Source organism: Gekko japonicus, unplaced genomic scaffold (genome assembly GCF_001447785.1).
Source record: "Gekko japonicus isolate JY-2015 unplaced genomic scaffold, Gekko_japonicus_V1.1 scaffold1831, whole genome shotgun sequence".
In the NCBI taxonomy this organism is placed as follows: Eukaryota; Metazoa; Chordata; class Lepidosauria; order Squamata; family Gekkonidae; genus Gekko; species Gekko japonicus.
Window position 1 is genome coordinate 6697 of NW_015177067.1, and position 71360 is coordinate 78056.

The window sequence follows — 71360 nt, forward strand, 5'->3', positions numbered from 1 at the left end:
GGAATTTCGTATAGGTGGGTGATTCCAGAGGGTGTCATCTTTAAGATCAACGATAAAAGAGAGAAGATAGACTCCACTTTCAAAGCTAAAGAATTTTTGCGGCGCCAGTTGGGAACGGAGGAAGAATCCAAGGAGGAGGAAACGGATCCAAGGAGGAGGACTCGGCTGCAGAAACGGGAGCAGGTGCTGCCAGAGTTGTATATGACTTTAGAGACAGAAAGCCGAAGTAAAGGCAGAAGGACTCGGATAATAGCCTTTTGAAGCGAAGAACAAGAAGATAATCAGAAAGTTCTCTCATAACAACTATCATATTAACATATAAACACTGAAGCTGAGATAAACAAGAACTCTAAAAGTATATTGTGATACTAACACTTATAGTATTAACACTTACACTAACAGGGATAAGATCTCCTCCTCTTGGGGTTTTAGTATAATGTGGTTATCTATTCTTTATCCCTAGATGTGGTTCCCTCCCTAATATTTTCTTTGTAGTTTTGTAGTTTATTGCAAAAATAAAAATATCCCTTTGGGGATTTATAAAAATAATAGATCATTTCGAATCCTGACTCTGTCTTCTTCAGAATTAGCAATCCCACCCAGCTTCGTGTCATCTGCAAACTTGATAAGCATTCCCCCCCCCCATGTCTTCCTCCAGGTCATGAGGCTACATTCTCACAGGGGAGGAAGAGGAGGAAGAGGTTGGATTTATACCCCGCCCTTGATGCCCCAGCCATGGTAGCCAGCAGTGTGAGAATCCCAGACGCCTGTTCCTCTGTGACTCACTGCTGACCCCGCCCCCAGCTGTCCTCCTCCCACTTTCCACCATTAAAAAAGGTAAAGGTAAAGGTTCCCTTGCTCGAAAGCCAGTCGAGTCCGACTCTAGGGTTGCGGTGCTCATCTCCGTTTCAAAGCCGAAGAGCCAGTGCTGTCCGAAGACGTTTCCGTGGTCATGTGGCCGGCATGACTAAACACCAAGGAGCACGGAACGCTGTTACCTTCCCACCGAAGCGGTACCTACTGATCTACTTGCAATTTCTTGCTTTCCAACTGCTAGGTTGGCAGGAGCTGGAACTAGAGACGGGAGCTCACTCTGTCACGCGGCACACTCGGGTCTTGAACTGCTGAACTACCGACCTTCCACAACCTGCAGTTCAGCGTCTTAACCACTTGAGCCACCGCAGCTCCTTTTTCCCACCATTATGTTTGCACTAAAGTACAGGTGTAACAGAAGATCATGAACCCCCCCCTTTCCCTTATTTTCTTTTTCTATCATGTGAAGCACTGCTCAGCAGAAAAAGGGGGGAGACCCCTTAAGGGGCTGGCGGGGGACACGGTCCCACAGGGCTGTGAGCTGTCCCGACTCCCAAGCCATGCTGCAAACAGAGTTTGGCTTCACTACACCTTACAACCTCCTTTCCCTTCCCCTCCCCACAACAGACATCCTGTGAGGTAGGTGGGGCTGAGAGAGCTCTCTCAAGAACTGCTCATGATAGAACAGCTCTGAGAGAACTTGTAACTGACCCAAGGTCACACCAGCAGCTGCATGCGGAGGAATGGGGAACCAGACCCGGTTCTCTCAGATCAGAGTCCGCACTCCTAGCCACTACACCAAACTGGCTCTCTGGCAGAAGGAATGTGGACAGAGTTGACATTTAAAAAAAAAAAAAAAACTGACCAAAGAACATACCCTGGAGACAGGCATGGCGTCATTTATTTATTTATTTAAAAAAACCTGAAAACACATTATAAAGGGTGCAGGATCTACATGAGCAATGGAACACAGATATGACAAGTTTTTTACAAAATACAGACACACAAGGATCTTTGTTGCCGAGGCAGAAAAAAACCCCACTCCCGTCTCAGCTACACATAATAATAATGCATCTCCGTGGATGCGCTTCCCACAGGATTTGAACTTATGGCTTGACATGAGGTTGGGAAGGGCTGGAAGGGCTGACTTCGGTCCCAGTCAACCACAACAGAAGTGCCAAGCTGACTGGCATGCGGTGCCCTGTGGTCAGGTGGCAAGGGGGGGCACCAGAAATAGACGGGCTCCCTGGAAGCCTGGAGATTTGGAGGAGGTGATGGGAAGTGTTGCAACCGACTTATGATGACCCCCGTTGGATTTTCAAGGCAAGAGGCGAACAGAGGCGGTCTGCCATTCCCGGCCTCTGTTAGCAACCCTGCACTTCCTCGGTCGTCTCCCATCTAAATACAAACCAGAGCCCACCCTGCTTAGTTTCTAGGGTCTGACAAGAACAGGCTAGCCCAGGTGAGGGCAATTTGGAGGTAAAAGATAAAGGTAAAGGTTTCCCTTGCTCGAAAGCCAGTCGAATCCGACTCTAGGGGTGCGGTGCTCATCTCTGTTTCCAAGCCGCTGTCCGAAGACGTTTCGGTGGTCGTGTGGCCGGCGTGACTAGACGCCAAGGTGCACGGAACGCTGTTCCCTTCCCACCGAAGCGGTACCTGTTTATCCACTTGCAGTTTCTCGCTTTCGAACTGCTAGGTTGGCAGGAGCTGGGGCCAGAGACGGGAGCTTCGCTCCGTCACACGGCACTCGGGTCTTGGAGGTATCTCCACTTAGAAACATCTCCTGGAGCAGCGGCAAAGTTCTTTTCCTTCCAGAGACTCTGGAAAGCCACGGCCAGCTGGGTGAGACAAAATTCAGCTAGATGCCCAGCTAGAGTTGTTAGCTTTGGGATGGGAAATACCTGGAGATTTGGGGGGGTGGGGCCTGGGGAGGGCGGGTTTGGTGAGGGGAGGAGCCTCAGCAGGATATAGTGCCATAGAGTCCACCCTCCAAAGCAGCCATCTTCTCCAGGGGAATAGATCCCTGTCGTCTGGAGATCAATGGTCATAGCAAGAGGTCTCTGGGATCGTGGGCTGGCTGGCATGAATGCAACTTAGAAGTGACAAAGAAGAAGAAGAGATTGGATCTATACCCCGCCCTTCACTACCCAAAGGTGTCTCAGAGCGGCTTACAAATTCCTTTCCCTTCCCCTCCCCACAACAGACACCCTGTGAGGTCGGTGGGGCTGAGAGAGCTCTTTCAAGAACTGCCCTTTCAAGGACAGCTCTTGTCAGAACTATGGCTTGCCCAAGGTCATCCAGCAGCTGCAAGTGGCGGAGTGGGGAATCAAACCCGCTTCTCCCAGATCAGAGTCCACACACTTAACCGCTACACCAGACTGATGGAATACAAGATGTGTACTGACCTAACTTGGATAGACTAGGATAGACAAGTCTTGTCCGATCTCGGGAGAGAAGCAGGGTCTGCCCTGGCTAGTAGGTATGTGGACGGAAGACCTCCAAGGAAGCCCAGGGTCGTGATGCGGAGACAGGCCCAAACCAAAGCAAGGCTAAAATGCACATACTCTCTCCCTCTCACTCACACCAAGTTACCAAAAGCGGAGTGCTATAACAGCATGTAACAACAGGTTGTGTATACGTAAATATTTATATAAGGCTCTTTTTGTAGAAAAAGCCCAGCAGGGACTCATTAGCATAATAGGCCACACCCAACAGCAGAAACTCATTAGCATATTAGGCCACACCCCTGACAGCACAGCTCATTAGCACATTAGGCCGCACCCCCATGTTACCAGGAGTCTGGTAATCCAGCCACACCCACCTTTTGCTGCTTATTCTGTTTACCTTGTTTGTGGTCAAAACCCAGGGCTTTTTCTGGAGCAGGAACTCCTTTGCATGTTAGGCCACACACCCCTGATGTAGCCAATCCTAATGAGTTTCTGCTGTTGGGTGTGGCCTATTATGCTAATGAGTTCCTGCTGGGCGGGGCAACTCGGGAGCCAGCCGGAACTCCATTCCTGCACATTCCTGCCCAAAAATAGCCCTGTATTTATATATATATATTCTCCTTTATATTTACAAAGCTTGACACTGTGAAAGGCCTTGAATGCACCAAAGACTCCGCTAGATCTTGAACGAAGTTCCTCAACTTCATCTTCAACCAGCCACTCCTAGCAGATCCTGAAATCCCCCCCCCCACTGAATCTTCTGTCATGAATATCTTTCCCTCATAGTAGCTTCATCTGCGGAAACAACTGACCAAGCTGGGCCGCAGCAATCCGTCACATCCATTTGACCATTCCAGAAGGAGAAGAAGAGACTGGATTTATACCCCGCCCTTGACTCGGAGTCTCAGAGTGGCTTACAAACTCCTTCCCCTTCCCCTCCCCACAGCAGACACCCTGTGAGGTAGGTAGGGCAGAGAGAGCTCTGACAGAAACTGCTCTTTTTCAAGAACACCTCTGATAGGACTATGGCTTGCCCAAGGTAATCCAGCAGCTGCAAGTGGAGGAGTGGGGAATCAAACCCGGTTCTCCCAGATTAGAGTCCGCGCACTTAACCACTACACCAAATTTCCCAGGAACAAGCCCAGCCTTTGGGGAGACTCAGGTAACTCTAGGAGTGGGTTTGGCCCACAGACTAACAGGTGGGGTTGCCAAGTCTGGGTTAGGAAATTCCTGGAGATTTTGGGGTGGAGCCAGGGGACCACAGGGTTTGGGGAAGGGGCATCATGCCACCGCGTCCACCCTCTAACGCAGCCGTTTCCTCCAGGGGGGCTAATCTCTCTTGTCTGGAGAGGAGCTGTAAATCCGGGAAATCTCCAGGCCCCACCTAGAGGCTGGCAACCCCTAGTAACAGGCAGCAACTGCACAGTGAACTAAATCCTCTCCTTTCTTATTCCTAACTTGCCCGGTGGCCCCAGATCTATTTACAAAGGTGGATCTGAAATCGTTCCAGCCCACATCCCGCCAAAGAGGCGAAATGGCCCATAAGGAGGTTAAAGCAAAGCGTAAGACTTGGATCCAGGTTGCCAAGGCGACGGCCCTGCGCACACACCCTTCTACAACGCTGCTGTCCAATGCAGGCTGCGTGGCCCCACAGCGTAGGACGGCGCGGCTCGTAAGAGGCTTGCTAAAGCACATGCATCGAGGGTATTTGAAGAAATTTGGGAGGCGGGAGGGGAAACGTCAGAGGGGAGATTCCTTTTGTGGGTCGTCGTTTTCCTCTCTCTTTTCTTTGGTTACTGCAGTCCTATTATTATTTTTCTATTTTTTTAAAAAAAAACACAGTCCATCTGCACGCCCGCAGGACGGCCGCTTTCCCTGCCAGCTTCAAACGTTGTCCCTCTGCTTCACATTGGACAGCTTGACGGTCTCCTCATCATTCGCCTCGGGGGGCGGCTCGTCGTGGCAGCCGACCATCAGCTGGTAGACCCCCACGCCGGCAATGGCCCCGAGGAACGGGGCAATGACTGGGACCCACCACCACTGCCGGCCCGTCCTGCAAAACACAGAAGAGAGGGGATTAAGTACAGCAGCTTGGTCTAGTGGGCAGAGTGTTCGCTAAGATCCGAAAGACCTGCGTTCAAGTCCTCCCTCTGAAGTCTACTGAGTGGCCTACAACGTCTCACCTACAACCTAGCATTGTTGGAAGTATAAAATAAGGAAAGGGAAACCATGGCGCTCCTTGGAAAGGGTGGGGTTAAAATGCATTATATCAGGGGTCCTCAACGCGGCGCCCACCAGCATTGACCGTCAGGAGTCTGGCCGTGAGTCTGGATGCCATAGTGGAGGCCCAGGTCGCGAAGGCTGCCAGGCTGGCGTCTCTCCAACTGCACCAAGTCAGGCAACTGGATCCCTAACTGTCTCACTCTGACCTAGCCACAGTAATCCATGCAAAGGTCACTTCCAGGATAGATTACTGTAACTCGCTGTACGCAGGCCTACCCCTGAGACTGACCCAGAAGCTTCAAGTGGTCCAGAATGCAGCTGCACGGGTCCTTACGGGGACTCTCTGGATGGCACATATTCAGTCTGTGCTGTGCGTTCTGCACTGGCTTCTGCTGGATCACCGGATCAGGTTCAAGGTGCTGGTTTTGACCTTTAAGGCCTTGAGTGGTCAGGGACCCACATATCTTTGGGACTGCCTCTCTTTGTATGCCCTGAGAAGAGCATTACGCTCAGGAAGTAAGAACCTCCTGGTGGTCTCTGGCTCAAGAGAAATCAGGCTGCCCTCAAATAGCAGAAGGCTTTGAAACAGCTCTAATAGCAGAGGTTGTCTTTCCCTGTGTTCTGATGGAATGAACAGAGCTAGGCTGTCAAATGTCCCAAATGATGACAAAGTCCGAATGGAGGGTTACCATAGTTTGAAAAGCAAAAAGAGGAGTACTTCAAACAAGAGAGCACGCTGACAAATCTCATTTTAATTATCACTACTATTTAAGCTGTGATAATTGCAGGGGTCATTTCCTGCAGGAGCGCACAGGAGCGGAGCTCCGGCAGTAAAGAGCCCAGGGGGCGGGCACATGCAACAAGCCACGCCCCCTGCTCCCAGCAGCCCTCAGTTGGACCACGAGGAGCAAGAAGCAGCCAGGTAAGTTGCAGAGCCCCCCCCGGCCCACCTTCAGGTACAAGCTCTCCCTCCTCTGTGAGGGCAGATCTGCACGTCCCCCCCCCCCAAATAGCTAGCAATCCAAAACAGTCCAATGGAGCCTGAGTGGTGGGTATTGCCTTCTGACACACTTCTGGTGATGTCAGGGGGTGTGGCATATGCAAACGAGTTATGCTAATGAGCTCCAGCACCTCTTTTTTTACGAAATGACCCCTGCAAACAAACATAAATCCAAACGTATAATCCTGTCTGAGGCAATGACTCCGAACAGCTGCGTAGAGAATGAAACCACCTACGAGAAAACTTCCGAGCCCCACCCAGCGATGGCCGTGAAGAGGCGGGGCCCGAAATCTCTGGCCGGGTTGACGGCGTAGCCGGAGTTGAAGCCCATGGACGTTCCAATCACCAAGATGACAAAGCCGACGGTGAAGGCCTCCAGACCCCGGGGGACCGGGTTGTTGTGGGGGTCGACGATCGCCAAGACGCAGACAAGCAGGGCTGCTGTGCCAATAAACTGCGAGGCAAGAAGAGAAGAACGTTCTGGTTTCATTCCTCGAAAAAGCAATTCCCTGTGTGAAACTTTTTTGCTTTAATTAAACACCAAATACTCCTACGTGAAAGTGCCTAGTTTGTGACCAGCACAGGGTTGCCGACACTGGGTTTGGAAATTCCTGGAGATTTGTGGGTGGCGCTTGGAAAGGGTGGGCTATGGGGAGGGGCTTTGTCAAGGTCATAATGCCATCAAGTCCGCCCTCCAAAGCGGCCATTTTCTCCAGGGGGGGCTCTGCCTTCAGGAGATCCGATGTAATCCTGGAAGATCTCCAGGCCCCACCTGGAGATTGGCAACCCTTAGAGTTGCCAGGTCCAGCTTGGGGAAGTAGCTGGAGATTTTGGGGGTGGAGCCTGAGGAGGGCGGGGTTTGGGAGGGGAGGGACTTTGGTGGGGTACAATGCCATCAAGGACATCCTCGAATGTTGGCGTTTTCTCCAGGTGAATCAATCATTCGGTCACCTGGAGATCAGTTGTAATGGTGGGAGATCTCCAGCCACCACCTGGAAGTTGGCAACACTATCAGACCATGTTAAGGTAAATGGCTGTTTTTGAGGGCCTGGCCTTGTCCCGCCACCACTTACCTGGTCAAAAAATCCATTCACGGAGTTCAAGTGCTCTGAGGGGTACGTGGCGAAGATCCCGGCCGTGGCATTCTCGCCGACGACAAACAGCTGGTTCCCACCGAAGGCCCAAATGGCATCTGGGCGAGAGAAGAAACCAGGAGTTTGACTGGAGTGCTGATACCTGGTTTTTGCCCTGATCATCCAACAGGAAAGCTTAGTATGACTCTAAACCTGGGGTCCCCCAATCTTTTTTGAACCTATGGGCACCTTTTGAATTCTGACATGGCGTGGTGGGTGCAGCCACAAAATGGCTGCTGTATGAGGCAGAGCTGGCCACAAAACGGCTGCTGCGGCTTGCCTACATTCACACAGTGGAGATTATAGCTGGGGATTCGCCACAACTTGGGCCTCTCTGGACCTCTGAGAAGGCCTGACCGGGTCAGAAATCATAAGAACCTCAGAAGAGCCCTGCTGGATCAGAGCATTGGTCCATCTAGTCCAGCCTCCTGTCTCACACAAGGGCCAGCCAGTTCCTCTGGAGAGCCAACAACAGGGCGGAGAGGCCGAGGCCTTCCCCTGAGGAGAACCTCAGAAGAGCCCTGCTGGATCAGACCAGTGAGGGTCCATCTAGTCCAGCATCCCGTCTCACACAGCGGCCAACCAGTTCCTCTGGAGGGCCAACAACAGGGAGTAGAGGCCGAGGCCTTCCCCTGATAAGAATATCAGAAGAGACCTGCTGGATCGGGCCAGTGGTCCATCTGGTCCAGCATCCTGTCTCACACCGTAGCCTCAACCAGTTCCTCTGAAGGGCCAACAACATGGCGGAGAGGCCGAGGCCTTCCCCTGATAAGAACATCAGAAGAGCCCTGCTGGATCAGACCAGTGAGGGTCCCTCTAGTCCAGCCTCCCGTCTCACACAGTGGCCAACCAGTTCCCCTGGAGGGCCAACAACAGGGCACAGAGGCCGAGGCCTTCCCCTGAGAAGAACATCAGAAGAGCCCCGCTGGGTCAGACCAATAGTCCATCTAGTCCAGCATCCTGCCTCACACAGTAGCCTCAACCAGTTCCTCTGGAGGGCCAACAACATGGCAGAGAGGCCGAGGCCTTCCCCTGAGAAGAACATCAGAAGAGCCCTGCTCGATCAGACCAGTGAGGGTCCATCTAGTCCAGCATCCCGTCTCACATAGGGGCCAGCCAGTTCCTCTGGAGGGCCAACAACATGGCAGAGAGGCCGAGGCCTTCCCCTGAGAAGAACATCAGAAGAGCCCTGCTGGATCAGACCAGTGAGGGTCCATCTGGTCCAGCATCCTGTCTCACACAGTAGCCTCAACCAGTTCCTCTGGAGGGCCAACCGCAGGGCACAGAGGCCGAGGCCTTCCCATGATAAGAAGAGCCCTGCTGGGTCAGACCAGTGAGGGTCCCTCTAGTCCAGCATCCTGTCTCACACAGTGGCCAACCAGTTCCTCTGGAGGACCAACAACAGGGCAGAGAGGCCGAGGCCTTCCCCTGATGTTGCACTGGGATTCAGAGGTTGACTGCCTTTGAAAGCGGAGGTCCCCTTCAGTCACCATGGCTAGTAGCCACTAATATCCTCCATGAATCTCTCTAATCCCCTTTGAAAGCTGTCTGTCCCTGTGGCCATCACTACATCCTCTGGCAGCGAATTCCACATTTTAATCACTCTCTGTGTAAAGAAGTATTCCAGTTTAGGACAGATGTCTCCAGGAAATCAGTTTAGGGCACATGTCCTCCAGGGATCTTATGAAGGGCAAAGAAAAACACTGAATTTAGGTGTTTGGACCACAACCCTTCAGCCTCAAGACTATGGGAAGGCATCTCAGCTTTTTATGTTATGTCCAGAAACCTGCTACGGGTGAAACTGGTCCATTACATACATGGGAACCAACGCTCCCTCTAAGCTGTGGAGTCTTGTGAGCAAAAATGCTACTTGGTGAGCGACTGGCATGAAAGCTGAGAGCGAGCGATTTGGCCGCTGCACAGATTCGTTTGCTCTGGAGCCATCCCTCCCTCAGCCAAGACAAAAATGTGTGAGCCGGAAGTTAAAAAAACTGTGAGCTAGCTCACCCCAGCTCATCTTAGAGGGAATACTGATGGGAACATCACAATATTTCCCTTCAGAAAACGGGGAACGCTGGAGGGACCTCAGGCATGTACAAGGCCATAGAGTCCACCCTCCAAAGCAGCCATTTTCTCCGGGGGAAACTGATCTCGTTGGTCTGGAGTCCGGACTGTAAACAGCAGGTCTCCAGGTGCTGCCTGGAGGTTGGCACCAGTGTTCCCTCTAAGCTGAGTTAGTGTGAGCTACCTCACAATTTTTTAGCCTCCGGCTCACACATTTTTCTCTTCGCTCAGGAAGGAGGGCTCCAGAGCAAACTGATTTATGCAGGAGCCAAATCGCTCGCTCGCAACGTTAATGCCAGTAACTCACAAAGTCGAATTTTTGCTCGCAAGACTCCACAGCTTAGAGGGAACATTGGTTGGCACCCCTACTGTCCCTCGATTCCCAATCCCAGTTCGTCCCAGGGATTTGCCAGCTGCATTTTGGGAACCCCACCCAGGAGAAAACTGTCCTAAACTGATTTTGGAGCAAGAGAAGGAATCACGTTTTTGTGTGTCGGCTGCAAGGCTCTGCTTGTTAAGCCAAAAAACCCCAGGGCGTCTTCGTCAGCCCCGTCAGCTCCAAGAGGCCGCAACAACCCAACACGTTTGAGATATGATATCTATGCGATCATTATTATCTCCAGAGACCTGAGCCTTCCAGTAACGGCCTCATTGGTTACAAAGAGGTGAGCCATGACTCTTGAAAGCTCCTCCCCCGCCGTGGCTCCCCCCCCCCCCGCCCCTGTTACTGCCCGGGGGGACCCGCCCGGTAGGGGATCTATCTGATCCCGCCACCGCGTGTCTCTTTTGGTGCGGCTTTAAAAAGCCCCACTTTGGCCGCATCAATCCCCCCCCCCCCACCCCCGTGTGGCAGGGGCCAACGTTTAATTCTGGGTCGAAGTTTTCATATGCATGCGCACTTCCTCGGCCAATGTAACCATCTGCAGGTTAAGAATTTAAGTGCGTCAGGATACACTCAGAGAGTCTGTTAAGCGGAGATAACACTGCCGTGTTTAGGTAATCTGCTGCCTGACTGCGATAAGTCCCCGTCCGTGATGTTCTAAAAACCAACAGACAAGCTGGATCCACTCTGTCCAGAGGGATCCACTGTTTCAAACTGCCTTCCTATAATGGCTTCTTGTTTAAGGCAATTCAGTACAATCCCAAAAGAAATAATGTTGACAAACCCCACTGAAACGGAGCGGCACAAAAGCCTCGTTCCTTTCCATGGGGCCTGCACAAGGAAAATTTCCTACTGGGTGATAAGAACATAAGAAGAGTCCTGTTGGATCACACCAGTGGTCCATCTAGTCCAGCATCCCGTCTCACGCAGGGGCCAACCGGTTCTCCTGGAGGGCCAACAACGGGGCATAGAGGCCTTCACTGAATGTTGCCTCCTGGTGCTGAGATTCAGAGCTTCACTGCCCCTGAACATGGAGGTTCCCTTTTGTCACCATGGCTAGTAGCCCTCATAAATCCATCTAATCCCCTTTTAAAGCTGTCGATGCCTGTGGCCATCACTACACCCTCTGGCAGCCAATTCCACATTTTAATCGCTCGCTGTGTAAAGAAGTATTTCCTTTTGTCTGTCCTGAATCTACTGATGCCCTCTGAATTCAGGGTCCCAAGCCTAACAATGCACGTGAGCACATCTGTGTGTAATTGAGATTTGCCGCGTGATATTCTGTTCCCTCCCAGCGACAAAACCTGAGCTTCCCAAGCCCATTTTGAGAAACACAGAGATTCATTCCAGTTCTATGAATACGCAAATGACAATCTGAGAAACAGTGCCCTGGCAGCTAGAGGTCTGCAAAAACACCGTCGGCACATGCGCTTACCATAGTACAAGCCGAAGACGATGCCAGCTCCCAAGAACGCGCCGAGGGTCTGTGCTAAAGCATATACAGGCAACTTTATCCAAGGTTCCCGAGCCATAAAGCACATGGCGAAGGTGACGGCTGGATTCAAGTGGCCACCTGTGAAACATTTCAGGTTTAAGGCATTGGCTTGCACATCAGAAGGGAAAGAAAACACAGCTTTGCTCGCGCAAACAGGAGCGACCGCATTGTGCAGGCAACACAATCTGCAGCAATTTGATTGCCCTGGGAGATCAGGTGGCACAATTAAACTGGGCAAAGTCTAAGGACAAAAGCGAACGGGAGCCATTTGTGCCAAGGTAAGGCAAGAGATGGATTCCGGAGCTCGAATCAATCTGCAGGCGGAACCGCGTTTTGTGGCTTTTTGAGACTTGGCCAAATTGCACCCGGCCCTCTTTGCAAGGGCCAAAATCACACAGGCATAGGGAGGGACTCCACATCAACACTCCTGTGTGGCCAGCCACCGATTCACACAACCAATTCAAATGCACTGAAAATGGCCTTTCTGTTGTTTAGGGTTGCCAGGCTCCAGGTGGGGCCTGGGGATCTCCCGCTTTTACAACTGACCTCCAGCTGACAGAAATCAGCTTCACTGGAGAAAATGGCTTATACCTTGAATAAAACTTTATTGGTCTTGAAGGTGCCACTGGACCCAAACTTCATTATAGAATGTATTATTCTTTTCTTTTAGTTTATCTCAGTCATCAGCTGTTTTGTAACTGTATCTGTGATTTTATATTTTATTAGCATAAGCACCTTGGAGACCCAATCGGACATATTATCTGCAGTGCTAAGTATGATAGAGTTGCCAACCTCCAGGCGGGTGTGGAAACTCGAGCTGCAGTGTTAGAAGAGTCATACAACACATATATACACTGCAAAAACTTTATTTATAAGTCAAAGTGTTCTATATGTTCCATCTTATAAAGTGCATTGTGTATTATTCATAATATGCTAAAACAGCTATATATTCATTACATGCAATATCAACAATAATAATCAGGTTGTACAATCTAATAATAAGCTGCGGTGGCTCAAGTGGCTAAGACGCTGAACTGCAGGCTGTGGAAGGTCAGTAGTTCAGCAGTTCGAGACCCGGGTGCCGCATGATGGAGTGAGCTCCCGTCTCTAGTTCCAGCTCCTGCCAACCTAGCAGTTCGAAAGCAAGAAATTGCAAGTAGATAAATAGGTACCACTTCAGTGGGAAGGTAACAGCGTTCCGTGCGCCTTGGTGTTTAGTCATGCTGGCCACATGACCATGGAAACGTCTTCGGACAGCGCTGGCTCTTCGGCTTTGAAACGGAGATGAGCACCGCAACCCTAGAGTCGGATTCGACTGGCTTTCGAGCAAGGGAACCTTTACCTTTTACAATCTAATAGCTACCGGTCAATTTACATCCTTTTTACACAATCAACCCCAACGGGAGTTTCTAGAATTGTACACCCACTTCTCCTTGCTTGAAAGTCTTCTAAAGGGGAAAGTTTCCTTTTGTGGTTACATTGAAGTTTAAATTGATGTTTGTTGCCGGTCCTACAAAAAGGCCCATTAAGCAGCTGACAATCATAGACAATCATAGCTCCTGTCTTTCTCAAGGCTGCCTTGAAGACTTTCAAGCAAGGAGAAGCGGGTGTACAATTCTAGAAACTCCCGTTTGGGGTTGATTGTGTAAAAAGGATGTAAATTGACCGGTGGCTATTAGATTGTACAAACTGATTATTATTGTTGATATTGCCTGTAATGAATATATACCTGTTTTAGAATATTATGAATAATACACAATGCACTTTATAAGATGGAACATATAGAACACTTTAACTTATAAATAAGGTTTTTGCAGTGTATATATTTGTTGTTTGAACCTCCAGGTGGGGGCTGCAGATTGGGAATCACAACAGCTCTCCAGAATACAGAGGTCCGTCCCCCTGGAGAAAACGGCTACTTTGGAGGGTGGGCATTCTACCCCACTTAGGTCCCTCCTCAGGCTCCACCCCAAAATCCCCAGGAATTTCCCAGCTCACAGCTGGCAACCCTACAATATGATCCTACTCCATAAATGCCGCATTATTTAACATGTCAAGTTAATGCCGGTGCTTTGCTTCAGCTCTGTGTTCAGATTTCTCCAATCCAAATCCATTTCTTACTGAATATCTAGGGTTGCCAGGTCTGGGTTGGGAAATACCTGGAGACTTTGGGGGTGGAGCCGGGAGAGGGCGGGGTTTGGGGAAGGGAGGGGCCTCAGCATGGTACAGTGCCATAGAGTCCACCCTTCAAAGCAGCCATTTTCTCCAGGGGAGCTGATCTCTGTCAGCTGGAGATCAGTTGTAAAAGCGGGAGATCCCCGGGCCCCACCTGGAGTCTGGCAACCCCATGAATATCCCACCCTGTTCATTGACTTACACTGTGTAATCTGCCTTGCGTCTCAGTAAGAAAGTTGGACTATAAATAATCCAAGTAAACGTAATAAATTGTGGGCTGCCTGAGTGGTTTGTCATCACACATTTTGCAATAAAATAAATGCATTTTATTTGCTCCCAGGAAAACGCGCGGAGGGCTGAAACCTGAAAAGGCCATTCGCCATTCTTTGGTACGTTTCATTTTTATTTTGTTTCATCTGCTTTGTTTACATTCAGTCCCAAAGTGGCTGACATTGGCCTCCTCCCCCTCCGTCGTATCCTCACGACTTTACTGTAATGGTACTGTTCTTACGGCCGAGTCAGCTCTGAACAGTGTCAAACTAAGACTTTAAGTATCCTCACAACAACCCTGTGAGGTAGGTGAGGGTGAGAGTGCGTAACTGGCCCAAGGTCTGCGGCAGAGCAGGGGTTCGAACCTGGATCTCCCTGCTCCCAGTCCAGCCCTCTAACCAGTACACCACACTGCCTCTCTACGCCTGCACAAGTGTTCCCTCTAAGCTGAGTTAGTGTGAGCTAGCTGACAGTTTTTTAGCCTCTGGCTCACACATTTTCGTCTTAGCTCAGGAAGGACGGCTCCAGAGCAGACTAATTTATGCAGGAGCCAAATCGCTCGCTCACAACTCTAATGCCAGTAGCTCACAAAGTAGAATTTTTGCTCACAAGACTCCACAGCTTAGAGGGAGCATTGGCCTGCACTACTTGAAATTTACTTGTGGGATATTGACTCCACAGTGAGATCACGCCCAAAGATTCCCGTCCGTACCTGAGATCTGTCCAGCGATGAGAATTCCCAGCGTCACCGCAAAACCGAACGCCAGATTGACTGTCAGGAAAGCTCCGTGGCTTCCTCTGCTGAGGACGATTTGAGCCACTGAACCACAGCCGAACAACTGAAAAGAGAAAAAAGACTGTCATCAGATACCAGTTTGATGGACCTAAGAACATCAGAAGAGCCCTGCTGGGTCAGACCAGGGAGGGTCCATCTAGCCCAGCCTCCTGTCTCACACAGGGGCCAACCAGTTCCTCTGGAGGGCCAACAACAGGGCAGAGAGGCTGAGGCCTTCCCCTGAGAAGAACCTCAGAGGAGCCCTGCTGGGTCAGACCAGGGAGGGTCCATCTAGCCCAGCCTCCTGTCTCACACAGGGGCCAACCAGTTCCTCTGGAGGGCCAACAACAGGGCAGAGAGGCTGAGGCCTTCCCCTGAGAAGAACCTCAGAGGAGCCCTGCTGGGTCAGACCAGGGAGGGTCCATCTAGCCCAGCCTCCTGTCTCACACAGGGGCCAACCAGTTCCTCTGGAGGGCCAACAACAGGGCAGAGAGGCTGAGGCCTTCCCCTGAGAAGAACCTCAGAGGAGCCCTGCTGGGTCAGACCAGGGAGGGTCCATCTAGTCCAGCCTCCCGTCTCACACAGTGGCCAGCCAGCTCCTCTGGAGGGCCAACCACAGGGCATGGAGGCCGAGGCCTTCCCCTGATGTTGCCTCCTGGCTCTGGGATTCAGAGGATTGGCGCCCCCGAATGTGGAGGATCTCCTCAGCTACCACGGCAGTATCCCCTTTTTAAAGCTGTCTATTCCTGTGGCCATCACAATATCCTCTGGCAGTGAATTCCACAGTTTAATCCCTCTCTGTGTAAAGCAGTATTTCTTTCTGTCCTTCCTGAACCTACTGCCCATCAGCTTCCTTGGATGCCCGCAAGTTCTAGTATTTCGGGAGAGGGAGAAAAAGTTCGCTTTGTCCACTGTCTCTATCCCATGGATAGTTTGATGAACCTCTCTCACGCCCCCCTCGACTCTTCAAAACTGAAAACTGAACCCTCTGGCAGGAGCAAAGGTCAACGTCCATTTTATTACAGCTGCCAAATCATTCCCCTCATGTCCCTCTAGAGGCCTTGGGTGGTTTAAGGGTATCAACAAAAAGATATAATCTGAGCAATAAACTTGCTCTGCAAGAACACGCACTGGCATTTTCTTGAAACGTGCAAAGCCGGCCTCGGGAGAAAGCTAATCTCATAGAGCCGTCATAAACCGGAGGCCAGCCATAGAGCCTCCAGGGCTTGCCACTTGCTAGGGTTGCCAGTTTTAGGTTGGAGAATACCTGGAGACTTTGGGGGTGGATCCAGGAGGGGGCGGGGTTTGGGAAGGGGAGGGCCCTCGGCATGGTCCAATGAAGGAGGAGGAGGAGGAAAAGGAGAAGAGATTGGATTTATACCCCGCCCTTCACTCCGAGTCTCAGAGCGGCTTACAAACTCCTTTCCCCTCCCCTCCCCACAACAGACACCCTGTGAGGTAGGAGGGGCTGAGAGAGCTTTTTCCAGAACTGTCCTTGAGAGAACAGCTCTGACAGAACTATGGCTTGCCCGAGGTCATCTAGCAGCTGCAAGTGGAGGAGTGGGGAATCAAACCCGGTTCTCCCAGACTACAGTCCGCGCACTTAACCCACGACACCAAACTGGCTCTCATGCCCTTCGAAGCAGCCATTTCCTCCAGGGGAGCTGATCTCTGTCAGCTGGAGATCAGTTGTAACAGCAGGGTATCTCCAGGCCCCGCCAGGAGGCTGGCAACCCTACCACTTGCCCAGTTGGAGCGGGCCGTCCCCCACTCCCGGCCCCCATCGCCCACCACCTCTCCAGGCAATGGTGGGAGAAAAAATGTTTAGATGGTGGCACTGCATGCATCGTTATGTCACTTCCGGGAGAAACCCAGAAGCGGCAGGGGGAGGGTCTTGTAATCACCGGAAACTCTGTGATTTGGGGAGGGGGCGTGGCTCAGTGGTAGAGCATCTGCCTGGCATGCAGAAGGTCCCAGGTTCAATCCCCGGCATCTCCAGTTAAAAAGGACCAGGCAGGAGGTGATGGGAAAGACCTCCGCCTGAGACCCTGGAGAGCTGTAAAGAGGGGCCGTGGCTCAGTGGAAGAGCCTCTGCTTGGCATGCAGAAGGTCCCAGGTTCAATCCCCGGCATCTCCAGTTAAAAAGGACCAGGCAGGAGGTGATGGGAAAGACCTCCGCCTGAGACCCTGGAGAGCTGTAAAGAGGGGCTGTGGCTCAGTGGAAGAGCCTCTGCTTGGCATGCAGAAGGTCCCAGGTTCAATCCCCGGCATCTCCAGTTAAAAAGGACCAGGCAGGAGGTGATGGGAAAGACCTCCGCCTGAGACCCTGGAGAGCTGTAAAGAGGGGCTGTGGCTCAGTAGAAGAAACTCTGCTTGGCATGCGGAAGGCCCCAGGTTCAATCCCCGGCATCTCCAGTTAAAAAGCACCAGGCAGCAGGTGATGGGAAAGACCTCCGCCTGAGACCCTGGAGAGCTGTAAAGAGGGGCTGTGGCTCAGTGGAAGAGCACCTTCTTGGCATGCAGAAGGTCCCAGGCTCAATCCCCGGCATCTCCAGTTAAAAGGACCAGGCAGGAGGTGATGGGAAAGACCTCAGCCTGAGACCCCGGACAGCCACAGCACTGCCAGACAACACTGACTTTGATGGACCAGTGGTCTGGTTGAGCATAAGGTACCTTCGTGTGTGTCGCTTCCAGACATGTGCCATCGCAGGCTCCCCCACACACATCCCTGCCCCCAAACCTCAGCACATGGAAGAACTATTTGTCTCTCTTCCTCAGGATGCAAATACAGTACAAGAGAGAGATTGGATTTATACCCCACCCTTCACTACCCAAAGGTGTCTCAGAGTGGCCTACAAACTCCTTTCCCCTGTGAGGTAGGTGGGGCTGAGAGAGCTCTGACAGAAACAGCTCTTTCAAGAACAGCTCTGACAGAACTACGGCTTGCCCAAGGTCATCCAGCAGCTGCAAGTGGAGGAGTGGGGAATCAAACCGGGTTCTCCCAGATTAGAGTCCACGCACTTAACCACCACGCCAAACTGGCTCTCAGAAGGAGTTTGTAAGCCACTCTGGGACTCCGAGTGAAGGGCGGGGTATAAATCCAATCTCCTACTACTAGTAGTACTCTTTAGAAGTCAGCCTGTAGAAAAGATCACCTGTTTTCCCGCGCCAAGCACTGTGCCAGCACGGATCTGTTTGCTCTACAATCAGTCTTCCCTCCTCCCCGCCATTCAGCCCACAAAGCCCTTTCACACCTTGGCACGGGGGACAAAAACCTCCCCGGCTGGCTCTGTTTGCCCTTGAACTTTAAGCAAATACGAATCGACGGGGAGAAAGAGAAAGGAGCCCGTGGGCGGCTCAAGGTCGTGCTACGCTGGGAAGAATACTATCGCCCAGAGTTCACAACTCCCCTGCGAGGGAGTTCGAGAGGGCTGGGCCCCTTCTGTAAACTGAGTCTGACCACAGCCGCCGGGATTGATTCAGACCTGCCAAGCCGGTTGGCGGGATTACTGCTGAAAAACTGAAAGCGTCTCAATTAAGCTGTTCGAAGGTTTACTATATATGGCGCTTTAGCTATTGTATAACCACCTTTAACACCCTAGTCCCTTTTTTGGTATAAGAACCCCCCTGTGGGGCCTGGAGATCTCCCAGAATTACAACTGATCTCCACTCGACAGAGATCTGTTCCCCTGGAGAAAACGGCTGCTTAGGAAGGGTGGATTCTATGGCGTAGTGGTTAGGAGCGCGGACTCTGACCTGGGAGAACCGGGTTTTATTCCCCACTCCTCCACATGCAGCTGCTGGTGTGACCTTGGGTCAGTCACAAGTCCTCTCAGAGCTGTTCTCTCAAGGGCAGTCCTCGGAAGAGCTCGCTCAGCCCCGCCTACCTCACAGGGTGTCTGTGGTGGGGAGCGGAAGGGAAAGGAGTTTGTAAACCGCTCTGAGAAACCTTTGGGTAGTGAAGGGCGGGGTATAAATCCAATCTCTTCTTCTTCTTCTTCTTCTTCTTCTTCTTCTTCTTCTTCTTCTTCTTCTTCTTCTTCTTCTTCTTCTTCTTCTTCGTTTTAAGTGCACAGACTCTGATCTGGGAGAACCGGGTTTGATTCCCCCACTCCTCCACTTGCAGCTGCTGGATGACCTTGGGCAAACCATAGTTCCGACAAGAGCTGTCCTTGAAAGAGCAGTTTCTGCCAGAGCTCTCTCAGCCCCACTCACCTCACAGGGTGTCTGTGGTGGGGAGGGGGAGAGAAAGGAGTTTGTCAGCCGATCTAAGACTCCTTTGGGTAGTGAAGGGCAGGGTATAAATCCAATCTCTTCTTCTTCTTCTTCTTCTTCTTCTTCTTCTTCAGACCCTCCCTCTTCAAGCCCTGTGATACCCAGGCTCCACCCCCCAAATCTCCAGGAATTTCCAACCCAGAGTTGGCAACCCTAGAGGGACTTCAGCAGGCTCTTATGCCATAGCTTGTAGCAGCCATTTTCTCCAGAGGAACAGACCTCCACTGTAAGACCAGGAGATCACCAGCCTCCACCTGGATGTTTACAATCCCATTCGCAACCTAGTTGAGAAATTCCTGTAGACTGAGCCCTGGGGAGGTTTAGCATTCTGGGGAAGGGGGGGGGACTTCAGTAGAGTCAAATGCAACAGAGCCCACCCTCCAAAGCAGCTATTTTCTCCAAGGAAGAAGAAGAAGAGGAGGAGGAGGAGGAGGAGGAGGAGGAGGAGGAGGAGATTGGATTTATACCCCGCCCACTCGGAGTCTCAGAGTGGCTTACAATCTCCTTTCCCCACAACAGGCACCTTGTGAGGTAGGTGGGGCTGAGAGAGCTCTTCTGAGGACTGCTCTTAAGAGAACAGCTCCGAGAGAACTTGTGCTTGACCCAAGGCCACCCAGCTGGCTGGATGTGGAGGAGGAGTAGGGAATCAGTCCCAGTTCCCCCAGAGTAGAGTCCGTGCTCTTAACCACTACAACAAACTGGCTCTGATTGCAGTAGTCTGGGGATCGGTTGTGATTCCAGGAGATCTCCAGGCCCCACCTGGAGCCTGGCAACCCTAAAAGCTACCATGTGGTGTCTGTCTGTCTGTCTCTCTCTGTTTATGTATATATTACAGCCTTTCAGTAGAGGGGCCTTGTTTGATGAGTGATTAAGGGAACTCTGTTCACAACCCTTCTTTGTTCTAACCTCTAAACATCAGCAAACACCAGTTAATCCGGCGTGCCGAGAACCGTCAGCCAGCCGGGGCCGTTGATCAGAAAAAGCTCGGCACAACAGCAAAGGACGCATGAAAGTGGGCATCTGAAAGAAGTCGGGTTGAAAGCTCTCGGCTGCAAAACACGCTTGTGTCCAAGCGAGCGGCCTTCCGTCTCAAACGGGGTGTGAAAAATGCGAAGATCCTGCAACCAACAGATCCTTCTCCCCCCCCCAGACTGCAGGCAGAGTCTCCAAACTTCCAGCCAATCCCACGGGAGACCCTGCCTGCAGTCAGCTGACCCAAACTCCAGCTACTTCATTGTGTATGTGACTGGTTGCAAGTGGGCCAGAAAGTGTAGCCATGAGGTCTGGCATTTGGCATGAAAGTGTGAAAGAATGTGGGTTTATGGCATGGCTATTGAGGCCATGTGGCCTCACCATTTGGCTTGCAACAGGAAACAAGACACAGCATGTTATCAAAAGACATCACAGGAGAAGGCATGTGAATATAGAAAACAGAAAGCAATTTTTCTATACACTTTCTTTCTCTCTCTCTCTTCCTTCCTTCCCTGTCATTTCTTTCTTTCTTTCTTTCTTTCTTTCTTTCTTTCTTTCTTTCTTTCTTTCTTTCTTTCTTTCTTTCTTTCTTTCTTTCTTTCTTTCTCTGTCTCTCTCCTCCTTCCTTCCCTGTCATTTCTTTCTTTCTTTCTTTCTTTCTTTCTTTCTTTCTTTCTTTCTCCCTTCCTTCCTTCCTTCCTTCTTTCCTTCCTCTCTCCCTTCCTTCCCTGTCATTTATTTTTCTTTCTTTCTCTTTCTTTCTTTCTTTCTTTCTTTCTTTCTTTCTTTCTTTCTCTCTCTCCCTTCCTTCCTTCCTTTCCTTTCCTTTCCTTTCCTGTCCTTCCTTCCTTCCTTCCTTCCTTCCTTCCTTCCTTCCTTCCTTCCTTCCTTTCTCTCTCTCCCTTCCTTTCCTGTCCTTTCTCTTTCTTTCTTTCTTTCTTTCTTTCTTCTTCCTCCCTCCCTCCCTCCCTCCCTTCCTTCCTCTCTCTCTCGCTCCCTCTCCCCCTTCCTTCCCTGTCCTTTCTTTTTCTTTCTTTCTTTCTTTCTTTCTTTCTTTCTTTCTTTCTTTCTTTCTTTCTTTCTTTCTTTCTTTCTCTCTTCTTCCTCCCTCCCTCCCTCCCTTCCTCCCTCCCTTCCTTCCACTCTCTCTCGCTCCCTCTCCCCCTTCCTTCCCTGTCATTTCTTTCTTTCCAATGCAATGGTATATCTGACTGAGAGGGTAAATTGGGAAACACCCTTATTTTCTGAGGACATTCATGCTCCAGGCTCGCCCTTGGTCCCTGATGCATCTCTCTGGGATGTTGGTACGTGCCCTGAAAGGCGCTCTAAGCCTGGTGTTGGTGTTGCCAATAGCTATCTGGGCACAAAGAAGACGAACCGGTCTGGGAAGACTCGTATTTCGCCTGCGTCAGGGAATTGGGCCCCGGCTTCCCTAACCACAAGCAGGCTCCCAGGGAAAGGGCAGGCGGGTCCCAGCTTCCCAGACGCGAGATCTCAGGCTCTCTCCCCCTCTCCCACCCTCCCTCCCAGATGGTATTGCAAAGGAGGATCTGGGCGCATCACAGCAGAGAGAGCGAAAGATCAAGAGGCTTAGAGGACTCCTCAATGACTTCCAGACGGGATCGTCTTTCTTGCATTTGGGCTCCAAAGCGGAAAGCGCTTCTCAGAGAACAAAGAGGAGCACTTGGCAACACATGCCGAAGAGACTCCAGGCCCCGGTGGCAGGGGTGGGTTCACGAGTGCCGCATCTTGGGTTGCCAGCCTCCAGGTGGGACCTGGAGACGTCCCGTAACCGCAGCTGCTCTCCGGATTTCTTTTGGAGGGTAGCTGTATCGGTTTGATCTCAAAGGTACTATCGGACTCAGATCTAGCTGTTCTCCAGACTACTGCGAGCAGTTCCCCTGGAGAAAACGGCTGCTTTGCAAGGTGGGATTCCAGGGCGTTATACCCTCTGAGGCCCCCTCCCCTCCCCAAACCCTGCCTTCCCTAGGCCCCACCCCTAAATCTCCAGGAATTTCCCAACACAGAGTTGGCACCCTAAACCAAGAGCATGTTTCCCCAGCGCAGGGCTCAGGTAGTGCTGCAGAAATGGAGTGAGCGACATTGGGGGGCGCTACGTCACTCAAACGGTGTCTAGGTGTTATCTCCTTCAATGAGATGCCTCCCTCTGTCTTAACCTGGGAGCTGCCCTCTCTGCCCTCTCCTCTCCCTTTGTCCTCTCACTGACTTCTCATGGTCTTCCACAGAGACACACATCTCTGCAGGTCTCTCCCGTGGGGACAATGCCCTCACACTCACACAGACATGATGCCGGGAAAGGTGGCCATTTGTGACAGGGAAAGTACTTTTTAGGTTGGGCTTCTCTCTCTTCTTTTGACTGCAAACCTGAATGTGAAGATCTACTTGAATAAACGTACAACCTTTGCAATATACGCAATATACTTCTTGGGCGATCTACTTGCTGCACTCAGCATCGGGCTTCTATGACCGGGCGAAACTTTGCTATATGAACCAGCTATCCCGATACAACTGGGAAGCCGGGTTCTGCCTTTCTGGCTTGTAGTTCAGGCTGTCTGAAGAAGAAGAAGAGATTGGATTGATACCCTGCCCTTCACTCGGAGTCTCAGAGTGGCTTACTATCTCCTTTCCCTTCCCCTCCCCACAACAGACACCCTGTGAGGCGGGTGGGGCTGAGAGAGCTCTGACAGAACTGTCCTTGAGAGAACAGCTCTGACAGAACTATGGCTTGCCCAAGGTCATCAAGCAGCTGCAAGTGGAGGAGTGGGGAATCAAACACAGTTCTCCCCGATTAGAGTCCGCACACTTATCCACAACACCACTGAGACCCAGTAAGGACATCTGGACCATGGCTTTCCTTCCTGGCAGGGCTCTTTCGGTAGAAAAAGCCCAGCAGGAACTCATTAGCATAATAGGCCACACTCAACAGCAGGAACTCATTAGCATATTGGGCCACACCCCTGACTGCACCGCTCATTAGCACATTAGGCCGCACCCCCATGTTACCAGAAGTGTGGTCATCCAGCCACACCCACCTCTTGCTTGTTATTCTGTTGACCTTGTTTGTTGTCCAAACCCAGGGCTTTTTTTGTAGCAGGAACTCCTTTGCATGTTAGGCCACACACCCCTAATGTAGCCAATCCTAATGAGTTCCTGCTGTTGGGTGTGGCCTGTTATGCTAATGAGTTCCTGCTGGGCGTGGCCAACTTGGGAGCCAGCCGGAACTCCGTTCCAGTGCGTTCCTGCCCAAAAATAGCCCTGCTTCCTGGTATGGATCTTGCCCTGGACTCCATAGATCTACGGGCCAATCTGCCCCTGCCGCTTCCAAATATGTGGCATTCCTTACACTGGCAATCCCTTTCCGCACAGGCTTTGGATATAGCTTTATCAGAGGCGCTGTTATGCACTTGACTGCCCCACCCTCCCAAGAAGAACTCAGACTTGCCAGGCGGGGCCCCTTCAGACAAGTGCTGGAGGTCTGTTCGATGCTTCTGCCAAAGCAAACTCTCCTCTCTGCGACTGGATTTAGGGTTGCCAGCTATGGATTTAAGGGGTGGAGTCTGGGGAGGGGAGGGTTTTTGGGGAGGGGAGGGGCCTCAGCCATACAGCCCACCCTCCAAAGCAGCCCTTTTCTCCCTGGGGAACTGATCTCTGTCGTCTGGAGAGCAAACGTCGATAGTGGGGGAGCTCTAGGTGCCGCCTGGAGGCTGGCGACCAATGTTCCCTCTAAGCTGCGGAGTCCTGTGAGCAAAAATTCTACTTTGTGAGCTACTGGCATTAAAGTTGCGAGCGAGCGATTTGGCTACTACATCAATCAGTTTGCTCTGGGGCCCTCCTTCCTGAGCTAAGACAAAATGTGTGAGCCAGAGCCTCAAAAACTGTGAGCTAGCTCACACTAACTCAGCTTAGAGGGAACACTGCAGTGGCGACCCTCAATATGGGTGCGAATCTCGCTCTTGCATTTCATGGATTAAAAACACTTGGGGGGGGGCATCAAGAGGAAGAGCGGCCTCCCCCCGCACCAATTTGTTTTGGCAGGAACTTGTGGGGAAGGGGGGTCTTAATGCAGAAACCGAATGATCCCATTGGGTTCCATTCATTCAGCTTAGACCGACTGTCACATTTTCCCGAGAGGGAGGCGTTTCTCATAAAGCAAGCTCTTAAAAGCAGACCAATTTGCACGTCTTCCCAGAACTAGAATCGAGTCCAGGAGCACTTTCTAGAAACCAACGAGAGGTTCAGGCTAGGAGCTTTGGAGGGTCAGGAAAGTTCCCTTCGTCGCAGTCAGTTACATTCGACAGAGCTTCCTCCGGCACAAGAGCATTTGAGCCGCAGCTGAAATGCTCCTTTCCCGGACTCATCCTCCAGATGGCCTGTTAATCTGAAAGGGCAAAAACAGCCATACCGGGAGAGATCTGTGTTCAAGAAACTCTCACTTTCAAAAAAAAAACCCACTAATGTCTTATGTAGCCACTTGGGAGACTGAGGAAGCAGCGGAGGAAAAGGGGCGTTAGGTTCTCTCCTCCCGTGCAATTTCCTTCTTCTTTAAATCACTACTGGGAGTGCGGTTAGCTCTGCTGGTGGTTGGGGGGGGGGGAAGCAAGATACAATATCTATTCCTGCCATGCAGGGCTTTTTTTGTAGAAAAAGCCCAGCAGAAACTCATTAGCATAATAGGCCACACCCAACAGCAGAGACCCATTAGCATATTAGCCCACACCCCTGACCGTACAGCTCATTAGCATATTAGACCACACCCCACATGTTACCAGAAGTGTGGTCATCCAGCCACACCCACCTTTTGCTTCTTATTCTGTTTACTTTGTTGTCAAAAGCCAGGGCTTTTTTTGGAGCAGGAACTCCTTTGCATGTTAGGCCACACACCCCGAATGTAGCCAATCCTAATGAGTGTCTGCTGTTAGGTGTGGCCTGTTATGCTAATGAGTTCCTGCTGGGCGTGGCCAACTCAGGAGCCAGCCGGAACTCCGTTCCTGTGCGTTCCGGCCCCAAAATAGCCCTGCTGCCATGGATCCAGAAGGGGGCTGTTATGATTGTTGACTCAACACTGGGAGAACCTACATTCCTCAGGGTAGGGGCTTTTTCTTCTTGCATGGGTTACTCTATAAAATGTTGCGCACAAAGATGGCGCAGCACAGCACAATTGGGAAAGGAAAGATACATTCACGCCATCGTAAAGAATGGTTTCTTTCACAGAACAGCCGCGTGCCAGCTGCAGTACAGAACACAGAGGAGAGGGCAGTCCGTGAAGGATTTGCAACCAACATTACATAGAGGAAAAGAGGAGGAGGAGGAGGAGGAGGAGGAGATTGGATTTATACCCCACCTGTCACTCAGAGTCTCAAAGCGGTTTACAGTCTCCTTTCCTTTCCCCTTCCCTTCCCTGCAACAGATATCCTGTGAGGTAGGTGGGGCTGAGAGAGCTCTTTCAAGAACTGCTCTTTTTCCAGAACAGCTCTGAAAGGACTTGTGACTGACCCAAGGTCACACCAGCAGCTGCATGTGGAGGAGCGGGGAATCAAACCCGGCTCTCCCAGATTAGAGTCCGCCGCTCTTAACCACGACACCAAACTGGCTCTCAGTGAGAGACTGAAGCCAGGCTAGAGAGGCAGCAGAGACATTTTTTAGATCAATCCATCAAAATTAGGAACGACGCAGGAAAGAGAGACAGAGAGGGAGGATAGCCCATTAGCCGCACAGGCGGTTCATTTCAGTGGCTGTCCTCTGGAATTTGGCCCTCAGGCAGAAGAAATCCCTTGAACACATCCTTGGAAAGCATTCACAGCTGATGCAAGCCATTTGGAGCGCCCAACTGCAGGCCAGCAGGAACATGACTTGCCTTTTGGCAGCCACGGTTCCTTCCACGGGTCTTGTGCAAGGGGAAATCCCTGTGGATCGGGGCTGCTGCCCTTAGCGAGTGAGGAAGAAGAAGAGAAGAGAGAAGAAGAGATTGGATTTATACCCCGCCCTTCACTTGGAGTCTCAGAGCAGCTTACAAACTCCTTTCCCTCCCCCTCCACGCAACAGACACCCTGTGAGGTGGGTGGGACCGAGAGAGCTCTGACACAAACTGCTCTTTTTCAAGGACAGCTGTGCCAGAGCTTGTGACTGACCCAATGTCATCCAGCCAGGTGCGAGTGGAGGAGGAGTGGGGAATCAAACCCGGTTCTCCCAGATTAGAGTCCGCGCACTTAACCACTACACCAAACGCGATGTTTGGGTTGGCACCTAAACGTCTCCAGCCAGCCCAGATTCTGAGAGCCGTTTGTTCACTGCCGTTTAATTCCAAAATAAATATTTAGATCTTACACTTAACTGAGCAGGTGATTTAGGTGCCCAGGTGAGATCTGACGTGCCAGTATTGAAAAACCACTCATTCAGCCTATTATTTACTCCAGAGAGAGAAACCTGGAGACGTTTGCCAGAAATGTCAGGACTCAAAGGTGGCTCTCCAGTTCTTTAGACAGCATAGCACTCAAACTGGGGAGACAGGGATTTGTGCCGGAGAAAGGCATATGGTTCTCTCCCCCCCCCTCCCCAGTTCCAGGACACACCCATATGCCATGCACACTGGGCAAAACCGGCAACACCGGTTTCTCAAATGTGCACGCATAAGGACCAATGCTCCCTGTAAGCTGGGGAGTCTCGTGAGCAAAAATTCTACTTTGTGAGCTGCTGGCAGTAAATTTGTGAGCGAGCGATTTGGCTCCTGCATGAATTAGCTTGCTCTGGAGCCCTCCTTCCTGAGCTGAGACAAAAATGCGTGAGCCGGAGGCTAAAAAAACTATGGGCTAGCTCACACTACTTCAGCTTAGAGGAGACATTGATAAGGACTCCTTCAGACAACCTCTTTCTGCTGGATTCCCACCCTACGGCGCTCACAAAAGTCACGACAGACCGCCTGAATTTTAAGATTTTAAAAAGGGCCCTTTTGAAAGGGTCACAGATACAGACGTGGGCGTCTCGGTACCCTTTTCTTTCTCAGCCAACTGAGCAAAACTGCAAAGTGGGCTCAGGCTGAAGAAAATCAGCAAAGAACAATGTCATTTTTCTTATCTTTCGTCCGACGTCTCCCTCTTTTCGTAAGAACATGGAGATGGCAGGGGGCCAGGGCAGAGCACGAGAGATGGAGATCTGGGTTCGAGAGCCCTCTGTGAGCCGTGACAAGAAGTCACCCAGGCAGCTGGTTTCACATATTACACAGGTCAAACCCAAGAGGGGCACTTAAGAAGGAGCTGCAGTCAGTCCTGGATGAGGGCACATCTTTGCACATTTATCCTCGGTGCACTGCACGTTTTTTTTAAGTGTACACTTAAACCAGATGGGCACCGAAAGAGTCGTGTGCAAAACCACCCTTGGACAGATGTGAATCTGCAACAATAGGACTTCAGCTGAGAATGTATTTTGGAAGCTTATCGTGAAAATTAAGATGAGTAGCCGTGTTTGCCTTCATCAGTGGAAAAAGGAAAGAGTCCAGGATCACCTTAAAGACTAGCAAAATGTGTGGCAGGGGAGGAACTTTTGTTAGTCTTTTTTTTTAATGTTTATTAAGATCAAGTATAACTTATAACATGTACAATAACTGCAAAACAGTATACAAAAGTCCTGAGAATCCAAAATTACAAACCAGCCAGTTAATCACCAACAAAGTTTTCAACATACATCAACAGTTACAACATAATAACGTAATAATTTAGTATCAGATCCATTCCCATATATAAAAACGACTTTTGAACTATAAATCCCACTGAACGGAGTCAGGTTTAAAATACCACAAGTTCTACTGTGAAAATCAAAGCAATTGCATCCAGAGTCCTGGCCAGTGTTCCCTCTAAGCTGTTAGTGTGAGCTAGCTCACAGTTTTTTAGCCTCTGGAGCACACATATTTGTCTTCGCTCAGGAAGGAGGGCTCCAGAGCAGACTAATTTATGTAGTAGCCAAATCGCTCGCTCATAACTTTAATGCCGGTAGCTCACAAAGTAGAATTTTTGCTCACAGGAATCCACAGCTTAGAAGGAACACTGGTCCGACTCCTATCACTAGAAAATGTGATTTAAAAAATGGATTCAAGAAGGACAGGAGAGACAACAGAGCATGAAGCGAGAAACAAAAAGTGTGTGCCATCTTTCCTTGGCCGCAAATTAGATTGCCGCAGCAGCATGCAAACTTTTCGGTTACGCAGAGCTCTTTGTGACTGTGCTATGGTCCAGTATAACTCGAAACTTTCCCCATTCCTGCACCGACCAGGAAAGGTTCTGTTCCTGATTCTCTCTAGCATTTCAGGACGAATCCTTCCATCATGCCGATGAGAGGAACGCTTCTGTGCATCAGCCCAACAGAAACGATCGCAATGTTCCCTCTAAGCTGTGGAGTCTTGTGAGCAGAAATTCTACTTTGTGAGCTACTGGCATTAAAGTTGTGAGCAAGCAATTTGGCTCCTGCATAAATTACCTTGCTCTGGAGCCATCCTTCCTGAGCTGAGACAAAAATGTGTGAGCCAGAGGCTAAAAAACTGAGCTGGCTCACACTAACTCAGCTTAGAGGGAACACTGGTGCCAATATCTACGAATCGTTCGTGCCAAACCCTCCGCAACCATTCCTCTAAATCAACCTTTGAATGTTACTCGGCCTGCTATCAGCATTTGGGCAACTCTTCCTCACTGACCACCCAATCGAAAACCGTCGCCCAGCACTCGGGTTCCCGGTTCACTTACCACCAGCACCAAGGTCCCCAGGCATTCGGCCAGAGCTTGCCGGATGAGTTTATTCCTGATCCTCAGCCTCTGTCCCATGACTGACAGCACCTCCTTTTGCCTGCCCATGGTGATGGCTGGTTTTTCCTTCTAGGCTTGGGTGTGCGCAGACGAGAGAATCCCTCTCCGTTCTTTAGAGGCTTGCCTCTCAGTGGCTCTTTACCAGATGAGAGACCGGGCTCGTCTTATAAATATGCCGGGCAATCCTTAAGACGCCTCCACTCTGTAACTCCACCCAACTTCTTTTCAAGTGCAACTTTATCTTTTTTTTTTTCCTTCTCTTGACAGCATAAGACGGAGTGGCTTTATGGGCTCTTTTTTTTTAAGTGAGTGAGTCACTGACATCTGAACCACAGCCCTGTAGAAGGAGGGTGTCTGGGCGTGGACCGGTTGAAGGCAATTGATTCACTGCAGCGGCCAGATAGAGGTACCCTTTGCTCTAATTATTTGTCAATAAAACATCCTGAAGAGCTTGGAGGGAAGTTCCCGTCCGTCTTCTTCTGTGCCTCCTGAATCAAAAGTGCTGCATCAGCTTAATTGGGTTAAGGATCAGAGTGTTTTTTTAAAAAATCACAATAGACACAAAGACACAATGCAATAGGCCAACAATACGCAATGCACAAAATACACAAAAATCACAAATCAGAGCAATCACACCCAGAGGCCTGAGCGTCTGCAAGCGATTCCTTTCGAGTTGGGGATCAGACTCTGAGCTTGTTTGGGAATGTGATCTCGGCCTTGGAACATGACTGGCAAGAGTGCCTCTGAGCATGTAAGGATTCCCTTCACCACATGTCAGAAATTGGGAGGCAGGATTCCTGATCCAAAAGGCCCCAGATGATCCAAGAAGTTCACTGTTCACAACAAGCCAAATCCTCTTATTCATTCATTCATTTGTTTGTTTGGTCGTTCATTCATTCATTCATTCGTTCATTCATTCGTTCATTCATTCATTTGTTCGGTCATTCATTCATTCATTTGTTCGGTCGGTCGTTCATTTTTTCATTCATTTGTTCATTCATTCATTTGTTTGGTTGGCCGTTCGTTCGTTCATTCATTTGTTCATTCATTTGTCCGTTCATTCATTTATTTGTTCGTTCATTCATTCATTTGATTTCACAAAATTCATACCTTGCTTTTCAGCTTGCGTAAGGGCCACCCAGGAGGCTAGCCAATGAATACCCACATTATAAAATAATTCCTGAATTGTTCATTCCCCACCATGTCAATCCCACCCTTTTTGCAAAGAGCTCAACCTGGCATAAGAACAGAAGAGAAGCCAATGTTGGATCAGGCCAATGGCCCATCCAGTCCAACACTCTGTCACACAGTGGCCAAAAATACCAGGTGCCATCAGGAGGTCCAGCAGTGGGGCCAGGACACTAGAAGCCATCCCACTGTTGCCCCCCCCCAAGCACCAAGAAGACAGAGCATCACTTGCCCCAGAGCCCCTATCTATACGTTGTGGCTAATAGCCACTGATGGACCTCTGCTCCAGATGCTTATCTAATTCCCTTTTGAAGCCGTCCATGCTTGTAGCCGCCGCCACCTCCTGTGGCAGTGAATTCCATGTGTTAATCACTGTTTGGGTGAAGAAGGACTTCCTTTTATCCGTTCTAACCCAACTGCTCAGCAATTTCATGGAGTGCCCATGAGTTCTTGTATTGTGAGAAAGGGAGAAAAGTACTTATTTCTCTACCTGCTCTATCCCATGCATAATCTTGTAAACCTCGATCATGTCACCCCTCAGCTGTCGTTTCTCCAAGCTAAAGAGCCCCAAGCACCTTAACCTTTCTTCATAGGGAAAGTGTTCCAACCCTTTGATCATTCTAGTTGCCCTTTTCTGCCTTTTTCCCGATGCTATAATACATGTGGTGATCCCATTTTCCCCTACAACGGCCCTTTAAAGTAGACTACGCTGCGAGTGAGCGACCGGCCCCAGATCATCCAAGAAGTTTCATGGGCAGAACAGGGATTTGAATCCAAGTCCAGCATTTTAACCACTAGAAGATTTTGGCTCTCAGTGTGAAGACCCAACAAAAAGGTCCTTTAAATACACTGGAAATATCCTGTCTTCTTCTTTGTCTAGTCAGAGTGGTGCAGCCTGGCCAACGCGGGATCGGTTTTTTTTACGTCAGACCAATAAAAGAGCAGAAAAGCCAAGCCCAGCCAACCAAGAAATTATTTTTCCTCCTCGGACAGCCTGGGTTCAGCTAGTCAGTTTGGGGCCTTCTGCACCCTGGAACCTCCTTTTTTAAACTCCTTGAAGAATGATGTCCTCTGAGCATGTACAGAGTGCATCTCCTTCCCGGCTGAGTAGCCAGCCACCGTCATAGCCACACACCTGGGATGAGGAAGCAGCCAGTCTAATGTGGTCTCCAGATTTCTGCTGAGGAAGCTAGCAGTTCCCACAGTCGGCAAATTCCTCTGGTGGGTCAAGAGTAAAGGGCCTTCTCCTAGGGTTGCCAACTCGGGGTAGGGAAATTCCTGGAGATTTGGGGGAGAGGCTTGGGGAGGAGTGGGAACTTAGCAGGGTATAATGTCATATCCTCCCTCCAAAGCAGCCATTTTCTCCAGGGGAACTGATCTCTGTCGCCTGGAGATCAGTGGTAATCCCAGGAAATCTCCTGGTCTCACCTGGAGGTTGGCAGCCGTACCTTCTTTTCCCCCTCCCCAAGACTCTCTTGTTTGAGATTCCCCAGAAACCTCTGTGTTTCTCCAGAGAATAACCTGAAGCACCTTCCGGGGACTACATAAAATAATTTTATAAACTGATTTTTTTTTCTGGAGAAGAAGAGATTGGATTGATACCCCGCCCTTCACTCGGAGTCTCAGAGTGTCTTACAAACTCCTTTCCCCTCCCCTCCCCACCACAGACACCCTGTGAGGTAGGAGGGGCTGAGCGAGCTCTTTCGAGGACTGCCCTTGAGAGAACAGCTCTGAAATAACTTGTGACTGACCCAAGGTCACACCAGCAGCTGCAGGTGGAGGCGTGGGGAATCAAACCCGGTTCTCCCAGATTAGAGTCTGTGCTCTTAACCACTACACGAAACTGGCTCTCATAGGTATTCTGATAGGTATTTTTGATATCACTACTTAGGCTGGACTGGTTTTGTTATGAACTGTGACTAATTTGCTTTTTTTTAAAAAGAAAGTGGACAGAGGAAAACAGAGGGCGTTGCAGATTTGCAAAGAATGAGGTATATCAAATAACAGGGGTGACACTTTTAAAATAGGATTCTTTAAAAGTCCCAGTATTTATTGCATTCATATACCACTTTTCTTCCTAACGGGGACCCAAAAGTGGCATACGACATTCTCCCAAAATATTGTGCATCTCATATAGATACAGATATTTGGACAGATTCCCCTAATATTCCCTTTCCCTTTCTGGCAGTTAAAATTCTTCAGATCTGCCAGGGTTTCTCTAGCTGGCAACAAATGGCCCATCAAGGAAAGCGAAGGAATGTGCAATGACGACATTTCAGTTTTGGCAGCCGGTCCATAGATGGCACTGTGCCATGAAATCCTCCCAAGAAAGGACGTTCAAACCGTGGAGAGTTTGTGGCATAGAACACGGGACAGTTTTATTCCACAGAATCTTGCAAAACAACAGATATATTTGATTGTACATGTTGTGACGGCGGCTAGGATACTTTATGCAAAACACTGGAAGAGAGAAAAAACACCAGCGAAAGGAGAAATATTTAAAAAACTGCTCGAAGCTGCAGAAATGGATAAATTAACTTTACAATTACAAGGAAGAAATAATGTATTGTATGAAGAAACTTGGGCGAAATTTTATAGGTGGATTGAAGGAAATGTATAAGAGTATTGATTATGAAATTTGATGGTGAAACCAGTGTAGGTGCGTAAAACGAACCAAGATTCAACTGTATCTTAATTGTTAAACTGAGACCTAGTATGAGCTCCACTATTGTAGTTTATGTTGGGTTTATCAATGTATGTTATTTTTGTATGAGTTTGGTGTAGTGGTTAAGTGTGCGGACTCTAATCTGTGAGAACCGGGTTTGATTCCCCACTCTTCCACTTGCACCTGCTGATGTGACCTTGGGTCAGTCACATGCTCTGGCACAGCTGTCCTTGAAAAAGAGCGATTTATGTCAGAGTTCTCTCAGCCCCACCCACCTCACAGGGTGTCTGTTGTGGGGAGGGGAAGGGAAAGGAGTTTGTAAGCCGCTCTGAGACTCCAAGTGAAGGGCGGGGTATGAATCCAATCTCTTCTTCTCTTCTTCTTCTTCTTATTGTTACATGTATCTTGTAGTTGTCTTTTCTTTCTTTTCTGAAAATAATAAAACTCCCTGGTCCAACGTAGTTCTTTAAAAAAAGAAGAAGAAGAACACCGGACAGTTAACGTGTTACGTTTCAGCGTGCATCTACACACGACATGCAAAGAGCCCGATTCAGTCATGCAAAGCAATGACCGGTGGCGATGGCTCAAGAGATATGCGGCCACACCGAAAGACCCATCCAGGCAGTTGAAAGGAAGGGCGTTCCAGCGCAGAAGTGAATCCAGATGCAAATGTGTCTGGTTCTGTTGTGGATGTACGGATCAAAGGCCCGTCTACTCCAGCATTCTAATTCCGGTAGTAGAACTGGCCTGGTGTAGTGGTGAGAGTGCTGGATGGGGACCTCAGAGACCCGAGTGCGAATCCCTGCTCTGCCATGGATGCTTCCTGGGTGACCTTGGGCCAGTCACATGCTCTCAGCCTAGCCTACCTTGCAGGGCTTTTGTTGTGAGGATAAAATGGAGGAGGATGTGAGCCATTTTGGGTCCCCATTAGGGAGAAAGGCAGGGTGTAAGTGAAGTAAAGGAGTTGCGGTGGCTCAAGTGGTTAAGATGCTGAACTGCAGGCAGTGGAAGGTCGGTAGTTCAGCAGTGCAAGACCCAAGTTGCCGCATGACGGAGTGAGCTCCCGTCTTTTGTTCCAGCTCCTGCCAACCTAGCAGTTCGAAAGCAAGAAATTGCAAGTAGATAAATAGGTATCACTTCCATGGGAAGGTCACAGCGTTCCGTGCGCCTTGGAGTTTAGTTATGCCGGCCACATGACCATGGAAATGTCTTCAGACAGTGCTGGCTCTTCGACTTTGAAACGGAGATGAGCACCGCAACCCTAGAGTTGGACTCGACTGGCTTTCGAGCAAGGGACACCTTTACCTTTAAGGCGGTGTTTCCCCCACATTCAGGGGCCCACAACCGTCCTCTCAAGCTGTGGTTACTGACGCAACTTTGCAGAATCAGGACTTGCCTTCGGATGAAGGAACAAGCCTTGCTTGCGGCTGCAATTGCATTTCCTGTACTGTCCTACGTAAAACCACAAATACACAGCATTTTTTATATTTAAGTATCAGCTGTGAGTGCATCGTTCCTTAGAAAATACATGGTGATTGGTTCGTTGGATGCGCAAATAAGCATCCTCGCAGGAATCTTATTTCACGCTGAAGTAGCACGTTCACAGTTCAATGCAAGATCTTACAACAGTCCTGTAGGGAAGGCCTAGGGTTGCCAACCTCCAGGTGGGGACTGGAGAGCTCTTGGAATTACAGCTGCTCTCCAGCCGACAGAGATCAGTTCCCCTGGAGGAAATGGCTAACTGGAGGTCGGTCTCTATACTCTGCTGAAGTCCCTCCCCCTCCCCCCCAAAAAAAAGATGGTGGGTCAGCCTATCACGACTGTTGGCTTTATACTTGTTTAACTGGCCGCTGTGTGAGACAGGATGCTGGACTGGATGGGCCACTGGTCTGATCCAGCAGGGCTCTTCCAAAGTCCTTGTGAAAGCCTCGTCCTCTATGCCCCCGTTGTTGACCCTCCAGAGGAACTGGTTGGCCATTCTGTGAGGCAGGATGCTGGACTGGATGGACCCCTGGTCTGACCCAGCAGGGCTCATCTGGTGTCCTTGCGTTCTTAAGATGTAACCGCACCACTTTGCACTTTTATTGGAATAAGATTTAGTAGGGTCCTGAAAACACTGTTATGATGATCATCCAGTGCACAGTCATCACCCCCTACAGACGTTACTGCAGTGGAGAGCCAACATGTAGAGGGGGGAGCAGGATCGTGCCCTGCCCCCAACTCCCCTATGTCGGTTGGGTCTTACAGGGCTCTTTTTGTCGAAAAAGCCCAGCAGGAACTCATTAGCATAATAGGCCACACCCAACAGCAGGAACTCATTAGCATAATGGGCCACACCCCTGACAGCACTGCTCATTAGCACATTAGGCCGCACCCCCATGTGACCAGAAGTGTGCTCAACCAGCCACACCCACCTTTTGCTTCTTATTCTGTTTACCTTGTTTGTTGTCAAAACCCAGGGCCCTTTTTTGTAGCAGGGACTCCTTTGCATGTTAGGCCACACACCCCTAATGTAGCCAATCCAAATGGGTTTCTGCTGTTGGGTGTGGCCTATTATGCTAACGAGTTCCTGCTGGGCGTGGCCAACTCGGAAGCCAGCCGGAACTCCGTTCCAGTGCGTTCCGGCCCAAAAATAGCCCTGGTCTTCCACATTGTCTGTACAGAAGAGCTGTATAGTACATCAAAGTTGGATGCTGTGGGAAATGTGTGCTCTCCCACCTCCCTCTCAGTGCGCTGATCTCCACTGAAGTGGTATCATCTGCTCAAGGACTGAGAAACCAAGTGACAGGCTTCCTTGTGTGAATCAAGTCGTGATAGATGGCAGGAGAACGTGTGACCCCCCACTGGCTGCATGGGCTATTTTGGGGCAGAAATGCACAGGAACGGAGTTCCGGCTGGCTTCAGAGTTGGCCACACCCACTACGGCCAAAACCTCTGTGTGCGTGGCTATAGAGGGAAGGCCTGGAGAGCGACACACACACCCCACGACTCCAAGGTGGGCGGGCCAAGGCGGCCCCTGGAAGGATCAGGCCCGTGCCTTCCCCGGCCTGTCCAAGGGCCAGCTTGCCCGGGCAAGCCAAGGGAAGGGAAGGGGTCATGTGGCCTGATATGCTAATGAGCTGTGCTGTCAGGGGTGTGGCCTGATAGGCTAATGGGTTTCTGCTGTTGGGTGTGGCCTATTATGCTAATAAGTTCCTGCTGGGCTTTTTCTACCAAAAAAAGCCCTGAAAAGAAGTAATACAAAATTTCTGTAATGATACGAAATTTCTGTAAAGGTATGAAATGTCTATAATCCTGTGAAGTTTCTGTAATGATACCAAATTTCTGTAAGGATCCATGGATACATATGAACACATTGTCCATGAACACATGAAGCTGCCTTATACTGAATCCATCAAGGTCCATCGAGGTCAGCCTCGTCTACTCAGACAGGCAGCAGTTCTCCAGGGTCTCAGGCAGAGGTCTTTCGCGTCACCTGCTGCCTGGCCCTTTCATCTGGAGATGCCGGGGATTGAACCTGGGACCTTCTGCATGCCAAGCAGAGGCTCTTCCACTGAGCCACAGCCCCTCTTTACAGCTCTCCAGGGTCTCAGGAGGAGGTCTTTCCCATCACCTCCTGCCTGGTCCTTTTTAGCTGGAGATGCCGGGGATTGAACCTGGGACCTTCTGCATGCCAAGCAGAGGCTCTTCCACTGAGCCACAGCCCCTCTTTACAGCTCTCCAGGGTCTCAGGAGGAGGTCTTTCCCATCACCTCCTGCCTGGTCCTTTTTAGCTGGAGATGCCGGGGACTGAACCTGGGACCTTCTGCATGCCAAGCAGAGGCTCTTCCACTGAGCCACAGCCCCTCTTTACAGCTCTCCAGGGTCTCAGGAGGAGGTCTTTCCCATCACCTCCTGCCTGGTCCTTTTTAGCTGGAGATGCCGGGGATTGAACCTGGGACCTTCTGCATGCCAAGCAGAGGCTCTTCCACTGAGCCACAGCCCCTCTTTACAGCTCTCCAGGGTCTCAGGAGGAGGTCTTTCCCATCACCTCCTGCCTGGTCCTTTTTAGCTGGAGATGCCGGGGATTGAACCTGGGACCTTCTGCATGCCAAGCAGAGGCTCTTCCACTGAGCCACAGCCCCTCTTTACAGCTCTCCAGGGTCTCAGGAGGAGGTCTTTCACATCACCTCCTGCCTGGTCCTTTTTAGCTGGAGATGCCGGGGATTGAACCTGGGACCTTCTGCATGCCAAGCAGAGGCTCTTCCACTGAGCCACAGCCCCTCTTTACAGCTCTCCAGGGTCTCAGGAGGAGGTCTTTCACATCACCTCCTGCCTGGTCCTTTTTAGCTGGAGATGCTGGGGATTGAACCTGGGACCTTCTGCATGCCAAGCAGAGGCTCTTCCAATGAGCCACAGCCCCTCTTTACAGCTCTCCAGGGTCTCAGGGTCTCAGGCGGCGGTCTTTCACATCTTTCACATCACCTTCTGCCTGGTCCTTTTTTACTGGAGATGCCGGGGACTGAACCTGGGACCTTCTGCATGCCCAGTAGAGGCTCTACCACTGAGCCACAACCCCTCCACTCACACATGAAGGCCGTCATGGATGGTTGCAGCAACGAATGCGCACGTGTGAACCAGCCCAAGTGCCCCACCATCAACGTCAGAGAAATCCAGCCATGTGTAGGCATGCATGAACCAGCCCACTGAAAAAGGAAGCGCGATAATTTGCCTCTGACTCAACAAAAATCCATCTCGACCCCACGTTGAGCAAGGGGCCTTCGCTGATCCCTGACTCACCCTCATATACCCCAAATGAGATCAGTGACACAAGAGGCGTTTGTAGGGCTGGTTAATCACCGCCGTGAGGACACGCAGGAAAACCGCCGTCCGTCACCCAGTCCGCTTCTCTGAAGCTCTGCCATAGGGCCCTGAAGGATTGCACAACATTTTCTTAGGCTGCATGGCGGAAGGATTGCTCAACACAATTACTCATCTCATTACCTGGGAGAAGAGGCCATTGAAATGTTGACAGTGCGCCCTGGAAAGCAAAGACGAAACCGTTGAAGTACAAGCTGGCAAAAAATTAATTCGAATCATGAGAACTTTGCAAATGTATAGTTTCCACTGGCTAGCTGTGTTGGTCTGCCATGAACACATGAAGCTGCCTTACATGGAATTAGACCCTCGGTCCATCAAAGTCAGTCTTGTCTACTCAGATTGACAGCGGCTTTCCAGGGTCTCAGGCTGAGGTCTTTCCCATCACCTACTTCCTGGTCCTTTTTAACTGGAGATGCCGAGGATAGAACCTGGGACCTTCTGAATGCCGAACATGTAGCTGCCTCATACCAAATCAAACCCTTGGTCCATTGTCTACCCAGGCCGGCAGCAGCTCTCGAGGGTCTCAGGCTGAGGTCTTCCACATCACCTACTGCCTGGTCCTTTGGTGTAGTGGAGCCAGTCTGGTGTAGTGGTTAAGTGCGCGGACTCTAATCTGGGAGAACCGGGTTTGATTCCCCACTCCTCCACTTGCACCTGCTGATGTGACCTTGGGTCAGTCACAAGCTCTGGCACAGCTGTCCTTGAAAAAGAGCAGTTTGTGTCAGAGTTCTCTCAGCCCCACGCACCTCACAGGGTGTCTGTTGTGGGGAGGGGAAGGGAAAGGAGTTTGTAAGCCGCTCTGAGACTCCAAGTGAAGGGCGGGGTATAAATCCAATCTCTTCTTCTTCTTCTTCTTTAACTGGAGATGCCAGGGATTCAACCTGGGACCTCCTGTATGCCGAGCAGATGCTCTACCACTCAGGCACAGCCCCTGCCCTTAAAGATCAATGAAGTTATTATGAGCCAGTCTGGTGCAGTGGTTAAGTGCGCGGACTCTAATCTGGGAGAACCTGGTTTGATTCCTCACTCCTCCACTTGCACCTGCTGGATGACCTTGGGCAAGCCATAGTTCTGGTACAGCTGTTCTTGAAAAAGAGCAGTTTCTGTCAGAGCTCTCTCAGCCCCACCTCCCTCACAGGCCGTCTGCGGTGGGGAGGGGGAGGGAAAGGAGTTTGACCCTGGATACCATGAAAAGAAAGGAATAAAGAAAGATCTGGTCTCGGAGTTGTGCAGCCCACTGCACTGCAGGCTTGCTCAGAAATAAACAGTTCTGCTAATGGGTTATTGATCTTGTACCCACAGCGGATTTCAGAAATCCAGGGCCCTGCGGGGCATATCACAGTTCTGCAGGGCCTGCAAGACGGAGCTCTTCCGCCAGGCTTTCGGTGGAGGCACCAGGTGCCCACCTGCTATCGGCTTCCCCTCCAGTGACCTCAGATCCGAATGGCCACCTGGGAACACACTGCTTCTTGTTGAAATCTGTTGAGTCTTTTATTGATTACTCTTTTTAGATATATTTTCACTGTCAATTTGTTGTACTGTGGATTTTATGATGGAACCCGCCCCGAGCCCACTTGTGGGGATGGTGGGATACAAATCAAATTAGATAGATAGATGATAGATGATGATGATGATGATGATGATGATGATGATGATGATGAAGAAGAAGAAGAAGAAGAAGAAGAAGAAGAAGAAGAAGAAGAAGAAGAAGAAGAAGGATGGATGGATGGATGGATGGATGGATATATGATAATAAGCCCAGCAGGAACTCATTAGCATAATAGGTCATACCCAACAGCAGGAACTCATTAGCATATTATGCCACACCCATGACAGCACAGCTCATTAGCATATTATGCCACACCCCCGTTTTACCAGAAGTGTGGTCAACCAGCCACACCCACCTTTTGCTTCTTATTCTGTTTACCTTGTTTGTTGTCAAAACCCAGGGCTTTTTTTGGAACAGGGACTCCTTTGCATGTTAGGCCACACACCCTTAATGTAGCAAATCCTAATGAGTTCTTGCTGTTGGGTGTGGCCTATTATGCTAATGAGTTCCTGCTGGGTGTGGCGAACTCGGGAGCCAGCCGGAACTCCGTTCCTGTGGGTTCCTGCCCAAAAATAGCCCTGCATATACTGATTTTTTACATAAATCCCATTCTTGAGTCTATTATTTATTCTTTTCCTTTATCCATTTATATATCTTAGCCCACCTATCTTGAAATATTTTATCATCCTTTCCTTGCAATATTAAACTCAATTTGTCCATTTCTGCTACCTCCCATAGTTTTATAGTTAGATCTTTTCTCGTTGGTATCTTCTCGTGTTTCCAATACTTTTCTATTAAAATTCTTGCTGCAGTGAGAATATGGGTTAATACATATATGTCATTTTCTTTATATTCCTTGGGAATTATATTTAACAGATAAATCTCTGGACACAGTTTCAGCTTAATATTTAGCATTTCCATTATTATATTACTTATATTTTGCCAAAATTTACAAATTTTCCCACATTTCCACCACATATGGAAAAATGTACAGGACTCCCGGTGCGACTGACCAAGGCAATATACAGAGGGGCTATGACCTCCTGCCATTTCGACGCTATGGCCCTTTTGATACAACCCAAGACTGAATTTGCCCCTTTTTTTGCTCATATTCAGTTTACAGTCCACCCTTACCCTCAAGATCTCTTTCTCATACACTTTTGTTGTTGTTGTTGTTCAGTCGCACAGTCGAGTCCGACTCTTCGTGACCCCATGGACCAGATCACGCCAGGCCTTCCTGTCTTCTGCCGTCCTCTGAAGTTGGCTCAATTTCATGTTCGTTGCATCGATGACACTGTCCAACCATCTCATCCTTTGCCGTCCCCGTCTTCTTTGACCTTCAATCTTTCCCAGCATCAGGGTCTTCTACTGTCCATGGGGTTTTCTTGGCAAAAATACTGGAGTGGGTTGCCATTTCCTTCTCCAGCGGATCACGCTTGGTCTGAGTTCTCTGCTGTGGCCTGTCCGTCTTGGGTGGCCCTCCACGGCATAGCCCACGGCCTCATACACTACTCCCCAGAAACGTATCCCCCATCCAGTATTTGTTGCCAGTCCTCAGTTGGGGTGGTGGACAATGCTCCCTCTAAGCTGTGGAGTCTTGGGAGCAGAAATTCTAACTTGTGAGCGGCTGGCATTAAAGTTGTGAGCAACAATTTGGCTACTGCATATGTTAGTCTGCTCTGGAGCCCTCCTTCCTGAGCGGAGACAAAAATGTGTGAGCCGGAGGCTAAAAAACTGTGAGCTAGCCCACACTAACTCGGCTTAGAGGGAACACTGGTGGTGGATCCTCCGGTTTTGCAGGCTCCTGCCCGCCATGAGCCGGCTGGTCAGCCGGAGGAAATCTCCCCCTCCAACAGCAACGTGGAGCGACATGCCTACATCACTCGGAAGTGACAACAGCTTTTCGGCACTATTCGTCTGGCCAGGATGAGACCGAAATGTGATGCCGGCCTTTGGGGGAGCCCTTCCCTGCCCCTTTGTCTGGGCACAAGGATCCTGTCTGGTATGAACGCTCACCTGCAGGAGTCTGTAGATTGAACAGAAGGCCAGGCCGGGGAGTTGAGGCAGGCCCATCTGAGTGTATTTGTCTGAAAAGGGGCTTTGTTTGGTGTAGTGGTTAAGTGCACGGACTCTAATCTGGGAGAACCGGGTTTGATTCCCCACTCCTCCACTTGGAGCGGCTGGAGGACCTTGGGCAAGCCGTAGTTCTAAGAGCTGTTCTTGAAAAAGAGCAGTTTCTGTCAGAGCTCTCTCAGCCCCACCTGCCTCACAGGGTGTCTGTTGTGGGGAGGGAAGGGAAAGGAGTTTGTAAGCTGCTCTGAGACTCCCTTGGGTAGGGAAGAGTGGGGTATAAATCCAATGTCTTCTTCTTCTCTCTCTTCTTCTTCTTCTAAAATACAGTTCTAAGTCCTCGTTTCCAGGAAGCTTCTCCCCATATTAGCATTAAAGTGCTGAACCCGAAGTCTGGGGAAATTCCCCTACGGAGAAGGGATTACTATAACGCCCTGTCATCTCCCTCATTCATCGGGTAGAATGGTAATTTGAATCCATTACAAGTTGGCATTCTTGATATAGTGGCCTCTCTTGGTCATAGTGGCCATGTTGCCTTGCCCTACCAAGATTACAGGATGCGCTACTGACTGTGGCCAGCCCCACAGGTGGGTGGACAGCCCCACAGAAATTGAGGAATTCCCGAAACCGAATGGGGAATTCCCCAAACCCAAAGGGCAAGCCAGGAGTACACCTTACTCTAGTTTTCCACCCTCTGAATCCAAACCCTGCCCCAAACCTCAAAGATGTGTCTCATGAATGGTAGCCCAGCCAGGCGGTGTGGACACCAGTGTCTCCTCCTAAGGAAATAAGCTTTCTATGTTGGGAGTGGTTTTGAGCCAACGTGGACGCAGAACATTTTCGGGCACACCAGAAGTTAAGCAGCCACTCCAAGCATATAGGTTCAGCTCGTGACTGAGCCTGTGCCTTCTGGAGGAACCTTCAGGAGGTGGAGCTGTGTCCAGACGTGGTGGGTTAAGAAGACCACTGGAAAGTGGCATGTAACATGAGTGGCTCAACAGGCCAGGAGGAGGAAGGCACATCCCAAAGAGCTGAACCTTCAGTATTTTAGGAATCTGTTCTTTGACTGCCAAGTCTAAAGAAGGCCTGTGGGGTTAACAACAAAAGTCAAGGAAGCTATAAAAAGGGGATGAGATAGATTCATGGATAAGTCTATCAATGGCTACTAGCCATGGTGGCTGAGGGGAACCTCCACATTCAGGGGCACAAAGCCTCTGAATCCCAGAGCCAGGAAGCAACATCAAGGGAAGGCCTCGGCCTCTATGCCCTGTTGCTGGCCCTCCAGAGGAACTGTTTGGCCACTGTGTGAGACAGGAAGGTGGACTACATGGACCACTGGTCTGATCCAGCAGGGCTCTTCTGATATTCGTATCAGGGGAAGGCCTTGGCCTCTGTGCCTTGTTGTTGGCCCTCCAGAGGAACCGGTTGGCCGCTGTGTGAGACAGGATGCTGTACTAGAAGGACCACTGGTCTGATCCAGCAGGGCTCATCTAATGTTCTTATGAAGGCCTCAGCCTCTATGCCCTGCAGTTGGCCCTCCAGAGGAACTGGTTGGCCACTGTGTGAAATGAGATGCTGGAGTAGGTGGACCACTGGTCTGATCCACCACGGCTCTTCTGGTGTTCTTATGAAAGACTCAGCCTCTATGCCCTGTCGTTGGACCTCCAGAGGAACTGGTTGGCTGCTGTGTGAGACAGGATGCTGGACTAGATGGACCACTGGTCTGATCCAGCAGGGCTCTTCTGATGTTCTTATCAGGGAAAGGCCTTGACCTCTCTGCCCTGTTGTTGGTCCTCCATAGAAACTGGTTAGACACTGTGAGACAGGATGCTGGACTAGATGGACCACTGGGTCTAATCCAGCAAGGCTCTTCTGATGGTCTTATGAAGGCCTCAGCCTCCATGCCCTGTTGTTGGTCCTCCAGAGGAACTGGTTGGCCACTGTGTGAGACAGGGTGCTAACTTACCTTTTCTACCAGAAACGGTCCTGTTGGATGTTATCCCGGATACCTGCAAAAAGAAAGTCACTAGAACATTAATAGCAACATTATTAGCAATCGCACGAATAACGCTAGCTCAATACTGGAAAAACAAAAATCAACCTACTCTCCATTGTTGGCAAAACAAAGTCTGGGAACACTTTATTTATGGTAAAATTGTCTCTCACCCAAAAAGTTTTCAAGCAATTTGGTTCCCAGCAGTGAACTATCTCGCAGAAGAAGAAGTGATTCCAAACAACTCTTATTACAAAGATCTGTTATATTTTTAAAAGAGCTCTTAAAGGTTGAAATGTTGGTTAATACACGGTGATAATATGTGTTATGAATGTACTGTTAAATATATTGTTCAAAATAAAAAACACTTATTTTTTTTAAAAAAAAAGACAGGGTGCTGGACTTGATGGACCACTGGGTCTAATCCAGTAGGGCTGATGTTCTTATGAAGGCTTCAGCCTCTATGCCCTGTTGTTGGCTCCCCAGAGGAACTGGTTGGCCACTGTGTGAGACAGGATGCTGGACTAGACGGACCACTGGTCTGATCCAGCAGGGCTCCTCTGATGTTCTTCTCAGGGGAAGGCCTCGGCCTCTCTGCCCTGTTGTTGGCTCTCCAGAGGAACTGGTTGGCCACTGTGTGAGATGGGAGGCTGGACTGGATGGACCCTCCCTGGTCTGGCCCAGCAGGGCTCTTCTGGTGTTCTGATAAAGTACTCAGCCTCTGTGCCCTGTTGTTGGCCCTCCAGAGGAACTGGTTGGCTGCTGTGTGAGACAAGATGCTGGACTAGACAGACCACTGCTCTGATCCAGCGGGGCTCTTCTGATGTTCTTACGTTCTCCGCCACTGGCTAAGCTGATCTTGGAAACAGCAACGGTCCCCCCTCTTTCCTGCGACACATATCCCTACTTCCGGTGACATCAACGGGATAACGAATTCCCAAAAGATGGACAGTGAAAATCTCACCCAGTGAGATTTCTGACGGGAGCATTCAGTATAAACTAGGCCACTGAGTCAGCCACTTCCCTGGCCCTCGGGGTGTTTTTTGCATGTGGGATGGCCAGTGCATGAGCATGGATCATTCCCCACTCCATGTGACTCATGCTTTTGCTGTACTGTAACACCATTGTGCATGGAACGCTGGGCAGGGAAGGAGGGAATCAGACCTGTCGATCATCCTTCCGGACAAGTCAAGTCAAACTTTTTTCGAAATGATAGCTTTGGGGAGATTTCGCTCCTTCGGTGAAAAGATTCCAGCCTGCCAGACAGACTTAAGGCAGTGACGTGGGAGCCAAAACGTTTATAGGCTTTTAAAATCCACAGAGCCGGAGTGATTGACACCAGCTGAGTTCTGCTCTGAAGGATATAATTTCGTGCGGGAAGTTTTCCAAAAGTGAAGTCCAACGTCCAGATACAGAACTGAAGCGGTGGCGGAAGCAGTAAAAGCCTGCAAGTAACTCCATCAGTGAACATAGGCTGTTCGAGACCCACCGCGGCCGGGGTGAGCTCCCGGCCCTTGTCCCAGCTCCCGCCCACCCAGCGGTTCGAAAGCTCTGCAAGTAGATAAATTGGTACCTGGTCTAGGAGCAGGGGGCACCCTCCTCCCTTCGGGGCGGCGTGCAGCAGGAGAGACGGCGGAAACAGCGGTGTGGCATGGCAGAGACCCGGGGACTCAGCAAGAAGCATGGCAACCATCCGATGCGGAGCGGCAGCGGAATCCGGACGAGGATTGGACCGGAGGCATGGTGATGCGGCGCGCGGCGCGACGGAGCAAGTTGGACTTAGATTGCAGCTGCAGCTGTCGCACAGCCGCGCGCCAGGAAAAAGTCTCGTCCGCAAGGAGTCGCTGTGAATAAGAGCTGTGCCGAAAAAATGCCGCACCAGGAGGTGAAGTGACCGCCATGAAGGAGCCAGGAGAAGAAAGAGAGAGCCCTGCTGCCTGGGCGCTGGTAGGCTGTCACCTTCCCCTGTATAATTGTGGCCCTAGATAGGTATAACTAATTACATATAAACCGCTCCGAGCCTACGGGAAGGAGCGGTATAGAAGTCAAACAAACAAACAAAGAAATAAATAAAATAAAAGATGCATTGTGTGAAAGTCTGACCTGTGGTCTCTGTGGATGGTCAAGAGAAACCTCTTCATGTGGTGGTAGAAAGCGCCATCGAGCTGTAGCCATCGAGTTGTGGCTGAGGGGGAACCTCCACATTCAGAGGCACTGAGCCTCTGAATCGCAGAGTCAGGAGGCAACGTCAGAGGAAAGCCTCAACATCAGAGGAGAGCCAGTTTGGAGTAGTGGTGAAGTGCGCGGACTCTAATCTGATCTAGGAAAACCAGGTTTGATTCCCCATTCCTCCACATGCAGCTGCTGGGTCAGTCATAAGTTCTTACAGAGCTGTTCTCTCATGAGCGGTTCTCTCAGAGCTCTCTCAATCCCACCTACCTCACAGGGTGTCTGTTGTGGGGAGGGGAAGGAGATTGTAAGCCACTCTGAGTGAAGGGTGGGGTATATATCCAATCTCCTCCTCCTCCTCTTCTTCTTCTTCCTCTTCTTCTTCATCAGGGGACAGCGCCATCAAGTTGTAGCCAACTAATGGCTGAGACTGGATCCATCAAAGATGGTGGTTCTGTTGCTGGGCAAGGGGAATTCAGGGTTTAGGGTGCCAACGCCTGGCTGTTGACAGTGTACCTCTAATTCTGGTGCCAACTGCCAAGAGCCTGGGGTGTGCTTCCGGATGCTTCCTTATCAATGGAGGCCCAGATCACAAACGTCGCCAGACTGGTGTTTCTCCAACTCTGCCAGGCCAGGCAACGGGGCCCCTTCCTGCCTCACTCCGACCTTGCCACAATAATCCATACAACAGTCACGTCCAGGCTAGACTACTGCAACTCAATCTACACAGGGCTACCCTTGAGACTGACCCAGAAATTACAACTGTTCCAGAAAGCAGCGGTGCGGGTTCTCGTGGGAACCCCACTGAAGCACATATCCAATCTGTGCCCCACCAGCTACACTGGCTCCAATTTGAATACCAGATCAGATTCAAGGTTCTGGTACTACCCCCGAAGGCCCTAAAGGCATTATACCCCACTGAAATCCCTCCCCCCCAAAACTCCACCCTCCTCAGGCTCCACCTCCAAAATCTCTAGGTACCTCCCAACCCAGAACTGGCAACCCTATCTCCAGATTACAGAGATCAGTTACCCTGAAGAAAACAGCAGCTTTTGAGGGTGGGCTCTATGGCCCCTCCCAACTCCAAGCCCCGCCCTCCCCAGACTCCACCCCCAAATCTCCAAGAACTTCCCAACCAGAGTCACAAACCCTACTTGCTCTGCAACAAGCTCAAATTTGCACAGTTCTTGGCCGAAATCATACAAATTGGCCTTATGCCATCACAGGTTTATGGAAGAAGAAGAAGAGATTGGATTTATACCCCGCCCTTCACTACCCAAAGGAGTCTCAGAGCGGCTGACAAACTCCTTCCCCTTCCCCTCCCCACAACAGACACCCTGTGAGATGGGTGGGGCTGAGAGAGCTCCGACAGAAACTGCTCTTTTTCAAGGACAGCTCTTATCAGAACTACGGCTTGCCCAAGGTCATCCAGCCAGGTGCAAGTGGAGGAGTGGGGAATCAAACCCGGTTCTCCCAGATTAGAGTCCGCGCATTTAACCACTACACCAAACTGTAGTCTCACACCAAACTGCCGCCCTTTCAACATTGAGGCCCTGACTCCAATATCAACGCTAACGAAGAAGAAGAGGAGGAGGAGATTAGATTTATACCCTGACCTTCACTACCCAGAGGAGTCTCAGAGCTGCTTACAAACTCCTTTCCCTTCCCCTCCCCACAACAGACACCCTGTGAGGTAGGTGGGGCTGAGAGAGCTCTGACAGAAACCGCTCTAAGAACAGCTCTTATCAGAACTACAGCTTGCCCAAGGTCCTCCAGCCAGGAGCAAGTGGAGGAGTGGGGGATCAAACCCGGTTCTCCCAGATTAGGGTCCGCGCACTTAACCACTACTCCAAACTGGCTCTACAAAGATCACCCACCTGGCTTACTATAGGCGTGGACCTGGGAAGAAGCTTTGCAGGACATTTGGCAATGGCCCTCTCTTTGCACAATGAGCCCTTTATGGGCAGGGCAGGGGGTATACATTTAATAATAAATAAATAAATGCAGGATGAAATCTGAGGCACCTTGGGGAACCCACGATCGTCCGCAGCCTCTGCAAAGAAGACGATCCTCAAATTACCCATGAATATCCGATCGAGAGCGCAACACCTTGAGAAAACAAGCTGTGAGAGGTTGCATTGTCTCACACATGTCTGAGATTCCTTTACGAGGAAGCAAAATACCCACCGTTGTAAACAACACTCAAAGTTAGCTTTCAGCATTAGGTCCACAAAGCAGGGCTGGGCATGCAGCGTAGACTAGGCAGGGCTACGGTTCCCGTCACCTGCATAGCAGCCCTGCAAACAGGAGCGTTAGGCAAGGGAACTACCACCGCTTCTGAATTTTCAATTACATTGGTTTTCAATTACATTGGATTGCAAGTTTTTCCGGATGCTGAGGGGCTGGAAACCATTCAGCTTTTTAGCTTAGCTCGGTCTGGTCATTAAAAGGCCGTACAGCTGCCTACTCTGAGTAGGGACATTTCTGGAAAGTTGGGGTGGCACCTGTGGAGGAGTTTGGGGAGAGGAGATGGCTCAGCAGGGAGTGGAAGTCACAAAGACTGGAGATCACCTAGGACAGGGTGGCCAAACTTGCTCAACTTGGTGCCGTGGTGAAGTGCGCAGACTCTAATCTGGGAGAACCGGGTTGGATCCACGGTCCTATTGTCCTGGGGAGCCAAGCTCCAGTCCTTCTTGCGGGCGCCTTGTGGCGGACCACATACATAACACCTCCACTTGCAGCTGCTGGATGACCTTGGGCAAGCCAGAGTTCTCTCAGAGCTTTTCTCTCAAGGACAGTTCTGGAAAGAGCTCTCTCAGCCCCACCTACCTCACAAGGTGTCTGTTGTGGGGAGGGGAAGGGAAGGGAAAGGAGACTGTAAGCCGCTCTGAGACTCCAAGTAAAGGGCGGGGTATAGATCCAATCTCTCTCTCTCTCTCTCTCTCTCTCTCTCTCTCTCTCTCTCTCTCTCTCTCTCTCTCCCTCTCCCTCTCCCTCTCCCTCTCTCTCTCTCAAGACCCACACAGAATAAACATCAGATGTTTGAGAGCCGCAAGACATGAACAGATATCACACGCACATTTTTATTTTATGCACCTGGCTGGATGAACTTGGGCAAGCCGTAGCTCTGATAAGAGCTGTTCTTGAAGATCAGTCAGAATCCTGGGAGCTCTCCAGCCACCACCTGGAGGTTGGCAACACTAGCTGCAGAAGCATGCCCAAGGGTAGCTGCTGCAGTAAAACAGTCCCTCTCCGCCATTGCCAATTATTCCACACCCATTCATTTCTCTCCTACTAACAGACCGAGTGGCTTTTCTGCAAATTATGCCTGTGGAGTCTGTCTGGGATTAACTAAAAACTGAATTAAAAGGACGGTGTGGGTTATGTTATGGGACCTGCGGTAGAGGGGTGAATTTCCTTTTTTATTGGCCTCGGTTTCTCCAGTTAATGCTCGTTCCCTTCTGCTAATTGCAGGGAATAGGGTAATCGTCTGTTCAAAATCCCCGTTCTTATCCTCCCCGTCACGGAGATGCAGAGCGAGAGAGACGGTGCCGTAATGGGGGCAGGGCGTCTTCCTGATTCAAAGCATCGTCGTCAATTCATCTTTGAAGCAAAAAGGTGCAAATGTATATTTATTAATTTATTCGATTTATATCCCACCCTCCTTGCGTAGCAGGCTCATGGCGGCTTACAATAGGTTAAAATCAGGGGTCATTTCCTGCAGGAGCGCACAGGAGAGGAGCTCCGGCAGCAAAGAGCCCAGGGGGCGGGCACATGCAACAAGCCCCACCCCCTGCTCCCAGCAGCCCTCAGTCAGAGCAAGAAGCAGCAAGCAGTGTTCCCTCTAAGCTGAGTTAGTGTGAGCTAGCTCACAGGTTTTTAGCCTCCAGCTCATGGATTCTTGTCTTCGCTCAGGAAGAATGGCCCCAGAGCAAACTAATTTATGCAGTAGCCAAATCGTTTGCTCACAACTTTAATGCCAGCAGCTCAGAAAGTAGAATTTTTGCTCACAAGACTCCACAGCTTAGAGGGAACATTGGCAGCAAGGTAACCTGCAGAGCCCCCCACCCCGTCCCCCCAGTCCAAAACAGTCCAGTGGCACCTTTAAGACCAAGTTTTATTCAAGTACAAGCTCTCCCACTGGAGGGACAGATTGCCCCATCCCCCCCCTCCCCCAATAGCTAGCAATCCAAAACAGTCCAGTGGAGCCTGAGCATTGGGTGTTGCCTTCTGACACAGTTCCGGTGATGTCAGGGGGTGTGGCATATGCAAATAAGAAATGCTAATGAGTTATGCTAATGAGCTCCTGCACCTCTTTTTCTGCGAAATGACCCTCTGGTTAAAATACGTTAAAACACAGATGCATTGAAACAATGCAATAACATAGTATGCAACAAATGATGTAACTACATATAAAGACATATAAAAAGATAAAATGCTGATGGCGTGTTGTATTGAACCACAAGGGTTAAGCTGACTCAAAATATTATACAAATGCAAAATTTATTCAGGTGTACACATTTTAAAACTTAGACTCATTAAAAATGTACCATTCAGACATAAAAAAACTTCTCAACATTCATACATAGATGGGTTAGTGCTGTGCAACTGAACCGAAAGCGTTTCGGCCCCTCAAAGGAAGGCTGTTTAAAAGACTGTTTAAAAGAGAGCCTGTTGCTCTATGTTTTTGTCTCGTTCTTGATTTCTTCTGATTACGTTGATTAGAGCTGATTCACTGTTCACTAGCTGTGTTGAGTCTCCTACTTAACATGGCGGTAGCGTCCCACAGGGTCGAATTACACTGGGTGTTGTTACCAGGGCTCTTTTTCTAGAAAAAACCCAGCAGGAACTCATTAGCATAATAGGCCACACCCAACAGCATAAACTCATTAGCATATTAGGCTACACCCCAGACAGCACAGCTCATTAGCACATTAGGCCGCACCCCCATGTTACCAGAAGTGTGCTCATCCAGCCACACCCACCTTTTGCTGCTTATTCTGTTTACCTTGTTTGTTGTCAAAACCCAGGGCCTTTTTTTGTAGCAGGAACTCCTTTGCATGTTAGGCCACACACTAATGAGTTTCTGCTGTTGGGTGTGGCCTGTTATGCTAATGAGTTCCTGCTGGGCGTGGCCAACTCGGGAGCCAGCCGGAACGCCGTTCCTGTGCGTTCCTGCCCAAAAATAGCCCTGGTTGTTACTCCAGTTAACAAAGAGGGCCTTAACAGTTCAGATGTTAACGGCTCAGATGTTATCAGTATGTGGTCAGTGGACAAAAATGCCAACATCCAGACATGGTGTAGGAACGTGGAGATCTACCGCTATTACAATTGATCTCCGGACAACAGAGATCAGCTCCCCTGGAGAAAATGGCTGCTCTGGAGGGTGGACTCCGTGGCACTGTACCCTCCTCAGGACCCTCCCCTCCCCAAAACCCCCCCCACTCCAGGCTCCCCCCCCCCACCCCAAATCTCCAGGTATTTCTCAACCCAGAACTGGCACCCCTAGACGAGGAACAGAAACACAGCCACAGCCCGGCACTGTCTGATGTAGCATTTGAATTTGAATCCCACAGCCACCATTTACGCCTTTTTGCCAACTGTGTCAGATAGGTGGTGGGGGGGGAGAGAATATAGAAGAAGAAGAAGAGATTGGATTTATACCCCTTGCCCTTCACTACCCAAAGGAGTCTCAGAGCGGCTGACAAACTCCTTTCCCTCACCCTCCCCACAACAGACACCCGGTGAGGTAGGTGGGGCTGAGAGAGCTCTGACAGAAACTGCTCTTTTTCAGGAACAGTTCTTATCAGAACTACGGCTTTCCCAAGGTCATCCAGCCAGGTGCAAGTGGAGGAGTGGGGGATCAAACCTGGTTCTCCCAGATTAGAGTCCATGCACTTAACCACGACACCAAACTGGTTAGTCTCAGCCTGGGAGCAGAGGAAGAAGAAGAAGAAGAAGAAGAAGAAGAAGAAGAAGAAGAAGAAGAAGAAGAAGAAGAAGAAGAAGAAGAAGAAGAAGAAGAAGAAGAAGAAGAAGAAGAGGAGGAGGAGGAGGAGGAGGAAGAGGAGGAAGAGGAGGAAGAAGAGGAAGAAGAGGAAGAAGAGGAAGAAGAGGAGGAGGAAGAAGAGGAAGAAGAGGAAGAAGAAGAGGAGGAGGAGGAGGAAGAGATTGGATTTATACCCTGCTCTTCACTACCCAAAGGTGTCTCAGAGCGGCTTACAAACTCCTTTCCCTTCCCTTCCCCTCCCCACAACTGACACCCTGTGAGGTAGGTGGGGCTGAGAGAGCTTTTGACAGAAACTGCCCTTTTTCACGAACAGCTCCTGTCAGAACTATGGCTTGGCCAAGGTCATCCAGCCAGGTGCAAGTGGAGGAGTGGGGGAGTGGGGGCTCGAACCCAGTTCTCCCAGATTAGAGTCCGCACACTTAACCACTACACCACTACACCAAAGAGGCATCTTTAACCAATGATCCTCAGCATACCCAGGCCGAACTATATTTCCCAGGATTCTTTTGGAACAGAAGAACAGAAGAGAAGCCAATGATGGATAAGGCCAATGGCCCATCCAGTCCAACCCTCTGTCACACAGTGGCCAAAAATATGGAGAAACCATAGCAGTCAAATGTACTGAAAGCCCCAAGGCATTTGTACTATTGCTGTGGCACCAATACCACATGAACGAGGGAAGACAGGACTCCAATAACGAGGAGGGACGGTCAAGGGCCCACAGAGCTGTCGCCAACCTCCAGGTGGCACCCGAAGATCTCCCGCTATTACAATCGATCTCTAAGCAACTGAGATCATGTCCCCTGAGGAAAATGGCTGCTTTGGAAGGCGGACTGTATGGCATTATTATACCCTGCCGTCCCTCCCTGCCCCAAACCCCACCCTTCCCAGGCTCTGCCCTGAAATCTCCAGGAATTTCTCAAGCCAGACTTGGCAACCCTAGCCCAGGAGGGCCGGTACAAACCTTTCTGTCCAGCTCAACCACAGGAGGTCGACTTCGACATGATTTACTTCCAAATAAGCGGTTGAGCGGATAAAGAATTAATATTCCCAGAACTCTGATTCCGGTAAAGAAATAGTTGATTGAAGGTTATAAAATAGCAAAAAAGTATATTGTTTAACATTCCTGCGGTGAGGACGGAGATGTGCGCGCAGCAGAAAAACCGAAACTGACGAACAGTATCGCGGGAAGATATAGGTTGGTGTAACCAGCAAAGTGTTCCGAGTGGGTTGAACAGGAAGACGACATCCTAGAAGGGTAAACAGGAAGAAACTCGGACTCTTCAAACTGCAGGACCGGATGTGAGTGTATGCGAACAGACGGGACCTGCAGAACGCCAAACCGACCTACTCTATCCCTAATTACCATAGAGAAGTTGTGCCCGACATTTTGAGGAGGACTTTAACTTAATTTGATTTTTAAAGACCTTTTAGAAGATTTTTGAAAGCGCAAATAGACGCATTTGGACAATCGAAAGCTTATCTTCTAGAAGAAACAACTTGTTGTGTAAGTTTGCGCACCGCAGAGAAATCGCCAAAACGGAGACCAGAAGGGCACCGAAACGAACCAATTCTGACCCTGACGTTCAACCAGTTGTGAGACCAAGGACAGGCTCAACATCAACCCCTAAAATGTCAAAAGAGAGGGAGAAGGATAAGAAAGAATTGTATGCAGCCATGGAATTGATGGAGAAAAGAATGATGGAGGCGATTCAGGCCATGGGTGAGCAGATTGAGAAAAGGTTGGGGGTGCAAGAAAAACATATGGAGCAGCAACTGGAAGAGCAAATGGCAAAGCAAACTCAGATACACTTGAAACAAATTGAAGAAGCCCAGGAGAAAAATGTAGCAGCATTAAAAGAATTGGTTACAACAGAAATTACTTCAATCAAGCAAGAATTAGATGGAGTCAGAAAAGAAATACAGGCTAGTGCAACCAAAACTACAGAGACAGAGGAAAAAATGCAACAATTGGAAGAGAAACAGGATTCTTTGACTCAGCAATTTAGGAGATCTGAAACAATGATGGAGTTCAGAAGAATGCAAACTCATTTGAGATTTAGAGGTATCAAAGAAAAAGAGAATGAAAACATAAGAGAGGAAATGATAAAAGCGATCACTTTGTACTTGGAAGAGGAAGAGGGAACAATGGAAGCAGATTTTGATTTGATATACAGAGTGAACTCCAGAATTGCGGAAAAGAAAAATTTACCAAGGGATGTAATTGTACAATTTGTAACAAGAGCAACAACAGAAGACATCTTTAAGAAACAATTTACCGTCCCGTTCGAAATTGAAGGGAACAAGATCATGGTGATGAGAGAGCTCCCACGAGCAGTATTGCAAGATAGAAAAAGGTATAAACCTCTGGCTGACAAACTGAAGACCTTGAATATCAGATACAGATGGGAGATTCCACAAGGCTTATCCTTTACTTACAAAAGTGGGAGGGTCCAGATCAGATCGGTGACGGACTTATATAAATTTAAGGCAGACAATTTAGATGCCTTTGGAGAAATTTAACTTAAAATTTACAATGGATTACAAATTGTTGTCATGGAATGTGAATGGACTAAATTCACCAAATAAGAGAAAAAGAATCAATCATTGGATACAAAAACAAAACTGTAATGTGATATGCTTGCAAGAAACTCATATTAGAAATTCCGATACTAAATATTTAAAAAATGTCAAATTTGGATTAGAATTTTATTCTTCGGCCTCAAACAAGAAAAAAGGAGTTGTGACATATGTGAAAAAGGATTTACAACCTAAAGAAATTTTTAAAGACTTGGATGGAAGATATGTGGGTGTGGAAGTTTTGATCCAACAGAAAAAGACATTGGTGATCAATCTATACGCACCCAATGGAGCAAAAGAAAAATTCTTTAAGGACTTAACTGAACATCTACAAGGACAAACCTATGAACAAGTCATTTTGGTCGGAGATTTTAACGGAACTGTGGACCGTTTGGATAGAAGATCACAAAAAGGCAACGAAATTAGTGGAAAATTGCCAAAGAACTTTTTTGAAATAGTCAAGCAGGAAAAACTAGAGGATGTATGGAGGAAATGGAACCCGACGCAGAAGGATTTTACTTTTTATTCCAATAGACATTGCTCTTTTTCCAGAATTGATATGATTTGGATGTCAGAAGAATTGTCAATGAAAACACATAAAATTGAAATTTTGCCAAGATGTAATTCCGACCACAACCCTGTTTTGTGGACTTCTATAGAAAGGAACAAATCCTTTCTTTGGAGAATTAATGAAGATTTGTTGGATAAAAAAGATGTAACTGAAATGTTAAAGGAAGAAACAAAGCAATTTTTCCAACAAAATCTGAATAAAGAGACCCCAATTCAGGTGGTGTGGGATGCGTATAAAGCAGTGATGAGAGGGATTCTCATCTCTCAAAATGCGAAGCAAAAGAAGGAAAAATTTCAAAAACAAACAGTAGTGTTGGAAAAAATATCACAAAAAGAAAAAGAATTAAAGAAGAAACCAGGGAAAAAGAAGATTATTCGAGAATTACAGTTGTTGAAAGAACAACTGAATGAAACTTTAAACCAGGAGCTCTATTGGAATTTAAAGAGGCTACAGCAAAAATCTTTTGAAGGGGCAAATAAACCGGGGAAATTTTTAGCGTGGCAACTTAAGGCTAGAAAAGAAAGAAGAATGATAACCAAAATAATAGAAGAAGGAAAAGAATTCGTTGACCCTACTGGCATAAAGAGAAGTTTCTTCAAGTATTATGCTAAATTATTCCAAGCAAATAGAACAGATCTTGAGAAGATTAAAAAATATTTGGACAAGGTTCCGTTACTTAAAATAAGCAACGAATTTCAGGAATTACTGAATGGCCAAATTCAAAAAGAAGAAGTGAGGAAGGCAATTGAAGAAGCGAAGTTGGGGAAGGCGCCAGGACCGGACGGATTTACCGCAAAGTTTTATAAAAAAATGAAAGAAGAAATTGTTCCGGTCATGGAAGCTTTATCCAACGATATACGTGAGAGTAAGAAGGTGCCAGACTCTTGGAAAGAAGCAATTATTTCATTAATACCAAAGGAAGGACAAGAACCAACGAATGTGAAAAACTATAGGCCAATTTCTCTTTTGAATAATGATTACAAGATTTTTGCAAAAATTATTGCAGAGAGGGTGAAAAACTATTTACAAACAGTGATTTCAGAAGACCAAGCTGGTTTTTTACCAAAGAGACAGATCAGAGACAATGTAAGAATAGTAATGGACGCAATTGAATATTATGAGAAACACCCTGAACAAGAAGTAGCTTTTTTATTTATCGATGCCGAAAAGGCATTTGACAATCTTAACTGGAAGTTTATGCTGCAAATGATGGAAAAAATAGAAGTGGGACAACACTTCAGAAATTGCATTGAAGCTATCTATTCTGAACAAAGAGCTAAACTGAATGTAAACAAAGAACTGACAGATAGCTTCAAGGTACAGAAAGGCACCAGACAGGGTTGTCCCCTATCACCGTTATTATTTATCTGGGTGTTGGAGATACTTCTACAAAAAATACAGCAAGATCAAGAGATAACGGGATTGACACACAAAGGACTTAAATACAAATATCGAGCATTTGCTGACGATGTAATGTTCATTGTGCAAAACCCGACAGACAAATTACCGTTACTATTCCAAAAAATAAAGGACTTTGGAGAATTGGCCGGATTTTATGTGAATAAGAATAAGACGAAGCTTATTTGTAAAAATATGACGAAACAAAAACAAATGGAACTGCAAGACCTGGTACAATGTGAAGTAGTAAAAAAGACTAAATATCTTGGTATTGAGTTAACTGCAAGAAATATAGACTTATATAAGAACAATTATGAAAAACTATGGACTAAGTTAACTCAAGACTTTAAGAAATGGGACAAAATGAATTTGTCACTGATGGGAAGAATATCAGTCATAAAAATGAATGTCCTACCACGTTTGATGTTCCTGTTCCAAACAATACCAATACTTAGTAAGACAGATTTGCTACTTAAGTGGCAACAAGAACTATCAAAGTTTGTTTGGGCAGGCAAGAAACCGCGAATCAAGATGAAAATTCTTTGTGATGCCAAAGATAGAGGTGGGTTACAATTACCAAATCTTAGACTATATTATGAAGCGGTCTGTCTAACCTGGATGGAACAGTGGGTGAAATTAGAAAATGATAAGTTACTGGGGTTAGAAGGCCATGATTGTAGATTTGGTTGGCATGCATATTTATGGTATGACAAAACAAAAATGGATAGCTTTTTTAAGCTTCATGTGGTAAGAAAAGCACTATTTGTGGTATGGATGAGGTATAAAAAATACTTTTGTGATGTAAGACCATTGTGGATTGTACCAGTGGAAGTGTTAACATCTTACTCAAGACATAGAGATAAAGATTGGTTGCCATATAAAGATCTAATTAAAAAAGTGGGAACAGAATGGGTAATGAAAAAGCAGAATGAAATTGAATATGATTATGAATGGCTGAAATATATGCAGATTTTTGACCTTTTTAGATCAGACAAAAGAAACTATGGTTTTAGAGAGGAAAAAAATGAGATTGAAATGATTTGGGAGAGTGAAGGGGGAAAAAATATCTCTAAAATGTATAAAGTGTTACTAAAATGGTATACTGAAGATGAGACTGTAAAAGGGCAAATGATAAAATGGGCGATAAATATGAATAAGGAAGTGTCTATTGAAACCTGGGAATATTTGTGGAAAAATTCTATTAAGATATCGCCTTGTACCAATGTTAGAGAGAATTGTTATAAAATGATGTATAGGTGGTACATGACTCCGAAAAAAATTGCAAATATGAACCAGAATATGTCAAATAAGTGTTGGAAATGCAAGAGCCATGAAGGCTCATTTTATCATATGTGGTGGACTTGTGAGAAAGCAGTTGACTTTTGGACAAAAGTCCACAAAGAAATGCAAAAAATTCTGAAATGCTCTTTCAAAAAGGCACCGGAAATTCTGCTTTTGGGACTGAAAATGGAAGAAGTCAATACAACTAAAAAGACTCTATTCTGGTACTTAATCACAACAGCGAGAATGATTTATGCACAATTTTGGAAAACAGAGAAAGTGCCAGAAATTGAAGACTGGATACAAAAAGTTCTGTTCATGGCAGAGATGGATAAAATTACGAAGAAGTTGAATAATAAAGAAGACGACGTGTTTTTTCAAGAATGGAGTGACTTTAAAATATATCTGGAAAAGAACTGGGATGTGAAACAAAACTTAATATGTTTAGATCAATATTAAGTCAAATGATGTTATCTTTAGATTGTAATGATAAGAAATTGATATAGTTGATGATATGAAGTAATTTGGAGCAGGGGTGGAAGTATTGCGGGAAGCCACTGGAGGGAGGGGAGGAATTGGGAATGGGGTAGACAATTGATAGAATGAAATGATTTAATTTCATATGTTGTATTCCTGAGAAAATAAAAATTTGTTTACCAAAAAAAAAAAGACTGTAGCCTAAAAAATTCGGCATCTCCTGCCGAGTTTCTTTGTTCTCCCTTGCGCAACTGAGATGGATTAACTTCCAGGGTGAACGATTCCTCAATGGTCAAAGTTGGCCCGTGAAAGCAGAAAGCAGAGAAAAGGCTCGGGCCCAAACCACCAGCGAGATGACCTCATCTCATCGTTGAATGCAGAGATTCTCCAGCACCGCTTCAGAGCATAAGCAGAATAAGGTCCAGATCTCTGCCCCAAGGAACTTACAATACAAAGGTTGGCAGTAGGGTGACAGCAAAGGACCCAGAAGCAGAGAACCCATCCCTCTTCTATGTCAGGCTGCTAACATGGCTCAGCTGTGGGGAAACTGACCTCAGAGTAACAGCCGTTTGGCTCTGAACAGCCTCAGAGTAACAGAGTAACAGCGGTTTGATAAGATGTGGGTGCTTACCCCTCAGTGTTAAGTGCTGCCAATTCACTTCCGATGTTCGGCAACACTATGAATTAATGACCTCCAAAGCATCCTATCATTGACCGCCTTGCTTAGAGAGCCAGTTTGGTTTGGTGGTTAGGAGCCTGGACGCTAATGCGGGAAAACCTGGTTTGATTCCCCACTCCTCCACATGCAGCTGCTGGGTGACCCTGGGTCAGGCACAAGTTCTCTCAGAGCTGTTCTGGAAAGAGCCGTTTCTGCCAGAGCTCTCTCAGCCCCACCTACCTCACCGGCAATGTTCCCTCTAAGCGGTGGAGTCTTGTGAGCAAAAATTCTACTTTGTGAGCTACTGGCATTCAAGTTGTGAGTGAAGCAATTTGGCTACTGCATAAATTAGTCTGCTCTGGAGCCATCCTTCCTGTGCGGAGACGAAAATCTGTGAGCCGGAGGCTAAAAAACTGTGGGCTAGCTCACACTAACTCAGCTTAGAGGGAACACTGCCTGTGAGGTAGGTAGGGCTCAGAGAGCTCTTTCAAGAACTGCTCCTGAGAGAATAGCTCTGAAAGAACTTTTGACTGCGCAGGTAACAGGACTGTACTGTAACGGAACAGTTCAGAAAGAAGCTTTGGTGACACAATAGGGACTGCAGACTATACTGCGACACTATGTCTGTTGCTGTAAGTACACTCCTTGTAGGTAATTTCTGCATTGTTTAACATGAAAATGTTTAAATGCTGCAGTGGTTACGAGCGCAGACTCAAATCTGGGAGAACCAGGTTCGATTCCCCACTCCTCCACATGCAGCTGCTGGTGTGACCTTGGGTCAGTCACAAGTTCTCTCAGAGCTGTTCTTGAAAAAGAGTAGTTTCTGTCAAGAGCTCTCTCAGCCCCACCTACCTCACAGGGTGTCTGTTGTGGGGAGGGGAACGGGAAAGGAGTTTGTAAGCCGCTCTGAGACACCTTCAGGTGGTAAAGGGTGGGGTATAAATCCAGTCTCTTCTCTTCTCTCTTGCAAGCCAAAGACCGTGAGTTCCTGTACCGAGTCAGTCCGTCTCATGTTGGGTCTTCTTTTTCCAACTGCCTTCAACTTTTCCTAGCATTATTCTATTTTTCTTTCCCATCCCCTACTAGGGGGAGAGCCAGTTTGGTGTAGTGGTTAAGGGCGCGGACTCTAATCTGGGAGAACCGGGTTTGATTCCCCACTCCTCCACTTGCACCTGGCTGGATGACCTTGGGAAAGCCATAGTTCTGATAAGAGCTGTTCTTGAAAAAGAGCCATTTCTGTCAAGAGCTCTCTCAGCCCCACCCACCTCACAGGGTGTCTGTTGTGGGGAGGGGGAGGGAAAGGAGTTTGTCAGCCACTCTGAGACTCCTTTGGGTAGAGAAGGGCGGGGTATAAATCCAATATCTTCTCTTCTCTTCTCCTATTAGGTCTTGATCCCTTCCCTTCCCTTCTGACCACTGCTACTCCCTTTTTAAAAAAAGAGAGAGAGAGAGATCTCCAAATGATGGATCTTCCCAGTTGCCAGCCTCCAGGTGGGGCCAGGAGATTCTCAGAATTAGGACTGATCACCAGGCAACCGGAGAAAATGGCTGCTTTGGAGGATGGACTCTTTGGCATTGCACCCCACGGAAGTCCCTCCCTTTCGCTAGCCCCGCCCTCTCCAGGCTCCATCCCCCAAATCTCCTGGAAGTTCCCAACCCAGAGTTGGTAACCCTACTCAGGTTTATGTATCTGGGCATTTAGATGGCTTCCACAGGCTGTTCCTCCATCGGTGACTATGAGCCATGATAGTTAAATAGAACCTCCATGTTCAGAGGCAGTGTACCCCTGCATACCAGATGCTGGCTCCTAGGAGTAACCAGAATGCTATATAAGAAGTTAAGAACAGCCCTGCTGGATCAGACCAGTGATCCATCTAGTCCAGCCTCCTGCCTCACACAGGGACCAACCATTTACCATGGAGGAGAGGGAGGAGGAGGAGGAAGAAGAAGAGGAGAAGGAGGAGGATATTGGATTTATACCCCACCCTTCACTACCCGAAGGAGTCTTAGAGGGGTTTACAATCTCCTTTTTCTTCCCCTCCCCACAACAGACACCCAATGAACAGTGTTCCCTCTAAACTGAGTTAGTGTGAGCTAGCTGACAGTTTTTTAGCCTCCGGCTCACACATTTTTGTCTTAGCTCAGGGAGGATGGCTCCAGAGCAAACTGATTTAGGCAGTAGCCAAATCACTCACCCACAACTTTAATGCCAGAAGCTCACAAAGTAGAATTTTTGCTCACAGGACTCCACAGCTTAGGCTAAGAGAGCTCTTTCCAGAACTGTCCTTGAGAGAACAGCTCTGACAGAACTTGTGACTGACCCAAGGTCATGCCAGCAGCTACATGTGGAGGAGTGGGGAATCAAACCCGGTTCTCCCAGATTAGAGTCCAGACTGACTCTCAACAGGACATGGAGGCTGAGGCCTTCCCTTGATGTTGCCTCCTGGCACTGAGGTTCTAGACAGTCCTTTGGTCTAGTCCAGGGCTGGGTTGTTCTGGCTCACGGTTGGGTCTCCAGCCTATATTTAGGGATCGTTTTTGTCGCTCTCTCTCCAGGGCAGAAGGAAAGAAAGAAGCATTGAGGGGGGAAATGCTCCCCAGCTAGCAGTTGGCACTGTCTTCTCGAACGTGTCCCATCCTGCAAAGATGAAGAGGGGGAAATCAGCCACGAATGATTTGCTAGCCCCAGGGCCAACTCCTCTTCACTACCTTGGTAGAGTGGGTGTGTCCACAGAGGGACGCTTGCCAGAGCCAAACTCCAGTAAACAATTGAGCAAGATTTCTGCTGACATGGAAATATGCCCCTCCCGTAGGCAATTTGCACTTCCCTCCCCTGCTGGGGCTGGTTTGGAGAGCAGTTGGTCCAGATAATGCCCCTGTATAAATCGATGGTGCGTCCTCATTTGGAGTACTGTGTGCAGTTCTGGTCACCACACCTCAGAAAGGATATTATAGCATTGGGGAAAGTGCAGAAAAGGGCAACTAGAATGATAAAAGGGTTGGAACACTTTCCCTATGAAAAAAGGTTAAAACGCTTGGGGCTCTTTAGTGTGGACAAATGACGGCTGAGGGGTGACATGATCGAGGTTTACAAGCTTACGCATGGGATAGAGCAGGTCAAGAAAGAAGTCCTTTTCTCCCTTTCTCACAATACAAGAACTCGTGGGCACTCCATGAAATTGCTGAGCAGTCGGGTTAGAACGGATAAAAGGAAGTCCTTCTTCACCCAAAGAGTGATTAACACATGGAATTCAGTGCCACAGGAGGTGGTGGCGGCTACAAGCATGGACGGCTTCAAAAGGGAATTAGATAGGCATATGGAGCAGAGGTCCATCAGTGGCTATTAGCCACAAGGTATAGATAGGGACTCTGGGGCAAGTGATGCTCTGTCATCTTGGTGCTTGGGGGGGGGTCAACAGTGGGAGGGCTTCTAATGTCCTGGCCCCACTGGTGGACCTCCTGATGGCACTGGTATTTCTGGCCACTGTGGGATACAGAGTGTTGGACTGGATGGGCCTTTGGCCTGATCCAACATTGGCTTCTCTTAAGTTCTTATGTTCTTATAATGCAGAAAGGGGGAGTCATTTCTCCTTAAGAACATAAGAATATAAGTTCTGGAGGGACTTTAGAAAGGACATCTTTTGCCCCATTCTGCATTGTTCCCAGTCAGTCCCACTATCCCAAGATGGCAATGGAAGCCTAAGAAGCATCTATAGTTTCCAGCATGTTTCATCTGTTTGTGCTGGCGTCGTAGCCACATCCCTTCCTTGAGAGGAACCACCTAGCCAGAATGATTCATGTTCTCGTGCGGGGGTGGCCAAACTTGCTGAATGTAACAGCCATACAGAATAAACATCAACTGTCTGAGAACCGCAAGACATGAACAAATATTATACACACATTTTTATTGAAAAATAAGCAAATTTGCTTTTTACTAACATTAAATTAGACTGTGTGAAAGAGCCACATGGAGCTCCCGGGCTGCAGTTTGGCCGTCCCTGCTCTAGTGCCAAAGAGCAAGATAGCTGCCATGTGCTATCTGTTCAGGGATGGGATGGGGCACGTTGGTAGAGTATCAACCTGGCATGCAGAAGGTCCCAGGTTCAATCCCCGGCATCTCCAGTTAAAAGGATCAAGCAGCAGGTGATGTGGAAGACCTCCGCCTGAGACCCTGGAGAGCTGTAAAGAGGGGCCGTGGCTGAGTGGAAGAGCCTCTGCTTGGCAGGCAGAAGGCCCCAGGTTCAATCCCCGGCATCTCCAGTTAAAAGGATCAAGCAGCAGGTGATGTGGAAGACCTCCGCCTGAGACCCTGGAGAGCTGTAAAGAGGGGCCGTGGCTGAGTGGAAGAGCCTCTGCTTGGCAGGCAGAAGGCCCCAGGTTCAATCCCCGGCATCTCCAGTTAAAAGGATCAAGCAGCAGGTGATGTGGAAGACCTCCGCCTGAGACCCTGGAGAGCTGTAAAGAGGGGCCGTGGCTGAGTGGAAGAGCCTCTGCTTGGCAGGCAGAAGGCCCCAGGTTCAATCCCCGGCATCTCCAGTTAAATGGACCAAGTAGTAGGTGATGTGTAAAATCTTTGCCTGAAACCCTGGAAAGCTGCTGCCGGTCTGAGACAGTAGTAACCTCCGTGGACCAATGGTGGGAGGAGCTGTGTCTCAGTGGAAGAGCCTTTGCAGAAGGTCCCAGATTCAATCCACGGCATCTCCACTTTAAACGATGAGGTAGCAGATGATGTGAAAGACCTCTACTCAAGACCCTGGAGAACTCCTGCCAGTCTGAGTAGACAATAGTGACCTCAATGGACTGATGGGCTGATTCACTATAAGGCAGCTTCGTGCATGTGTTGGGGAGGGGTTGTGTCTAGGGATGGGCACGAACTGAACCGCAAAGCAAAATTCATTACGAACCTCGCCCTATTCGTAGTTTATGAAGTCAACTTCGCGGAGAGCGGCTGGGCACGAATTTTCCACGAACGTTCACATTGTTCGTGGAGGTCCGTGCTGGTTCGTGAGTGGATATATTCCGAGACAGACTGTCTCCAGTCAATCGAAACGTTTACAAAACTTCAAATCAACAACTTGGAGGGCAAGTAGAGGAGCATCCCGGTGAGGCCCCCTGCAACTTTGATGTCTTTGAGAGCCAGTTTGGTGTAGTGGTTGAGAGCGCGGACTCTAATCTGGGAGCACCGGGTTTGATTCCCCACTCCTCCACTTGCACCTGGCTGGATGACCTTGGGCAAGCCGTAGCTTTGATAAGAGCTGTCCTTGAAAAAGAGCAGTTTCTGTCAGAACTCTCTCAGCCTCACCTACCTCCCTGGGTGTCTGTTGTGGGGTAAAGGTAAAGGTTCCCTTGCTTGAAAGCCAGTCGAATCCGACTCTAGGGTTGCGGTGCTCATCTCCGTTTCAAAGCCAAAGAGCCAGCGCTGTCCGAAGACGTTTCCATGGTCATGTGGCCGGCATGACTAAACACCAAGGCGCACGGAACGCTGTTACCTTCCCACCGAAGTGGTACCTATTTATCTACTTGCAATTTCTTGCTTTCGAACTGCTAGGTTGGCAGTAGCTTGAACTAGAGACGGGAGCTCACTCCGTCATGTGGCACCCGGGTCTCGAACCTTCCACAGCCTGCAGTTCAGCGTCTTAACCACTTGAGCCACCGCAGCTCCTCTGTTGTGGGGAGGGGAAGGGAAAAGAGTTTGCAAGCCGCTCTGAGACACCTTTGGGTAGTGAAGGGTGGGGTATAAATCCAATCTCTTCTTCTTCTTCTTCTTCTTCTTCTTCTTCTTCTTCTTCTTCTTCTTCTAGCTTGCGCAGGATTAGTCATTTTGATAGATGCAGGCTCAGGAGATTCAGGAGTGTATAGAGCGGATCCTGTGCAAGCTAGAGACACCAGACTCACAGTGGACCTCCCCGCTTCCCCAGAAAGCACTTTCCTGGGGGCACCTTCTTGGGGGGGGGCTAAATTGGACCCTGTAAATCCAATCCTGACCAAACTCAGAGGGCAGGTAGAAGAGAATCAGACGGAGCTGCTCAGTGAGCTTAGTGTCTCTAGCACACTGGGGGGCTTTTCTACAGGGCCACAAGCCAAACCAGTTTGTAAGGAAGCCAAACAATTGTGACAGTCTGTGGTTCATGAATGGGGCACATCATGAACCATGAACCGAACCGCATTTTCCTGGTTCGTGTCCATCCCTTGCTGTGGCTCAGTGGCAGAGCCTCCACTTGGCATGCAGAAGGTCCCAAGTTTGCTTCTCGGCAGTCGAAAGGACCAGGCCGTTGGCGATGTGAAAGATCTCTGCTTGAGACCTTGGAGAGCCACTGCCAGTCTGTGTAGACAATATAATACTCACTTTGATGGACCAATGGTCTGATTCCGTGTGTGTTTGAGAGCCAGTCGTGTGTAGTGGTTAGGAGCGCGGACTCTAATCTGGGAGAACCGAGTTTGATTCCCCATGCCTCCGCATGCAGCAGCTGGTGTGACCTTGGGTCAGTCACAAGTTCCCTCAGAGCTGTTCTCTCAAGGGCAGTTTCTGTCAAGAGCTCTCTCAGCCCCACCTACCTCACAGGGGGTCTGCTGTGGGGAGGGGAAGGAAAAGGAGATTGTGAGCCACTCCGAGGCTCCTTCAGGTAGTGAAGGGTGGGGTATAAATCCAGCCTCCTCCTCCTCCTCCTCCTCCTCCTCTTCTCTAAAGCATCAGTTAGAACAGCCCAGGTTGTATCTTGCACTGACCACCGTGGTTTCAGCCTCGATCCTCCAGCTTTGTCCAAAACATGGCGGTCAGCCACATGCTTGCCTTCCCTCCAGACCTATGAACCACCATCAACCCCATCCCACCCCACACACACATAGTAGCTTAGCCAAGGGAAGCCCTTACAAAATATCCTCGGTGTCATGAGCACTCTAAAGCACAGCTGTTGTGTGTCGATAAGGGGTTCCTGCTCCCAAGTGTCAAGCGGCTCGGCTCTTGTCGGAGGCCCTTGTCGGGGGAGCTGGGGCTGGATACTTTCCATGCGAGAACCAGGATCCACATCAGGGTACGGGTAAGCTGTTCTGCACGCGAGAGCTGCAGACGTAGATCAAAAGCATCATAAATGGCACATGGTTCTAAGGGGGGGGAGGCGTTCCTTCCCCCCTAGAAATGCCATTACCTGCCATTCCCATGTCTCTGAGAAAGTGTGCCTGCACACGGATGCTCGTACCTTGAGCAAACCTTTGTTGGTCTTAAAAGTGCCGCTGGACTCTGACTTCGTTCTACTGCTTCAGACCAACATGGCTACCCCTAGGAGTTTAACAGTCTAAAGCAGCCCCCCCCCCCCACGTGGTGCCTGTGAGCGCCCTGGCACCCCCCTCAACACCTTGTATTTGTCTCAACATTTTCCAATTTGGAAGATGTAAAGAAACGTCTTTTGATACTGTCCATGGGGTTTTCCTTAAAGAGATGGGAGTACCAGACCACCTCACATGTCTCCTGAGAAGCCTGTATAGGGGTCAAAAAGCGACAGTTAGAACCGGATATGGAACAACTGATTGGTTTAGCATAGGAAAAGGAGTACGACAAGGATGTATATTGTCCCCTTGCTTATTTAATATATATGCAGAGTACATCATGCGAAATGCTGGCCTGGATGAATCATAAGCCGGAATTAAGATTGCTGGGGAATAGATCAACAACCTCAGATATGCAGACGATACCACTCTAATGGCAGAAAGTGAAGAGGACCTAAAGAGCCTCTTGCTCAGGGTAAAAGAGGAGAGCGCAAAAGTGGGCTTGAAGCTTAACATCAAAAAAACTAAGATCATGGCATCCGGCCCCATCACTCCTTGGCAAATAGAAGGGGAAGTCGTGGAAGTGGTGACAGACTTCACGTTCCTGGGATCCCAGATCACCGCAGACTGTGACAGCAGCCATGAAATTAAAAGACGCCTGCTCCTTGGGAGGAAAGTGATGGCGAACCTAAACAGCATGATAAAAAGTAGAGACATCACCCTGCCAACAAAAGTCCGCATGGTCAAAGCAATGGTATTCCCAGTAGTCATGTATGGCTGCGAGAGTTGGACTATAAGGAAGGCCGAGCGCCGAAGAATAGATTCTTTTGAACTATGGTGCCGGAGAAGACTCTTGAGAGTCCCTTGGACTGCAAGGAGATCAAATCAGTCAATCCTAAAAGAAATCAACCCTGACTGTTCCCTGGAAGGCCAGATAATGAAGCTGAAGCTCAAATACTTTGGCCACCCAATGAGAAGGGAGCACTCACTGGAGAAGACTCTGATGCTGGGAAAGATTGAAGGTCAAAGAAGACGGGGACGGCAAAGGATGAGATGGTGAGACAGTGTCATAGATGCAACGAACATGAAGTTGAGCAAACTTCAGAGGACGGCAGAAGACAGGAAGGCCTGGCGTGATGTGGTCCATGGGGTCGCGAAGAGTCGGACTCGACTGTGCGACTGAACAACAACAAATCCTTCTTTTCTGGTTTGTGTACCTTTCTCTCCTCGTGGGAAAAAATATTTTATACAGTCTGGAGCCAATAGTATTACTGGCACCAGACTGCATCAAAAAATATTTCAGAAGAAGAAGAGGAGGAGGAGTAGGACAAGGAGAATGAGGAGGATGAGGAGAATGAGGAGATTGGATTTATACCCCACCCTTCACTACCCAAAGGAGTCTCAGAGCGGCTTACAATCTCCTTTCCATTCCCCTCCCCACAACAGACACCTAGGTGGGGCTGAGAGAGCTCTTCCGAGGACTGTTCTTGAGAGAATAGCTCTGTGAGAGCTTGTGACTGACCCAAGGTCAGGCCAGCAGCTGCATGTGGAGGAATGGGGAATCAAACCTCCCAGATTAGAGTCTGTGCTCCTAACCACTACACCAAACTGGAGAGAAGGGTACACAACAGAAACCATTATTCAAGGGACATCTAGTTTGGACCTTGGAGGATGGTCCACGTTTCTTTAGATCTCCCAAAATGGAAAATGTTGAGAAAAATGCAAGGTTCCCCCCTCGCTAACCTTGCGCCATGGCAAAGTGATAAATTGGGCTTTCCCGGTGACATCTCTGGAGTGTTTCCTTCCTTTCCCAAGTTCCCGCAAGGGCACTGCCCTCCAGGGTCACCCTCACAATGCACGACATCGAAGCTGATAAGCTCCCCTTCAGCACACAAACAACCGTCTTCCTGGGCTGAGTGACGCACATTTGGATAATCCTGTCCATCAGGGGCCATTCACGTAATAAACTCACCGATGACTCTCTCCACAAAACACACAGATCTAAAAGAATCCCCCCCCCCATTAAAACACCACTGCCCCAGATAACTTCCATTTTGATGTATCTAAAGAACATAAGAACATAAGAGACACCAATGTTGGATCAGGCCAAAGGCCCATCCAGTCCAACACTCTGTGTCACACAGTGGCCAGAAATACCAGGTGCCGTCAGGAGGTCCACCAGTGGGGCCAGGACGTTAGAATGTCCAATTCCCCACGCATTCGAAATAAATCCACGTTTGGAAACAAAGTCAAATTTATTCTAAAGCGATGGTTAGATCAGGAACACAAGAATTGTTAGGAATAACTACAGACCCAAGAGGGTAACATAATAACGCACCTTGAATCAGGTGAGGGCCAATGAGCCCAATTCCCGCTGGCGGGAATGTAGATAAAACGAGCGCCCAATTCCTTGGGAACACAACGGTTTTACAACATAAACACGAGTTCAGTTCTCAGGCTTCGAATACATAACAAGCAAAGCAATGCCATAACTCCATCCCACCTCCAGCTGGTAACCTTGAGCAGTTCCGCAGATGCAGCAAGCAAAAGAAAGTAAACACCTACAGAGGAGGGCACAGGGGGGGAAGGGACAGATCACAATGCAATGCTACAATGTAACAAAACCCTTAATGGCAGCTTGCTGACATAGAAGCCCTCCCACTGTTGCCCCCCCCCCCCAAGCACCAAGAAGACAGAGCATCACTTCCCCCAGAGCCCCAGGGCGCATGCACACGAAAGCATGTACCTTGAATAAAACTTCATTGGTCTTAAAGGTGCCACTGAACACGAACTTTGTTCCGCTCCAGATATACCCATTGTTCCTGGATGATATCTTTGCACAATCCGTTGTTCATTCTACAAAATTCTCTTACACAACACGGTGCTGGAGCACTCCCCACACAGACACAGGCAAATGCACAAACCGCTGCCAGAGATTAATACAGATACCCTCTATATGCAGGTAACATCTTTCTCACTAGCTTTAGCCGATCTAAAAGGTCTTCGGTGGGTTCCGTCCATCTCCGCATCCTACGATTTCCGAGCCCTCGCAGAATATTTGCTTTGAGGATCTAAGGACTAAAGAAGACACCCGTGTGACTCTGAAAACTCGGCTACAGTTTTGGAAAGATGAGTTGGTCCAATCATAGAATCATAGAATGTTAGAGTTGGAAGGGACCTTGCAGGTCATCTAGTCCAACCCCCTTACCTGTTTGGTTCTGGGGATTTTTTTTTCTGGCATTGGGTTGCCAAGTCTGGGTTGGGAAATTCCTGGAGATTTTGGGGGAGGGGAGCCTGTGGAGGGCGGGGGTTGGAGAAGGGAGAGACCTCGTAGGGTATAATGCCAGAGGCCACCCTCCAAAGCAATAGGGTTGCCAACCTCCAGGTCATCTGCAGACCAATATTAACACTGGTCTGCAGATGACCGAGATCAGTTCCCTGAGAAAATGGCGGCTTTGGAGGATGGATTCTATGGCATTACAGCCCACTGAGGTCCCTCCTGTCCCCAAACCCTGCCCTCCCCAGGTTCTGCCTCCAAAATCTCCAGGAATCTCCCACCCAGAACCCTAGGCCCAGACAAAACCACTCCAACCAGTATGGAACCACAGGAAGGACTGATCCCTCTTTAATCCTGTAGCTGCTGAGCAAGGTGGGCTTTCATGTTGTTGCCCTGCAAGAGCCTTACGCAGCACCTATAAGGCTATGGACTGTAACTGTAAGCTGGACTGTATAATTAGCAGGGGTCATTTCCTGCAGGAGCGCACAGGAGCGGAGCTCCGGCAGTATAGAGCCCAGGGGGCGGGCATATGCAGCAAGCCCCACCCCCTGCTCCCAGCAGCCCTCAGTCAGAGCAAGAAGCAGCCAGGTAAGTTGCAGAGGGGGGCCCCCCGGCCCCCTTGGTCCAAAACAGTCCAGTGGCACCTGTAAGACCAAGTTTTTTTCAGGTACAAGCTCTCCCTCCTCTGCGAGGACAGATCTGTGCATTCCCCCCCCCCCCCCCCCGATAGCTAGCAATCCAAAAGAGTCCAGTGGAGCCTGAGCAGTGGGTGTTGCCTTCTGACACACTTCCAGTGATGTCAGGGGGCGTGGCATATGCAAATAAGTTATGCTAATACGTTATGCTAATGAGCTCCTGCACCTCTTTTTCTATGAAATGACCCCTGATAATAAGTGTGCCAGGGATTGGACTGTGCGGTAGCCCAAGGATGGTATCAACCTCCTGGACTGTAGACACATGCCCCGCTGAGGGAAGCCTCAGAGTCCAACCCCCTGCACTCTGCAGGAGCATAGCCGAAAGATAGCCCTACAACATACCTGAAAGATGGCCGTCTAGCCTCCGCTTGAAAACGTCCAGCGAAGGAGCCTCCACCACCTCCCGAGGCAGTCCGTTCCACTGCTCAACCACTCTGACGGTTAGGACGTTTTTCCCGATATTTAGCCGGTAACGACTCCCTTGCAATTTCCACCCACTAGATCTAGTCTTGCAATCCAGAGCAAGAGAGAAGAGATCTGCTCCATCTTCTACATGACAGCCCTTCAAATAATTTCCTTTGTCTTTCCAAAGGTGTCACGATTAGTTGAATGTCTTTGCAATTGCCCAACCATTAATCCCGTTCTCCCAGTAATCTCCTGACCATTAGTAACTGGGTTTTTCTAGAATTCCTCGGGACTATGTGGCTTGGTGGTACATGCCCCAAGCCACTTTTAGGGTATATAATAAGAGCTTCTGCCCATTGCCCCCCCTCTCTCTTCCTACCTACCTGACCCACCATATCTTGCTGACTCCATTCATAGCGCTGTCTGGAGACTACCAGTCTACCGCTGGCCAACAAATGACCCCTTCACTAGTAGTTCCCCTATTTTCACTGCAGGATCGCCTCATCATGTCATACAGTTAAAGTATCACCTCAGTCAATGATACCTTCCTGCTAATACAACTGTCACTGTACCTTTTCTGTCGAAGATGCTTAGCTCTGTATTGATTGAGTGTGTGATTGTTTTTATATTGTAAGTGTGTGAGAATTATTAGTAAAAGAAGGCCCCGTTCACATGGAGGATTTGCCGCGCTAAAGGCACGAATGTCAGGTGGATTTTCGGGGTGTGATCACACCGCAACATAAAGGCATGAATGTCTGGTGGATTTTCGGGGTGCGATCACACCGCAACATCTGGGAAGCGTGGTGCACCCGTGGCCAACCCGTGGCGTCCCGCCGAAGATGCACAGTAAAAAACTACCTTGGAAAGTGCACAAGTATCCAGAAAACGAGGGGCAGGGGCGGGTGTCTGATCACGGGAGCGCTAGTATCCCATGGCATCCGGCACCCGTCCAAGTCCCGTCACAAACCAGATGTTTTTGTAAGCGCATGCACACAAATACATAACTTAAAGCAGTGCTGCTCCGCAGAACTGCGCATGCGCACAAACGCAAAACACTTGCCGCACAGCTTCTTTGCCACGCTGCAGCATCACCATGTGATTGCCAGCTAACAGCCTAAGCGCAAAGACTCAGGAGACTGTGTGATCGGGCTACCGTGCTTTATTTTGCTTTGGGGCAAACAGCCACACCTCCCCCTTACGTTATCTGACCCATGTGACTGGGGCCGAAATCATTCTATTAGAGATCTATTCTGGGGGTCTGGATGAATTGGACTCCGGTATACACGGGTTATTGCTGCCTTTATTATAGCCACTGCCATTTAGTATTCAGAGCCCCCCATCTTATTAATAATTAAGGCAATTTGGCTAACAGTGTGCAAGCACCGTATATCCATCCGTGCTTGCCCCTCTCAAGATG

At 49.1% G+C, this 71360-nt stretch overlaps 1 protein-coding gene across 1 annotated transcript; it reads right to left on the reverse strand.

Moving 5' to 3' along the window:
* Positions 1 to 4327: 4327 nt before the first annotated feature.
* AQP3 (aquaporin 3 (Gill blood group)) lies at positions 4328 to 28986 on the reverse strand. The gene is made up of 6 exons (XM_015428190.1): positions 28775 to 28986; positions 14715 to 14841; positions 11498 to 11635; positions 7557 to 7675; positions 6720 to 6937; positions 4328 to 5313 (listed from the first exon to the last, which is right to left on the reverse strand). Exons 1-6 carry the CDS (start codon positions 28880 to 28882, stop codon positions 5145 to 5147), a joined length of 879 nt encoding a protein of 292 aa, XP_015283676.1. The 5' UTR covers positions 28883 to 28986; the 3' UTR covers positions 4328 to 5144.
* Positions 28987 to 71360: the final 42374 nt, after the last annotated feature.

Coding starts and splice junctions, on each gene's coding strand:
- AQP3 (XM_015428190.1), bottom strand. CDS start 28,882: ATGGGCAGGCAAAAGGAGGTGCTGTCAGTCATGGGACAGAGGCTGAGG. Junction 7,676..11,497: donor CGTCTTCGGCTTGTACTATG/GTAAGCGCATGT, acceptor TCTCTCGCCCAG/ATGCCATTTGGGCCTTCGGT. Junction 6,938..7,556: donor TGAATGGATTTTTTGACCAG/GTAAGTGGTGGC, acceptor CTTGCCTCGCAG/TTTATTGGCACAGCAGCCCT.